The sequence below is a fragment of the Salvelinus sp. IW2-2015 genome, linkage group LG25 (genome assembly GCF_002910315.2).
Source record: "Salvelinus sp. IW2-2015 linkage group LG25, ASM291031v2, whole genome shotgun sequence".
NCBI lineage: Eukaryota > Metazoa > Chordata > Actinopteri > Salmoniformes > Salmonidae > Salvelinus > Salvelinus sp. IW2-2015.
This window is the reverse complement of record NC_036865.1, coordinates 4,751,110-4,812,164: the sequence shown is the minus strand read 5'-3', so window position 1 is coordinate 4,812,164 and position 61,055 is coordinate 4,751,110. Positions and strand designations below refer to the sequence as shown.

The window sequence follows — 61,055 nt, the reverse complement described above, 5'->3', positions numbered from 1 at the left end:
CGAACCCTGGGTCTCGACCCCGCCCTGTGCAACTGGGTCCTGGACTTTCTGATGAGCCGCCCCAGGTGGTCAGGGTAGGAAACAAAATCTCCACCCTGCTGATCCTCAACACTGGGGCCTGACAAGGGTGCGCTCTCAGCCCTCTTCTGTACTTCCTGTTCACCCATGACTGCGTGGCCATGCACGCCTCCAAATCAATCATCAAGTTTGCAGACGACAACAGTGGTAGGCTTGATTACCAACAACGACGAGACGACCTACAGGGAGGAGGTGAGCCTCGCCCATGATGTCAAGCAAAGAGGCACAGAGTTTGAAGGTAGGCCATGAATTACATCCACATGTACACCTCCAATTGACTCAAATTATGTCAATTAGCCTATCAGAAGCTTCGAAAGCCATGGCATCATCTTCTGGAATATTCCAAGCTGTTTAAAGGCACAGTCAACTTAGCGTTTGTAAACTTCTGACCKACTGGAATTGTGATACAATGAAATAATCTGTCAAGAATTGTTGGAAAATTTACTTGTGTCATGCACAAAGTAGATGTGCTAACCGACTTGCCAAAACGATAGTTTGTTAACAAGAAATTTGTGGAGTGGTTGAAAAACACGTTTTAATGACTCCAACCTAAGAATATGTAAACTTCCGACTTCAACTGTATAATCTCGCTATTGTTATTTCACTGCTGCTCTTTAATTACTTGTTACTTTTATCTCTTATTCTTATCTTACATTTTTTGAAACTGCATTGTTGATTTAGGGGTTCGTCAGTAAGCTTTTCACTGTAAGGTCTACACCTGTTGTATTCGACTCATGTGACTAATAAAATTTGATTTGGTCTCAGAACAAGCTTGATTTGCATGCTTGAAATGTTTGCTGTCTCATAAATGGTAATTATGGCTGTATATAATGGTTCTATCACCTGTGAAATGCATTTTATACAGTACAGGGAATAATTTGTGCTCTATTTCCTCCCCTAATTTTGCAGTATTGCACCAGTCAGTGTCCATGCAGCCTTTGACAAAGCAGCAAACTACTTTGGAATGAAGCTTGTTCATATCCCTCTGGACAAGAAGACCATGAAAGTGGATGTTAAGGTGCAAATATTTATTTGTTCCTATACTAATGGTTAGTCCAAATAATAACTTGACTGGAAAATCAGTCCGTGTTCAATATAAACAAAATGTCTGCATACACAAAAGGTCAGACTAAATGTAGGTTTGTTGGTTTACAAATTCCCAATTGTAACTGTAGCCTTGACCCCAGCCTACTTTAGGTAACAAGAATACGGTGTGAGGTCTTGCAACGTGACACTACTTTAACTAATGACTGTCACTGCCGTGACTGACTGGGGAACTCTTCCTCTGTTTGGACTGTTTAAGATTACAATTTCAGAGGTGACAATAGTTACAGGTATCGTCACAGCCCTAGTTTTTTTGCARCTCAATATTTTTTCCATGGCAAAAATGAAAACACGAAGCAGACGGAACTCTTTAGTCTTTTAAAAACCTGCAAACCTAAAATATTGTGTGATATAGCTTGGAAAAATAAATACATGTGACTCTGGATAACAACATAGTGATGTTTGTTTCAAACATTAGGGCTGTTTTCCTAAAGAAGTCAAATCTCCTGCGTGTTTTGTTTCCTTGCCAGTATCGCAATACTGGTGTCGTCGCGGGCCTACAAAAAAACATGGTGGCAACAATGACATTAGAATGACTGGTTCTTAGTGAGGGTGGATGAGACTTATCATCGCCGTAATCATTTGTCTTAAAGCAATATCACGACACCTTTTAACTCCTGATAACTCCTAGTTGTTTTGTATAGGCTATGAGGAGAGCRATCAACAAGAACACAGCCATGCTTGTATGCTCCGCACCCCAGTTCCCCCATGGAATCATTGATCCRATTGAGGAAGTAGGAAAGGTAAATTGTCTCGTTATCTACTTCTCATTCTAAGTCATGGGAAAATGTATTTTAAAAACGGGTCATTCTTACATTAAGTTGCTTGTGTACCTGTGTAGTAACACTGTACCAATGTTGTTGCATAGTACTTTACCTGAAATGAKCTAATCCATCACACATGGTGTTTTTCAGCTGGCTGAAAAGTACAACCTCCCTCTGCATGTGGATGCTTGTTTGGGAGGGTTTCTAATCGTTTTCATGGCCAAAGCCAATTACCCACTGGCTCCCTTTGACTTCAGGGTAAAGGGTGTGACCAGCATCTCTGCAGACACACACAAGGTAAGAACAGGGTGTGGATCCCAGACAGTCTTACCTAACATTTTCTCCATCTTGCTTTTCAATCATAAGATGCTCATTGTTCCATAAACATCTCGTTTRTTTGGTCGTTGTGTTGACTAATTTATAGTTTTTTGATCTACCTCTACTGCAGTARGGCTTCGCCCCCAAAGGTTCATCAGTGATCCTGTATAGTGACAAAAAGTACAGGCATTACCAGTACTTTGTGGCTCCAGACTGGCAGGGGGGCATCTATGCGTCCCCATCAGTGGCAGGTTCTCGGCCAGGCGGTATCATCGCAGCGTGCTGGGCCACCATGATGTACATGGGAGAGGATGGCTACATAAAGACTACTAAGAAGATCATTGACACTGCACGTACTATCAAGACAGAGTAAGAGACCCATCTTTTACTGTAGTCATTATCGGCCTTGATTTTCGGCTTTCTCTGTTAAAAACCTTTTAAGGATCGCCTAAAATGACATACCCTAATCTAACTGCCTTTAGCTTAGGACCTGAAGCAAGGATATGCATATTCTTGATACCATTTGAATGGAAACACTTAGAATTTTGGGGAAATGTGAAATGAATGTAGGAGAATATAACACATTAGATTTGGTAAAAGATAATACAAAGAAAAAAACATGTATATATATTTTTTGGTTTGTACTATCATCTTTGAAATGCAAGAGAAAGGCCATAACGTATTATTCCATCCCAGGCGCAATTTAGATTTTGGCCACTAGATGGCAGAACTGTAAGTGCAACGTTTTATACTGATCCAATGAACCATTGCCTTTCTGTTCATCATTTTGTATCAAAACTGCTCAAATGTGCCTAATTGGTTTATTAATACATTTTCAAGTTCATAGCTGCGCACTCTCCTCAAAGAATAGAATGGTATTCTTTCATTGTAATAGCCACTGTAAATTGGACAGTGCAGTTAGTTTAACAAGAATGTAAGCTTTTTGCCAATTTCAGGTATGTCTATGTCCTGGGAAATTTTCTTGTTACTTACAACCTCATGCTAATTGCATTAGCCTACGTTAACTCAACCTTCCCGAGGTCGGGACACCGATCCTGTGGAGGTTTTAGCATGATTTGGATATGTGGTAAAGCGAAACTATTATAGGTACAATCAGAAACATTATGGTGGGTTTTTTTTTTTCATCAAGTTTTTGTTTGATTCGCTTTCTGTTGGTTCCTAACCCATCTGTTAACCTTTTTACAACAGGCCCAGAATATTGTTAGATTTCACTGTTTCTAAGAGCTCTTTGTGAGCAAATTGAGATATCAATGTTTTTGGATAGGATAAATATTTGAGGTGTGTTGGTTTTGTTTATTTCTGGATAGAATCCGTAAGATAAACGGAGTGTTTGTGTTTGGAGACCCTGAAGTGTCCGTGGTGGCGATAGGCTCTGACGTCTTCGACATTTTCCGTTTATCCAATGCACTGACGTCGAAGGGTTGGAATCTCAACACGCTACAGTATCCATCCAGGTATGTTTTCCTAAACTTTTTCCCATCTTTGAAGTTCAGTCATGCTTATCAAATATAATGTATACCTTTCGTAGAATATTGACTATGCACTGTATGCTGAGGTAATACCAGAACACAAAGTCACGATGTGGACAAAATATCTAATTGCGATTTCTTTGGGTCAGATATTGCGAACACTTGGGTGAAAACTTGGTAATTCCATCAGATATAGTTAAAACAATTGTCAGGGTAGAGCACATCACTTCTAACACATGAGATCGTATGGATGAATACACAACCAAATGAAACAAATGTTTTCCAARGTTGTTATAGGCTAGATAGGATTATTCCACCTACATATTAACAAACGTAAATGTTTAACATGGTCATCAAAATGTAGTACGCTGTAAGCGTATTATTAGTTTATTAGTATTATTATTAGCGTTATTAATTAATGAATGAATTATGAGTTCCTATTTTACCATTGCATTCTTAAATAACCTAAATGAACCATAYGCTGTCGATGGAATAGGAAGCTTATGATTGTGTAATTATGTATAAGTAGGCTTAATCATTATTAAATGTCAAAAGTGCCTTAAACATCTAACACGTAGCCTACCGATTGCAAGGTGAATCCTGTCCAAAACATTGGRGTCTGGTCCAGTAAATCATTGTGACATGTTTCAACTTCTCCCTTATTTTTGCTATACAGTGTAGGATTCTTGTATCTCCTGTCCAGCTTGTTTATCATCTTCTTGGAGCTGTCTTTGCGGAATGTGTCAATAGGAACCATGTCTTTGGCTAGGGGATAGCCTCAGTGATTTCTATGTGTCTGCGGGATGTTTCTTTTGTAGGACGTTACACTTGAAAACGCATAGGCTATCAATGCCAGTTTAAGGTAGGTGGCTGAGGGGTTTTGTAGCTGTCGGGCACTTTTTTCCCAGTGGTGTAAACTACTTAAGTAAAAAATACTTCAAAGTAAGTAGTTTTTTGGGGTATCTGTACTTTACTATTTATATATTTTTTTACAACCTTTACTCCACTACATTTCCTATAGAAAATGTATGTACTTTTTACTCCATTAGGGCTGTCCCCGACAAAGAAAAATATTGGTCGACCAAGTCAGTCATCTGTTGTTTTTTTAAATGTGCATRTTTTCCGTATATAGACACATCCTATGTGTTTTAATCAAATCAACTATATGCTCTGTGCTTAAGGCTGTTACGTATTACCCCCAACACCAGCAGTTATGAGTCATGACTCAGTTAAATTCCACGTGACCGTTGAGTCACGGTAATCTCCTCTTACGCAATCAGGACATGTGTTGAGAGTACCCAACTCATTAATGGCCTGGTACTCAGGGCCTCCTATTGTCCTTCTAACCACTCGGACATCAATGCAATTCAAACACTTATCAYAACACTTATCAAAACAGTATTGTGCTTTTTAAAACTCACCTCACTGTCATTGATCAATGTGAAGAAAGAAGGTCAACAACAGGTTGAAACGGAGTCAAACATGGTCATTGTGGATGTTGTTTCAAAGCCTAACAATMAATTGAAATGGACAMCGCTTTCTACGGTGATGATTAATTCAAACACCCATACACATATTCAKGCTTATACATATACATAGGCTATATATGAGTCTCGAATTAAAATAATGATTGTGAAGCTCGTTGTACAATACAAATCCTACCGCATATTARGCACTGCAGAAAAACAATTAGGACAGTGTAAACAACACTAAATTAATTAGGTAATAGCGCATAGGCTATCAATGCCAGTTTAAGGTAGGTGGCTGAGGGGCACTTTTTTTCCAGTGGTGTAAACTACTTAAGTAAAAATACTTCAAAGTACTACTTAACTAGTTTTTGGGGAGGCTGTTTGAATGGGGGGGGAAAGTGTAAAGCCTTTATTACAGCATAGCAAAGATTTTAAAAAGCTGGGTGGCCAGCTCTAGGAAGAGAAATGTGTTGGTACCCTTCCCCAGATCTGTGCCTCAACACAATCCTGTCTCGGAGCTCTACAGACAATTCCTTCGACCTCATGTCTTYGTTTTTGCTCTGGCATGCACTGTCAACTGTGGGACCTTATATAGACAGGTGTGTGCCTTTTCCAAATCATGTCCAATCAATTGAATTTACCACAAGTGGACTCCAATCAAGTTGTAMAAACATCTCAAGGATGATCAATGGAAACAGGATGCACCTGAGCTCAATTTCGAGTCTCATAGCAAAGGGTCTGAATACTTATGTAAAACTATTTCTGTTTTTGTTTTTACTAAATTTGCTAAAATTTCTAAACTTTTTTTGCTTTGTCATGATGGATTATTGTGTGTAGATATCTGAGAAAAAAAATATTTTTAATCTATTTTAGAATTAGGCTGTAAGATGTGGAAAAAGTCGAAGGCATAGTGCCTTCGGAATGTATTCAGACCCCTTGACTTCTTTTGCTGAGAGACCGAATCACTAGATCATTTATTCTGGTTTTGCCCCTATGTAGTGTGTTTCTGGTCACGGGTTCAGGAATGGTTKAAAAAAATCCCCAAATTAACCTTACAAGTAGCGGTGTTGGGCGATTTTGGGAAACCATAGTCAATCAATAATATAATAATACTCATACTAAACACTTTCATCTTCAGCTCACAATCTGTGGATGCAATGCGATTAGAAAGGTTCAGAATTCATGTTAAACATCACAATTTCAAAAATATGTCACATGGAAACCAAACGAGGATGGTCTACTGTGATAGGTGGGATGGCCTGAGAGAGGTTGATGGGTGGGATTTAAAGAGCTCATGTTTGGTAATGTATTATTGTCATGTGATTGCTATATATAAAAGTACCATGTATGTCAAATGTATATGTAAAAAGTGATATGTAAAATGTATGCATATGTAGCACAAAAGCTGTAAAAACCAAAAAATACACGTGTGTCCTCCGAAGAGGTTAATAAAGAGTTTAAAAAACACTATTATAGTTTGATAGTCAGTAATGGAGTTAATCGCCTCATTCTCGTCTGACTTCCAACTTTCTGACTAATGTTAGCTAGCTAGTAAGGGAAGCCTACTACTGAAATAGATACATGGGGCTGTCAACTGAGGCAGGAATTCACCACCGTGCCTCTATAAAGACCAACTTTGGAATAATATTTTGCATAAATATACAGAAATAATTAGCCTACATGTTAAAGTGTAGCTTGGGTTATATGCATATTGGCTACAGCCTCTCATGTCCACACCGATGCTGACGTGAGGGAGGCGCCAGAAAATGTAGCCCTTTTTTTCCCCTCCTGAGACTTTTAATTACATCAATATAAGCTAAAAGGCAGTCATGTTTGACAATTAGAATGTTGGTTAACATTAACGCCTAAAGGCTTGATTTAGTTGACACACTCGGCATGGTTCGTTTAGATCAAATGGTCACGAGCGGAGAGAAAGGCCAGTGCCTGTTGCACACTGCACATCACCCACCTTGCAGTCTGAGTAGAAGCAACCATAAACCTGGAGGTTTTTGAGGCATGTCTTGTTTCAAAGTAGCCTTGCCAAAATCAGACCTAAGCATGCATTTTGTATTCTATTGGTTTTCAAATCAACTTTCTTTCATTGTCCAGCAGGCGAAGACACACTCCTAGTCATATCAGCAGCCCATGCTAGTTGTTGCATCTTTAGATCTCTCCTCTTTCAAAAATTTCGAATGGATATTTTCATCTGTCTCATGAAACCGCTCGCGTGTGCAGTTAGCTTTTTTTAGAACGGTGTGTTCCCGATTTTTATTTATTTAAAAAAAAAAATTGCGCATAGCCTACTGCCGTGTGTCCATTTGCTGCCCTTCTAATGTGAAGAAATACATTTTTTTTTTTTGATGTACAGTAGTTCTATGAATTTTGGATCTATCGTCCCAGAACTGTCCCAGAGTCTGTCTGAACCGTCCTAGACATCTTCTTTTTTTTTTTTTGTGCGTCCCCGGGCCGACCTTAATTTTGAGCCCTGTCTACATACCCAGAAAGAAAGCACATTGTTCGATCCTCTCTGTCTCTCTGTGAAACTGTTAGACAATTATTTGCTGTGTTGGCTCTAGTAATGATTGGTAAGACTGGGGGCGGTCAGGCCACAACAAACGAGGCAAACAGGAATTATGAGGGAAAAGTATGTAGCTAGCTAGTGCTAGTTAATTAGTTTGTTGTTCTCACATCACTTGTCATGACTGCCTGCTGCAGCGTTCTCTCAAGACCAATGACTGTGCTCAACACACACACCCCACCGGTCCTCCCCCCCTCCCTCCCTCCCCACCACATACTGACTCACTCACTCACTCACTCAGCAACAGCCTGTCTCACTTGCCTGATAGTCGTCAGTAGCAGTTCACAGTGAAATGTATATATTTTTTAAGAGAAATGCAATGGCGGCCGCGGTGCAATTTAGAAGTAACATTTTCACCTGCGACATCGTTTTCAAAGTAGCCCAATTCTGCATGCAAAGCAGAGAGTGAGCGGTCTCTTGTGATTGGTCAGCATCCTCTGTGGATGTAGAGAGTGAATGAACGGAGTCTAGCGAATGTCATCGGAGTAGGTACGGTAGTCTAGTGTCAAAGAAAGGAGAAAAATCACAGCCTCTTGAGATATGCACATTTCAATATCGCAATTTGGATCGGAAATTTGATTAATCATGCWGTCTACCCCAGGCACCATAGCACCATTTTGAATAATGTTTTAAGTACTTTTGTGTTTTTAACCAACATTCTCTCTGTCCCACCGCAGCATCCATATCTGTTGTACAGTACTGCACACACAGGAAGGTGTGGCCAAACAGTTCATCAGTGAGGTCAAAGAGCAGGTGGCTCTCATTTTGAAGAACCCCAATGAGAAGACCACTGGAATGGTGAGTGTTAATGCTGACTTCGTTACCTGGAATAAACTTCACAGCATTGCACCAATGGTCTAATAGAAAATATCAATTGTATAAGATTCTTTTTGGAGATTTATTATTCACACTTAAAAAAATAAAATAAAAAGTTTATTCTCTCATTTTATGTTCTCTAAAGTGGTGTCGCTTGCAAACATATTTGTTTATATTTTAATTAGCAAACTTAATGGATACATGGCTCTACATTCATAAATGTTCTTGTTCTAGGGAGCGATCTATGGRATGGCCCAGTCCATCCCTGACAGATCCATGGTGACAGAGATCTCCTGCGGTTTCCTGGACTGCCTCTACAGCACAGAGGAGCCCAGGTCATCTCAGCCCCAGAAGACCCATATAAATGGCAACAGCAACGGCAAGGCCCACTGAGTGGCTGTGGCTTGGACACACACCTGGGTCATGTTCATTAGGGCACGCAATGGAAAGCGCTGTAAAACGTTTTGCATCGGGAAAAGAAAATAAGTGTTTCTTGTTAGACAAGTTCAAGTAGTCCCTCCCTGTTTTAGTGTGTTTCTTTCCYTTTGGTGCCTAATGAACACAGCCCTGCTTACCAGCCTGCTTCACCTCTGGTCCACCCATTGCATTACTCAACAGTTGCCTTATCTTMCCCACCTTTTATCTATCTACACACCCTTTTTCAGATATCTTCAGAAGCACAAGCCATTGTTTTTAGCTACCGTGACATTTTTCAAATATGTGGAAAGTGAAAGCACATATGTAAAATATGTAGAATAGCAGCTGAAACCATTCAGATAAAGTTATGTATGGTTTTGTGATAACATTTTTTTAATGTAATATAATTTWGTTTTTTAAATTCTATAGAGCACTTGACGACGGTTTTATTCAAGTGGTAATTTCAATGTCTGTTCTGTCTCGAGATTTTCTGTTTCAGTTAGATGCTATGAACTCTTTAATTTACAATATTCTGATATCTCTCTCGCATAATTGTCTCGATCTAAAGTGGTGATTTAAAACATTTTTTATCTAGAACATTTTCAATAGAAAAACATTTTAGCCTCCAAGTAATGTTTGGCGAGAGCAAGACCACAATCATAAGTTGGGGAGAACCCCTCTACTGCCCCCTACCAGAAAACACGATTTACTTCTCAATACTCATGTTCCAGGTACTTCTATGTCTCTGTTCGATTAATCTACAACAAGTAACAGTTTTCACAGAAAATCATTCATTTCCTAGTGAAATAATAAATAATGACCCAATGAACAGTAATGAATGATAGAGGAGCAATCATATCTGCATGGATTTCTATGGACAACAAACTTGAGTCATTTTTAAGACTTGAGCTCCTTTTGAATTGAACACATTACCTTCCTAGCCACTTATTGTACTATAGTGCGTATATACATGTATTCCTAATTGTGGTCCGTCTGTGGCTAATTGCATCTTTCAGTAATAATTCAGGCAGCAGGAAACCCTGGCTGCTGTAGTACACTACCTAGTATACTGTGCACCGCCAATATGTTAAGAATCTGAGACTTACAATCCTTTGATTTGACAACATATTCATTACCCCTTTCTATTTGAGTCAATGGTTTAGCCTTGGATCGAATGGTTTAACCTAGAATTGATCTCAAGGAACAGAAAACAACTTATTTCGGCATCTTTATAGGCTGTTTTAAGTCTCCATGAACTCAGATTTAATCAGTTTTGATGTGCTCTTGTAGTAAATTAATCAACTTATCTTCTAATTTTATCTACCTCAGTTTCTGTTCAATGCAATTGTGTTGCTTGTTCACCCAGTAACATCGTTATAGGGCTAAAGAAGACAGGAAAAGCCTGTCTCAGTTTTTCATATGTAAGGTTTAAACATTTCAGACTAAACTGTTATGGCATTTGATAAACTGTTCTTAAAAGCAATGCTACTGGGATAAAACTGTTTGCAAAAAAAAACACCCCTACTGTACACTTGGTAGGCCACCCCAAAAAAACCTTTGATCTTTCCCCTCAATATTTTCCATGTGCTTTCACGTTAGTGTTTGTWGTCAAACTTAAGTACATATCAGTTGTTTTCTTTCCATGTCTGTGTCGTAGATGTTTTCCCGTTCTGGAGTCATAAGAAGGGAAATAGTCTGACAAGGATGATGTGATGACTTTTAGCCTAGTCCTGGTGTATCATTCTTAAGCATTGACTATGTGACCACTGTTTTTTTTCTTTTTATTAATCACACATTGTCTCATGTCACTTTTAAAATTGTTGTTTTCTTATCTTCAACCATTTGTGTTTTTATTTTCGACTGCAGGGCAAGCACAAGTTTGGGGGTCAATTCTGGTCTCCGAGGCCTGCAGTTTCTAGTTTGTTCTTTGATTGATTTTCTAGCACCAATGCTTGATTTATATAGCAAGAATGAAAACCAATAGACAGGGTGGCCCTCAAAAAGGCACACAGTCGTCAAAGACCTGACAATGGATTCATCCTGTGGTTTCTATTTTTCGGTGGAGCCGTCAATGGYGAAACATCCACTAATATTTTGTGACATTTTAATAGCCAGGAGATTATATTCAATTGCAATAGAAACATGTACATGTCCTTATGCAAATGATTGTGGTAGTATTAGTACATGAGAAATTGCTGCTTAGTGATTACCCCACCATATAATCTGTAAATTGTACAGTGAGAATCTGTCAACGTTACAAATGTGCAGTGAAAATCTGAACGAAGCACCTTGCCCTCTAGAAGGTATGGTAGATCATGCCTTCTGTTATTGTTGTATGAGCATAATTTTAACAGCAATAGGCATTTACCTGTATGCCTTTATAGGTTAGATTGACGAGTACTATTGGATAACGCCAATGAATAGATCCATAAAAAAAACTTTATGTATCTCTAAAGAATGTAGATTATATTTCTATGTATCGATCAGCCTCAGGGATTTGGCTTCATAACATCAAGTTCAGTAAGGTCCAGTTCTCTTTTATACTGTACATGTAATTGTTGTTCATTGAAATAATATCATTAAATGTTTTAAAAATATATATATAGTGGCATGAGTTTGTAGCTATCTCGTGAGCTGGGCATAATTAAAAATAATACTAGTCATCTTTTTATATACTGTATAAAACCCATTTAAAAAAGTTGCATACCCCAGGCCTCTGCCTGGGGCTGCTAAATCACTACATCCACCCCTGACTATTGTGTAATTGTTTGCTATCCTTCATTATTCCAGAGGAAACACCTTTTGAAAGCATTTGTTGGCCTTGACTACACTCCTTTTAAGCATAACAATTGATTCAAAAATACTTTCAGCACACCGGAAGCAACATTCAATTTTCAATAATCCTACAACAGCTGTTCCATTTGTCATTTTTAGATAAATATATTCAATCTGATGAAACCTTGTTTATAATCTTGTGATTTTCTAGGAGGGGTGAAATATTCGGAGGCTGACCCCATTTGTCTGTAGGCCACTCTTGACAAATGAATAAAGACACACTGGTTATTCAAACAACTTTATTTGCCACTTACAAAACATTAGACCGAGGGAAACAGTTTGAGACAAATGGTAGGCACAAGTASACTAGACAGACTGACAACAAAACGCAGTGTTTATGTTGCCACTATAATTTTAGAAAATGACGAATGAACAAGTGAAGGAATTTTCCCCAGTTCGTAGTCAGAGCTAGAGTCATATTACGTACCTTTTTTGATGCTTTTTTAAATTCTCAAGCACTTGATCCGCTCAGCTGGGGATAGAGGAATGTTTCATTTACTGTGGGGTCCCGAAATTGACAAAGATGAGCAATAATGACTGAATAAAATAAATAATTGAAATACTGAGCAATATTGTATYCTCAAACAAATATGGGAAATTATATTCATTTATACTACTACAATTGCTCAGAGAGATTTTGTTTAACAAGTKATATTCTTTCTTCAAAAAGGTAAGGGTCAACATTATTGACACCCCTACAGATTCTTATAAATTAAAGTAGTCAAGTTTACTATTTGGTCTCATATTCCTAGCACACATGACRACATGAAGCTTGTGACTCTGCAAACGTGTTGGATGCATTTGCAGTTTGTTTTGGTTGTTTCAGATTATTTGAATGGTAAATAATGTAATGTGTCATTTTGAGTTACATCGTAAATAAGAATAGAATGTTTCTAAACACTTCTGCATTAATGTGGATGCTACCATGYTTACAGGTAATGCTGAATGAATCTTGAATAATGAGTGAGACAGTTAGAGGGTCAAAGATCATACCCTCTAAGACATGCTAACCTCTCACCTTTACCAATAACGGGAGGTTAGCATGTCTTGGGAATATGATCTTTGAACCTCTGCAACTTTCTCACTCATTTACAATTCAGTCAGGATTATCGATAATCATGGTAGCATCCACATTAATGTAGAAGAGTCTTATTTCTTAAACAAAATCTATTTTTCTGAGCAATTGTATGAGTATACAATAATATAATTTCCCAATTTTTGGAGCATACAATATAGCTCAGTATTTGAATTATTTATTTTTTAGTCATTATTGCTCATCTCTATTAAGAGTGTCAATTTCAGACCCTACTGTATATAGTTGAATGGTCTTTTTACTGGCTTATGGTCTTGTGCTCCACTTCCCATATCAGCCTAGTAACAAACACCACACCTGCTAAATGTTACATTAGGAATTGAACGTGACCGTTTAAACAAACATTCATTGGGATTCTGAGATGTCATGTTCCTGTCCCAGGTTAGTCATCTGAATTAACGTATGGGGCGGGATGAATAGGTGTCCTCTGCTCTTGGTTCTGCCATTGAGATGATAGACTGAAATGGCTGCAGGCCATGAGTTGCTCAGAGGACAGATGCTTGGTCGATGAAGGTAGCCAGAGTGATGTCTCTCTTGGAGAGGCCCCCGCAGTCATGTGTGCTGAGTGTGATCTGGACCTGGTGGAGAGGATAAGAGATCGCAGGAAAGACAGGGTAAATCAAATCAAAGGTTATTTATCACGTGCGCCGAATACAACAGGTGTARCCCTGGGGGGCTCCAGTGTTGAGGATCAGCGTGGCAGATGTGTTGCAACCTACCCTCACCACCTGGGGGCAGCCCGTCAGGAAGTCCTTAGTGAAATGCTTACTTACAGGCTCTAACCAACAGTGCAAAAAAGGTATTAATAGGTAAGGTAAAGAAATCAAAACAACAGTAAAAAGACAGTGAAAAATAACAGTAGCGAGGCTATATACAGTAGCGAGGCTATAAAAGTAGCGAGGCTACATACAGACACCGGTTAGTCAGGCTGATTGAGGTAGTATGTACATGTAGATATGGTTAAAGTGACTATGCATATATGATAAACAGAGAYTAGCAGTAGCGTAAAAGAGGGTTTGGCGGGTGGCGGGACACAATGCAGATAGCCCGGTTAGCCAATGTGCGGYGGCACTGGTTGGTCGGGCCAATTGAGGTAGTATGTACATGAATGTATAGCTAAAGTGACTATGCATATATGATAAACAGAGAGTAGCAGCAGCATAAAAGAGGGGTTGGGGGGGGGCACACAATGCAAATAGTCCAGGTAGCCATTTGATTACCTMTTCAGGAATCTTATGGCTTGGGAGTAAAAACTGTTGAGATGCCTTTGTGTCCTAGACTTGGCACTCCGGTACCGCTTGGCATACGGTAGTAGAGAGAACAGTCTATGACTGGGGTGGCTGGGGTCTTTGACAATTTTTAGGGCCTTCCTCTGACACCGCCTGGTATAGAGGTCCTGGATGGCAGGCAGCTTAGCCCCAGTGATGTACTGGGCCGTACGCACTACCCTCTGTAGTGCCTTGCAGTCGGAGGCCGAGCAATTGCCGTACCAGGCAGTGATGCAACCTGTCAGGATGCTCTCGATGTTGCAGCTGTAGAACCTTTTGAGGATCTGAGGACCCATGCCAAATCTTTTTAGTTTCCTGAGGGGGAATAGGAACTTGAAGCTCTCAACCTGCTCCACTACAGCCCAGTCGATGAGAATGGGGGCATGCTCGGTCCTCCTTTTCCTGTAGTCCACAATCATCTCCTTAGTCTTGGTTACGTTGAGGGATAGGTTGTTATTCTGGCACCACCCGGCCAGGTCTCAGCCTATAGGGAGGAGGTCAATCTCGTCGTTGTCGGTGATCAGGCACACGGTTGTGTAGTCTGCAAACTTAATGATGGTGTTGGAGTCATGCCTGGCCATGCAGTCGTGGGTGAACAYGGAGTACAGGAGGGGACTGAGCATGCACCCRTGGGGTGCCCCAGTGTTGAGGATCAGAGTGGCAGATGTGTTGCTGCCTACCCTTACCACCTGGGAGCGGCCCGTCAGGAAGTCCAGGATKCAGTTACAGAGGGAGGTTTTCAGTCCCAGGATCCTTAGCTTAGTGATGAGCTTTGAGGGTACTATGGTGTTGAACGCTGAGCTGTAGTCAATGAATAGCATTCTCACATAGGTGTTCCTTTTGTCCAGGTGGGAAAGGCAGTGTGGAGTGCAATAGAGATTCCATCATCTGTGGATCTGTTTGGGCGGAATGCAAATTGAAGTGGGTCTAGGGTTTCTGGGATGATGGTGTTGATGTGAGCCATTACCAGCCTTTCAAAGCACTTCATGGCTACGGATGTGAGTGCACGGGTCTGTAGTCATTTAGGCAGGTTGCCTTCGTGTTCTTTGGCACAGGGACTATGGTGGTCTGCTTGGAACATGTTGGTATTACAGACTCAATCAGGAACATGTTAAAAATGTCAGTGAAGACACCTGCCAGTTGGTCAGCACATGCCCGGAGCACACGTCCTGGTAATCCGTCTGGCCCCCGCAGCCTTGTGAATGTTGACCTGTTTAAAGGTCTTACTCACGTCGGCTACGGAGAGCGTGATCACACAGTCGTCCGGAACAGCTGATGCTCTCATGCATGCCTCGAAGCGAGCATAGACGTGATTTAGCTCGTCTGGTAGGCTCGTGTCACTGGGCAACTCGCGGCTGTGTTTCCCTTTGTAGTCTGTAATAGTTTGCAAGCCCTGGCACATCCGACAAGTGTCGGAGCCGGTGTTGTGCGATTCAATCTTAGCCCTGTATTGACGCTTTGCCTGTTTAATGGTTCGTCGGAGGGCATAGCAGGATTTCTTATAAGCTTCCGGGTTAGAGTCCTGCACATTGAAAGCGGCAGCTCTACCCTTTGTCTCAGTGCGAATGTTGCCTGTAATCCATGMCTTCTGGTTGGGGTATGTACGTACAATCACTGTGGGGACGACATCCTCAATGCACTTATTGATAAAGCCAGTGACTGATGTGGTGTACTCCTCAATGCCATCGGAAGAATCACGGAACATGTTCCAGTCTGTGATAGCAAAACAGTCCTGTAGTTTAGCATCTGCTTCATCTGACCACTTTGTTATAGYCCGAGTCACTGGTGCTTCCTGCTTTAATTTTTMKTTGTAAGCAGGAATCAGGAGGATATAATTGTGGTCGGATTTACCAAATGGAYGGTGAGGGAGAGCTTTGTATGCGTCTCTGTGTGTGGAGTACAGGTGATCTATAATTGTTTTCCCTCTGGTTGCACATTTAACATGTTGATAGAAATTAGGTAGAACTGATTTAAGTTTCCCGGCATTAAAGTCTCCGGCCACTAGAAGCGTCGCCACTGGGTGAGTGGTTTCCTGTTTGCTTATTTCCTTATACAGCTGACTGAGTGTGGTCAGTGCCAACATCCATCTGTGGTGGTAAATAAACAGCCATGAAAAGTATAGCTGAAAACTCTCTAGGCAAGTAGTGTGGCCTGCAATWTATCACAAGATACTCTACTTCAGGCGAGCAAAATCTAGAGACTTAGATTTCGTGCACCAGCTGTTGTTTACAAATATGCACAGACTGCCCGCCTCGTCTTTACGGAGTGTGCTGTTCTATCTTGCCGGTGCAGCGTATATCCCMCTAGCTGAATATCCATGTCATCATTGAGCCACGATTCCGTGAAACATAAGATATTACAGTTTTTGATGTCCCGTTGGTAGGATATTCGTGATCGTACCTCGTCTAATTTATTGTCCAATYATTGCACGTTGGCGAGTAATATTGACGGTAACGGCAGCTTTCCCACTCGCCTTCTGCGGATCCTTACGAGGCATATCGCTCTGTGTCCTCTGTACCTGCGTCTCTTCCTCTTGCAAATAACTGGGATGTTGGCCTTGTCGGGTGTTCGGAGAATGTCCTGTGCGTCCTGCTTGTTGAAGAAAAAATCTTTGTCTAATTCGAGGTGAGTGATCGCTGTCCTGATATCCAGAAGCTCTTTTTTGCCGTAAGATACGGTTGCAGAAACATTATGTACAAAATAAGATACAAATCATGCGAAAGAACACATAATAGCACAATTGGTTGGGCGCCCGTAAAACTGCTGCCATTTCTTCCGGCGCCATCTTACTGATAAATGGACATACGCCTGTTATTCAACTGGACATACACCTTTTAAAGCTATAGTGACATATGGAGAGACAGCATCACTAGTTGTGYAAGGGATAACCGGTTTGTCTATATCTCTTTTACCCCAGGCAATCCTAGTGGGCTTAAAAACCTTGTTGTACACATTAAACCACTCAGGGTGATGGTCCATCTTCTCTGCTTGTAGAGCCACCCTGGACATGAAGCCAAAGGCCTGTGAGATAAAGTAGCACACTGTACGTGCAAGTCTTCATTGTCACAATCAAGTAATATGCGTTTTATACCCTACGGCCATTAAATTGATCCTAGATCAGCACTCTCYGACGCTTTATGAATATATTCAAGCTTTTCTGACCTGGATGAAGTCTTTGAAGATGAACCCTTTGTAGATGGCGTCCCTTRCCACCACCACCCGCTGGGCGTTCCGGAGCAGGGGGAGTAGATGCTCCCTCTCCTCCTCACTCAAACCCTGGATTTTACTGGCCTGGAAGAGCAAAGCAAATAGTCKCTGTGCCTATTGGTTGCGTAGAAGCCCTTCTGGAATCAGTGTTGCATTGCATTCCTGCGGCCTGTTCGTAACGTTCAGATAGAAATGTGTTGTGTAGAAGAGGTACAATTATCTGTTTATGTAGAATTGGAGATTGTTGTTTTTTTCTGATTTTTTTATACAATTTGTTTCTGCAACATTCTGAACGTGTCACCCGAATTGAAAACATCCCTGGTTTTCAAAATGGTGGGAGGCCCCATTGCTTTCCCCTCATCACGTCAATGGAATTCCACAGCTCTTTTCACATGTGGTATCACATGAGCTTTAAACTCAGTTAATACTGAAAGGTACTTAAAAAAGGAGGGTATTTGTAGGAGGATTTGTCAATGCCTCCAAATGATCTGTCTTGGTGTTGAGCCAGCATGGAGACGAAGCAAAGAGATGTCACCATGAAGCAGCCGATTTAAAGGAGAATGCCATCAACCGGTATCTTAGCAATATGCTAATCTTCTTTATCACTATCGCTGACAGATTTGGGGAACAGCACATTGACCACAGACAGACAATAACCTGAGACTTCACCTCATTCAATGACTGGCTGTATAGACTCTGTTCCAGTCAGGACAATATGTTTTATTGCAAAACAACATATATACACTTTAGGTGCCATCTCATGTTGTAAGACTCACTCAGTATTCTGTTCTTCAAATACTCATATATGGCACAATCAATAACTTAAATTGCTTAATTATCAATTGAAAACAACAGTACACCAACAGGTGTGTCAGACAGAATGCATGTGACTCAAAGCAGCGCCCTCTGATATAGAGAAGCTACTTTACAAAGCAATTCACTCACCATGGTTTTTTGGCTGTTCTCAGAGAGACAGAGGGCTCTGCTTCACTTGCACTGAGGCAATCTGCTATCACAGTAAAAGCAGCTGGAATGCAAGCAGGGGTCCTGTTCTAGRTGTCCATGCAGAAGCCTGAACAGAAATGCACACTGCTGGTCTTCGGCATGACCATAATCTTAAATCCTCTCCACTGTTGCCCATAACAACACRATTTCACTAGCCAGTCATTATGTGATAAATGTGAAAAGGGCATCCATGTTATCTTTGTGAAAGGATGTTGACAGATTATGGTCTCAAACAGCACCTTTCACTCTGAACAAAAAAATGACTGATTGATGTAATTCACAAGTGTAGGTCAGTATGAAACATTCAATGTTTTAGTCTAAGCTAAGCTTATGAAGACCCATATGTCAGAGAGATTCCATGGTTCTCTGTCCCTGTGTCAGGGTACGATGAAGGTCAAAGGTTAATGAGTTGCCCTACTGTGAGATGACCCTGTGAACTCGGCTGTAACGGGGCGCTCAGGGAAATTAACTAGTTAAGGAAATGAACAGAGGGAGATGACAAATGATCAAGAATAAAGGCCTGAATGAGTGTAGGAAATGGATACGGTGCTTCAGTGGTTTGCACTGCAAAGGGTTTGTTGATGTGCATACATTGAGTGGCTAGACGTTGAGGTAGATGGGTTTGGGCTGGGGGTGGTAGGATCAAATCAAATTTTATTCGTCACATGCGCTGAAAACAACCTTACAGTTTTAAGAAACCCCCCCCCCCCAAAAAAAGTAAGAGATAAGAAAAACAAATCATTAAAGAGCAGCAGTAAATAACAATAGCGGGGCTTTATACAGGGGGTACCGGTGTCAAGGTAATTGAGGTAATTATGTACATGCAGGTAGGGTTATTAAAGTGGCTGGGTAGCCATTTGATTACCTGTTCAGGAGTTTTATGCCTTGTGGGTAGAAGCTGTTTATAAGCCTCTTGGACCTAGACTTGGCGCTCCGGGACCGCTTGCCGTGCGGTAGCAGAGAGAACAGTCTATGACTATGGTGGCTGGAGTCTTTGACAATTTTTAGGGCCTTCCTCTGACACCGCCTGGTATAGAGGTCTTGAATGGCAGGAAGCTTGACCCCGGTGAGGTACTGAGCCATACGCACTACCCTCTGTAGTGCCTTACAGTCGGAAGCCGAGCAATTGCCATACCAGGCAGTGATGCAACCTGTCAGGATGCTCTCGATGGTGCAGCTGTAAAACCTTTTGAAGATCTGAGGACCCATTTTTTTCAGTCTCCTGAGGGGGAAAAGGTTTTATCGTGCACTCTTCACGACTGTCTCGGTGTGCTTGGTCCATGTTAGTTTGTTGGTGATGTGGACGCCAAGGACCTTGAAGCTCTCAACCTGCTCCACTACAGCCCAGTCGATGAGAATGGGGACGTGCTCAGTCCTCCTTTTCCTGTAGTCCACAATCATCTCCTTTGTCTTGATCACATTGCACCACACGGTCAGGTCTCTGACCTCCTCCCTATAGGCTGTCTCATCGTTGTCAGTGATCAGGCCTACCACTGTTGTGTCATCAGCAAACTTACTGATGGTGTTGGAGTTGTGCCTGGCCATGCAGTCATGAGTGAACAGGGAGTACATGAGTGGACTGAGCACGCACCCCTGAGGGGCCCCTGTGGCAGATGTGTTGTTACCTACCCTTACCACCTGGGAGCGGCCCATCAGGAAGCCTAGGATCCAGTTGCAGAGGAAGGTGTTTAGTTCCAGGATCCTTACCTTAGTGATTAGCTGTGAGGGTACTATGGTGTTGAACGCTGAGCTGTAGTCAATGAACAGCATTCTCACACAGGTGTTCCTTTTTTCCAGGTGGGAAAGGGCTGTGTGGAGTGCAATAGAGATTAGATTATCTGTGGAAATGTTGTTGTGGTTTGCAAATTGGAGTGGGTCTAGGGTTTCTGGGATAATGGTGTTGATGTGAGCCATGACTAGCCTTTCAAAGCATTTCATGGCTACATATGTGAGTGCTATGGGTCGGGAGTCATTTAGACAGGTTACCTTAGTGTTCTTGGGCACAGGGACTATGGTGGTCTGCTTGAAACATGTTGGTATTACAAACTCAGACAGGGAGAGGGTGAAAGTGTCAGTGAAGACACTTGCCAGTTGGTCAGCGCATGCTCGGAGTACACGTCCTGGTATTCCGTCTGGCCCAGCGGCCTTGTGAATGTTGACCTGTTTAAAGGTCTTACTCGCGTCGACTGTGGAAAGCGTGATCACACAGTCATCCAGAACAGCTGATGCTCTCACGCATGTTTCAGTGTTACTTGCCTCGAAGCGAGCATAGAAGGTATTTAGCTCGTCTGGTAGGCTCGTTTCACCGGGCAGCTCTCGGTTGTGCTTCCCTTTGTAGTCTGTAATAGTTTGCAAGCCCTGCCACATCCGACAAGCGTCGGAGCCGGTGTAGTACGATTCGATCTTTGTCCTGTATTGACTACAGTTGCAGTACTGAGGGCTGTTTGAGCTCTTCTTCCCCCCCCCCCAAAGAAAATGAGTCTTAGAATGTGGCTCCCTCTCATCTGTGTTTCTTTGGGTGTAAGATTGTACAGCAATGGAATCTCAATTTTTAAAAAAGGAACTGACTCAGTATGGAGGTGGTGTCAATATCGACCGGCTACCATACTAACAGCGCACACATTCATGTTCATATTGCATGAGTTTCAAATGTGTGGGTTAAACCTTTGGGTAACATGTCCTATGAGTGCCCTCTTCATAATGCATTATAAGCATAACTTTGTATGTGACTGTTTATGCCGTCTTATCCTCTCAATCGGATCCCAAAGAGACTCCAAACGAAATGAGACAACTCTACACGCATAGTGCCCTTTGAACCCTGTTTATGTCTGTAGCTGTCATAAAGATGAGTTGCAGTGGAATTGTTTTTGTCGTAGGAAATGGAGCCTAGAAGAATCCTCACACAGGTCCTGTGTGTGTTCTTTCTTACAACTGGACGAAATGAAGGAAAGCTTGATGCAAAGTCGTGTTCAGGTGAGTGTTTTTAATTCAGGAGTGTTAAAGGTGGTCTTATTTTGCTGTCCAACAGAGAATGTATAGGACTGCAAATGTTATGCATTTATAGAAGTACTGCAAACTCAATCCATGTCACTGAATCACAGTCATAAACAATTCCTATACGAACCGCTGTACATACAGTTGAAGTTGGAAGTTTACATACACCTCAGCCAAATACATTTAAAGTCKGTTTTTTCACAATTCCTGACATTTAATCCTAGTAAATATTCCCTGTCTTAGGTCAGTGAGGATCACCACTTTATTTTAAGAATGTGAAATGTCAGAATAATAGTAGAGAATGATTTATTTCAGCTTTCATTTCTTCCATCACATTCCCAGTGGGTCAGAAGTTTACTTACACTCAATTAGTATTTGGTAGCATTGCCTTTAAATAGTTTAACTTGGGTCAAACGTTTCGGGTAGCCTTCCACAAGCTTCCCACAATAAYTTGGGTGAATTTTGGCCCATTCCTCCTGACAGAGCTGGTGTAACGGAGGCAGGTTTGTAGGCCTCCTTGCTCGCACACGCTTTTTSAGTTCTGCCCACAYAWTTTCTATYGGATTGAGGTCAGGGCTTTGTGATGGCCACTCCAATACCTTGACTTTGTTGTCCTTAAGCCATTTTGCCACAACTTTGGAAGTATGCTTGGGGTCATTGTCCATTTGGAAGACCCATTTGCGACCAAGCTTGAACTTCCTGACTGATGTCTTGAGATGTTGCTTCAATATATCCACATAATTTTCCCTCATGATGCCATCTACTTTGTGAAGTGCACCAGTCCCTCCTGCAACAAAGCACCCCCACAACATGATCCTGCCACCCCTGTGCTTCACGGTTGGGATGGTGTTCTTCGGCTTGCAAGCCTCCCCCTTTTTCCTCCAAACAAAACGATGGTCATTATGGCCAAACAGTTCTATTTTTGTTTCATCAGACCAGTGGACATTTCTTCAAAAAGTACGATCTTTGTCCCCATGTGCAGTTGCAAACTGTAGTCTGGCATTTTTATGGCGGTTTTGGAGCAGTGGCTTCTTCCTTGCTGAGCGGCCTTTCAGGTTATGTCGATATAGGACTCGTTTTACTGTGGATATAGATACTTTATACCTGTTTCCTCCAGCATCTTCACAAGGTCCTTTGCTGTTGTTCTGGGATTGATTTGCACTTTTCGCACCAAAGTACGTTCATCTCTAGGAGACAGAACGCATCTCCTTCCTGAGGGGTATGATGGCTGCATGGTCCCATGGTGTTTATACTTGCATACTATTGTTTGTACAGATGAATGTGGTACCTTCAGGCGTTTGGAAATTGCTCCCAAGGATGAACCAGACTTGTGGAGGTCTACAATTCTTTCCTGAGGTCACGGCTGATTTCTTTTGATTTTCCCATGATGTCAAGCAAAGAGGCACTGAGTTTGAAGGCATGCTTTGAAATACATTCACAGGTACACATCCAATTAATTCAAATGATGTCAATTAGCCTATCAGAAGCTTCTAAAGCCATGACATAATTTTCTGGAATTTTCCAAGCTGTTTAAAGGCACAGTCAACTTAGCGTATGTAAACTTTTGACCCACTGGAATTGTCATACAGTGAATTTTAAGTGAAATCTGTCTGGTAACAATTGTTGGAAGAATTACTTGTCATGCACAAAGTAGATGTCCTAACATACTTGCCAAAACTATAATTTGTTAATAAGACATTTGTGGAGTGGTTGAAAATTAGTTTTGACTGCAACCTAAGTGTATGCAAACTTCCGACTTCAACTGTACTGTGGCTTCACTTTGCCAACTGTAAACAAAATGAGTTTCTACGTTTTTACATATTAGATCATTTTTTTCAACGCAGCATCAAATTATCTCAGTTAACTTTTCTATATTTACTGTACCAGCCTATCCATGTTTCAAGCAACTTTTTGCCATATCCAAAGTACAATGAAATGTATAGATTTTACAATAAATATAATTTGAAAGAGGATTTGCAAAATGTATTTTGTTATCAGTTATGACTCATGTCATTTAATTTACTGCATGGTCATCTTTGTGATAGGCATGTTATTTACAGTTAGTCTTCCTAACACCAGTCTCTACAATGCCTTCGGAAAGAATTCAGACCCCTTGACTTTTCCACATTTTGTTACGTTACAACCTTCTTCTAAACCTTCTTCTAAAAACTGGTTTTAGAAAATGTTGCTAATAAAATATAGTTAATTATCACATTTACATAAGTATTCAGACCCTTTAATCAGTACTTTGTTTAAGCACCTTTGGCAGCGATTGCAGCATTGATTCTTCTTGGGTATGACGCTACAAGATGGGCACACCTGTATTTGGGGAATTTCGCCCATTCTTCTCTGCAGATCCTCTCAAGGTCTGTCAGGTTGGATGGGGAGAGTTGCTGCACAGCTATTTTCAGGTCTCTCCAGAGATGTTCGATCGGGTTCAAGTCCAGGCTCTGGCTGGGCCACTCAAGGACATTCAGAGACTTGTCCCGAAGCCACTCCTGCATTGTCTTGACTGTGTGTTTAGGGTCGTTGTCCTGTTGGAAGGTGAACCTTCACCCCAGTCTGAGGTCCTGAGCGCTCTGCAGCAGGTTTTCATCAAGGATCGCTCTGTACTTTGCTCCATTCATCTTTGCCTCGATCCTGACTGATCTCCCATCACTGCCGCTGGAAAACATTCCCACTGTCACGTCTGCTCCTGCTCCCCCCCTCCGGCGTATGCCATCGCCAGAGTAATAACCACCGGTCCTGGAATTCATCATTACGTACACCTGGCACTCATCATTTRGCGCACCTGTTAATCATTATGATTCACACCTAGACTCCACTACCTTCATCATCTCCTCCCCTTTATATGTCACTCTCCCATGTTCACTCACCAGTTGGTATTGTTATTGTGTATCGGCGTTCTGCCTTGTGTCGTGTTCTTGGTTTTGTTGTTTTATTAAAATGTTTCACCTGCACCTGCTTCCGACTCACCGCCCCATCATTACACCCACAGCATGATGCTGCCACCACCATGCTTCACCGTAGGGATGGGGCCAGGTTTCCTCCAGACGTGATGCTTGGCATTCAGGCCTGTCACGCCCTGGCCTTAGTATTCTTTGTTTTCTTTATTATTTTAGTTAGGTCAGGGTGGGACATGGGGTATGTTTGTGTTTTGGGTGTTTATTATGGTAAAGGGGGTGTTGGTTTTAGTGTATGGGTTTGTGTGGAGTGTATGTGTCTAGTATTGTCTATGGTTGAGTGTAGGTGTTTAGGAAAGTCTATGGTTGCCTGATTTGGTTCTCAATCAGAGACAGCTGGTTATTGTTGTCTCTGATTGGGAGCCATATTTAAGGTAGCCATAGGCTTTAGATGTTTGTGGGTAATTGTCTATGTTTAACGTTTGTAGCCTGTGTGTGTGTGCACTACGTTATTTAGCTTCACGATCGTTTGTTGTTTTGTATAGTTTGTGTAAGTGTTTCGTTTCGTTTTCATCTTCGTCGTTATAAATAAAGAAGATGGCTTATTTTCCAAATGCTGCGTTTTGGTCCGTCTCTCCTCCACACGATCGTGAAAAGGCCAAAGAATTCAGTCTTGGTTTCATCATGGTCTGAGAGTCTTTAGGTGCCATTTGGCAAACTCCAAGCGGGCTGTCATGTGCCTTTTACTGAGGAGTGGCTTCCGTCTGGATACTCTACCATAAAGGCCTGATTGGTGAAGTGCTGCAGAGATGGTTGTCCTTCTGGAAGATTCTCTAGAACTCTAGAACTCTATCAGAGTGACCATCAGGTTCTTGGTCACCTCCCTGACCAAGGCCCTTCTCCCCCGATTGCTCAGTTTGGCCGGGCGGCCAGCTCTAGGAAGAGTCTTGGTGGTTCCAAACATCTTCCATTTAAGATTGACACTGTGTTCTTGGGGACTTTCATTGCTGCAGAAATGTTTTGGTACACTTCCCCAGATCTGTGCCTCGACACAATCCTGTCTCGGAGCTCTACAGACATTTCCTTCGTCCTCATGGCTTGGTTTTTGCTCTGACATGCACTGTCAACTGTGGGACCTTATATAGACAGGTGTGTGCCTTTCCAAATCATGTCCAATCAATTTAATTTGTGTAAATAAGGTATTTTTGTTTTTTATTTGTAACACATTTGCAAAAACGGCTAAACCTGTTTTCGCTTTTTCATTATGGGGTATTGTGTGTAGATTGCTGAGGATTTTTTTTAATCCATTTTAGAATAAGGCTGTAATGTAGCAAAATGTGTAAAAAGTCAAGGGGTCTGAATACTTTCGAAGGCACTTTATATGCCCCTGATGTGAGTCACAGCTTGCTGTGTAGTCACGTGGGTTGCGTGTCAGCCAGGCTAATTTATAGTGTCTTAAGCAGACCCAGCGCCAGGATAAAGTGACTAAGGGGGGCAGTTGAAATTGGTGAGTGGGCACAATGTTTGGGGGGGGGGGGGGGTACTTGGATTGGAATTACATTGAATTCTGCTTATATCACGCTATACCACAATAAACATAAAGTTTAAATGCTGTGACTCCGAGACCATTGAGTGCTTTAAGTGACAGGTTGGCGCGAAATCTGTAGCGCATCTCCACTTCGCTGTATCAACACAATGGACAGCGCCCTACATCCTAAAGCAAGGCCGTTTTGGTAATGAATATAGGCTACAAGATAGACAGGGTAATTCACCTATTGCAAACAGCCTATGTGAATGCAGCCATACACATAGCTGTCTTACCAAAAATAATGCTAACTAAATGCTGAAAGTAGTTGCCTAGTTAATCATGCATGCAAACCAAAATAATGAATAGCAGTTTGGCTTAGAATACCGACACAACTGCGAATGTGAACGAATGAATGCAAACAGATCAGAACAGTGGTACCAAGTAGGCCTAGTAAACTAAATATCTAATCGAAAAAGCCATGACACAGTCTATATTTAGGTTACATTAACCCGTAAACAAACACGGAAAATGGAGATCCAAATAACCAAAACATAGCCTACTACAGTGAGATGCAGCCATGCTTCCTGAGAAATCGATCATTCCATTCCAAAATATTCTTGTAACACCCCCTTCAAATGCCAGTTGGATTAYATGAGCTTTCCTCGGTTGTAGCATGTTTCTTCTGTGCTGACTGAACACATTTGTCAAAGTGGAAAATGAGTTCTCGCATGTAGCTGTGGACACCCCTCTAAAGTCAGTCCATGTGTCAGTAAGCACGGTCGGCATAGCGGAGAGAGGCCCAGAGAATCGGTGCAGGATATCTAGCCGGGTCCATTTGTCCTCATTGGAGCCGGCGATTTCAGTCCGCAAAAACTGCTGAGCGACACTAAACTCAGCTTCCACCGAATCTGTTTTGTTTCGATCCAGCAGTGGTTTCACATTTTTCACATCTTAGAAAGTCATGTCTCACTGGGTCAAGGTCACGCAGGGCTTCCACCAGTTGACTGTTGCATTCGCTGAATCGTTCAGACATTTTTTCTTTCTTCGTTCAGCTAGCTAAGAACCTACCCAAAACTCTGTAGTGGTGAGGAGTGAGGCAGAGTTGAGTGAAGCAGCATCAATGGCAAACTTGACCTCACCCTTATAGATCATAATATCACAGGCGTAGGCGTGTTAGCCTACCACACATGAGAAGTGTTTTTTTCCCTCTTTGTATGGAAACCCAAAGGAGTCATACCTAACCACCCCAGTGACCTTCCATAGCCCCCCTACACACACCGACGCGCTCTGTCCATTATGCTGACACAGCGAAGCTGGCATACAGATTTTGCGCCAACCTGTCATTCAATCATTTGACCTTTTTTTGCTATTTTTATATAGGGACATAACTCAAACGGAAGGGGCATGTTTTGCCCACTCTGGGCCCAGTCTTAAAAAGCCTGTTTTATCTCTAAGATTCAGATCAAGCCTTTTAATGTCATTGTAAAATGACAGTATCAATATTGTTATGAATCCATTGTATTTAGGACGGCCTGCATTGAAATTAGACCAGGCATGTCTTACGTTCCATAACCAGCTACCAACCGGAGTTGATGTCCTCTACACATCTGATTACTGCTACAAGGTACAGTGTCTATTACTGCTACAAGGTACAGTGTCTATTACTGCTACAAGGTACAGTGTCTATTACTGCTACAAGGTACAGTGTCTATTACTGCTACAAGGTACAGTGTCTATTACTGCTACAAGGTACAGTGTCTATTACTGCTACAAGGTACAGTGTCTATTACTGCTACAAGGTTGAAAAGGGTAAAAAAAAAAAGGTCAACGAGAGATTCAGACAGGCAATACGATATTTAGGTAAAAAGACAGTTGCGTATTTTAGCTCCATTCACAGGTGCAACAATGCTAGGTATATCTGGTCCAGGGTGCACATTACATGACATAGCATATCATGCTTCCATAGTTGTATGAAACAAAGAAAGTTATACGGTGTGTTCGACGGCAACATCATAACCAAACGTCACAGACCTGTGCCGCCTTAGAATCTGCTGAGGCTGTTTTCTCCCCCATTGCAGTGTCTGTACCAGCCCCTGGTCAGTGTTCTAAATGGTCCCCAGAATGCATCTGTCGTGGTCAGCACCGTCCTCACTCTGACACTGCAGTTACAACCAATGGGCAGGAACACAACTCTCTGCAGGTAACGTATTTATAGATATTGAACACATAATTAGGCATACGACTGACCTGGCATCTACTTAGYCAATACATAACAATTGCCATAGATAGTGTTGCCATCAATGAGCAACATACATGAATGAAGCATGATATTTGTAGGTTGCAGGTCTGTAATGTTCCCAGGTCTTGACACAGAGCAGAATATACTGCATTGGCATTCCAATGATTGCATTGGAAATCCATTCGATTATTTACCGGGGGTGGGYATGTAATCCTGACTTGCTTTCTGAGCCTGACATATGCTCCTGCCGAAACTACCTCGCCGAGTATTGATCAGAGGCCTTTTTTGGGGTTAACAGGAGCTGACACTCCAATAAAATAGGAAAGAGCCATTAAGCCCGCAAAGAAACATGTCTGGTGGAAACCTCAGAAGAGACGTTCTACAAGAAGAGGCGGTGGCCATATTTATAAACAATCAGACCTTTACAAGAGATCAGGGCAGAGCATTCCATTTGGGGCTCACCCTTTAACTTGCTCCAAGGGATCTAGTTTCACACAACAAGGCAGTGGCAGGTTTCTCTTCCCCTCTTCAGCTGAGGTCTAGTCTTGGGCTTCCTATAGATCAATGCTGAGGTCCCTAACCAGACTGAGCCACTATCGATTTCCTTTATCCCTTAAAAAAAAAACACTCCAAGTGATAGCTAGTATGTCATCCCCAAGATATATCAATAAGAGCTTGTAATGCACATTTTTGGGTGTTGAAACCAGAGATGTATAGGATACAGCTGAAGGCTGCCCTACTGGCTTATAGACACTAGGTGTCCTCACAAGCTACATTTATTTCTGTGGAGAATCCTCAGAGGGCATAGCGTGGAAAGGACCATTTACCGCTAAGGTCAAAGGGAAATTCATACTCAAGTGTACTGTAGCAATGTCCAGTGAATGTATGATACAGCAGACTAAAAGGACAATCAAATGCATGCATTTTTGGTGATGAATGTAATGATGAGTGTCTTCCCCTTATTGAGTGCATTGTTGTTGATACAGTTGGAGTCAGTTGTATGAAGAAGCTGGCCATTACTCTGTCTGGATCCAAGAGTCAGAATCTCCCGTCAATGTCATTTGCTATCAGACTGTGGATGTCAGTCCAAATAACATCTATTTCCGTGAGTTAACAAAAACAACATCCTGTCATTTTGAAAACAAAACATTTAGAACAGCACCATTTTTTTATACTAGATACTCATACCAAAACATTATTTTATTTTATTTTTGACAGAAAATGTTGCACATTTTTTAAATTTATTTTACAGATAAGATTATTTAAGATATGGACCGTTTGCATTTTTATATACTTTTTGTGGCATCACAATTATCGAGTACAGTGGATGACATGCAAAATGACAATACCATTTCAAGTAGAAAGTACTAATGTACTTGACTCCTTCTAGGAGTAAGGCTAAGCCTGTGACTGGATCCTCACAGTTCCTAATTGAGACAGCAAAGAAGAGACATCAGCTGTGTTGTACACTTCTGTTGAGAAGTAAACCTCTTTCCTCTCATGGGACAAGATGCGTATCGATTAGATAAGACGGACGTTCTTGAAAACTGATAAAATAAAAGCTTTTCTGTTTGTTTTGGTCGGTGCTCTGTGCAGGAAAGAGATTCTGGGTAATACATTAGGGAGCGTGAAGGGATTAAGCCGTAATGGGATTTTGAAAGCTTCTCTGTCTATAATGTACACTCCACTTAACAATACTGCAGATTGTGTTGTAGATCAGACTGTTAAGGCCAAGTAGCCATTATCTGGCAGATATGTGACTAGTGTGACTGCATCCCCCACATTATGATCAGTTTCCATTTACTTCACTGTCCGGTGATTATAGTCATGCCCCATAGGGCTCTCTCAACTTTAACTAACGGGCTGGTCATCAGCAGAAGCTAAAGGCTAAAGGGAGCAGGTTAGAGTTGGCCTTTTGCAATTTAAAAAGTTCACGTTATACTGAATTGTGACTTGCATCTGGGCCTTGTGAGTTAAATGTATGTTTAAAATACAGTATACAGTATGTGATAGAGAATGTGTCGCGGTCCTGTAACTCTGCGTGTATGTCAATTGTCTCATGAGCTATAACACCATGAATATTACAGTGGACATGCAAGTCCACTCTCTAATGTTGTTAGTACTGTATTGCACACACAGTACCCCAGACCACAAGTCACCTGCATGGTTAATCTAAGCCATATTGCTTCCTGAGTGGTTTGTGGTATAGTGACCATTAATAAGCATTCATCTAACTAATATACATGCCTCAAGGTCATTTTAGGATCTAATTTCCATGTCCATTGCCGTTTCAGTGTTGAGTTTAAATGAAACTTATCCTGGATCTGTAAGTTGTTTAGCTAACAATGAAGATGACTCTACTGTACATATGTAAAGCGATTTGATTATTTTAACCAGGACATGATTTCCTTTCATATCACATTTCTATGTTGAGGATAAGGACTTTACCCTCTCCATGTTTTGAGAGTCACGAAGGTCTTTTTCAGGAGGGATCCCGTGCGTAGTCTTTGTTCAGAGCGGATGTCATAGTGTGTATTCAACCCAGGATTAAACGGGCTCTGTGTTTGTTTTTCCACTCTACGACAAACAGGGAGCACTGCATTTCCTGTCCCCTCTGCTTTGAGTCCTCTAATTACATAGCTGTTTTCATATTCTATAGGTCAATGACACTTGTTTGGCCAATTTATATATTTGTATATTATATGGCTATTATCTTTCAATTTGGCACATTAACCTATCCAAGAAGGCAATATCACTATTCTTTCCGTGGCCCGGCCCCTGACATACACTGAGTGTACAGAACATTAAGGACACCTGCTTTTTCCATGACACAGACTGACCAGGTGAATCCAGGTGAAAGCTAGGATCCCCTATTGATGTCACTTTTGACATCCACTTCAATCAGCGTAGATGAAGGGGAMGAGACAGGTTAAAGAAGGATTGTTAAGCCTTGAGACAACTGAGGCATGGATTGTGTTAGTGTGCCATTCAGAGGGTGAATGGACAAGACAAAAGATTGAAGTGGCTTTGAACGGGTTATGGTAGTAGGTGRCAGGCACACTGAGGGGGGTTGTACTCTACTGTCCCTTAGATTACATAGATTGACTGCTCTGTGATGGATTGGTCTAGAATTTCATATTGGGCTGTGTTTGTCCCTTGAGGGATCCRCTGGTCACCTGGTTGGGTGACAGTAAGCCACTGGGGAGCTTAGAGACTGACAATGGGGAGAAAATCGTTTGAGCTGGCCTGGAAGTGGTAGTTAGCCCTCGTATCCCTAGTCAGATCCTGTTTTGATAGAGGGGTATATAACTCTCCTGACATGGACATCCAGACTGGGCAGTGATGTAACACAGGAAGTTGTTGTCTGGTTTCTCTCTTCAGTTCAGTCAGAAAGGATTTGGGTCATTTAAACTCTATTCAGTTATGAACTCATTATTTGTATAGTTTTATTTACTAGGATTATAAAAAATATAAAAAAGTTTTATATATTTTTTTATATATATCCCAAATTTGCAAGGGAGATCCATTCCCCCGCTTCCTATTCGCAAGTGCCCTCCACTGACTCATCCACTTTTGATCTTGTTGTGCAGCTCTGTTGGTGGCAGCTCTTCTCCTGGCACTTATTGGTCTCCTATGTGTCGTTGCTCCCTACCTGTACAGGTACTGTATTTTAAAATAATTTTACAGTGAACTTTCTAAAAGCTGTATGCTTTGATCTGAAGCCAAACGGACGCGCTGTTGACAGTTGAAGCTCCTTGTTCTCCGTTTACAGGAGGCGTTGTACGGCCAAGCTTATCAAGACCATTTGTCGCGAAGGACCGCAACATGCAATGGATGTAAGTATAGTACTCATGTTCACTTATCACAACGCAAATCTCACATCAGGATTATGTTTCTCTATGCAATACATTATGTTTCTACATCCAAAACATCACTTATCTTATCTTATCTTATCATTGTCCTCTGGAATCTAAACTCGACTTCAGCTTTGATCTACTGAATGCATTGCAATGTTTTTCGTGCACTTTTTCCTATTAAGTTTAAGAGGCATTTGAAATGAATGAAAGCCTCCAGACTCCGGTCACTAAGCCATTTGTGAGATACTAATATGATAATTGATACAAATGTTAGCAGAGTCAGCAGACCTACATTAGTGATAGATCAAGCATTGTATCTATCATCTTGTCTTGGTCCATGACGTGACAGCCTGACGGGCTCCTGCGTATTTCTGGAGAGCATGAATAGGTCCTCTCATCTTCTCGAGGAAGACGCCTTCATCTCCCATATGCTCCCATGATGGCAGTCAGATCCATCATACAGAATTAGTGCTAGTGTCTTCCTGTTCTGGCCCTCCAAACTGCTGCATGGAGGCCAACAGGCCAGGGTATTCAAACTGGGAGGGCAGCAGGCCAGAGTAATCCAAGCCCGCTCTTTAAAAAACAAGGACGTAGCGGCCAACTACTACTCAGCAAGGCTAGAAAGGAGGATAGAGACATACACGTCCAACTGGATCAATCTGACTCATTTCTCCACTCTGTAACTGCAAATTCAAGTTTTCTTTGGGTTTGTTACACACGAGCGGAGGCGATAATATCGAGTAAGCATGATTTGACTATGGATTTCCACCAAACAAAATCGCGTTTTTTGCCAACAGTGAACATTACATACTGTACTGTTTACATTATTCAAGGGAATTTATTTATTCAYGTGTAACTTATGTAGTGTGCAACAAGTATGTAAGTCATAACTGCTTGTACTGTACTCACTAGCTTATGACATGGTTATAACAGGTTATTACACTGGCTTGTACTTTGGTATAAGGCCTAAGTCATGTAAAGTAGCACACCCAAAAATGAACGTTTGTTTACTGAAATGCTTTTGTTCAGGTAGAGACCCAAGGTTGTGGGGATGAGGTTAACAGTACCCAACCAAAACCAACACGACTGCGCTCATTGGACACTTTCCGAGGGTATGTACATGGAATTGATTGTTCATCTCTCTATCGCCACGTATGGCTTGTTTACATGCTAATTGATTTCAGGCTAATCCTAGGCATGCTATACAGAACACAAAAGGATGTATTGTGTAACAACATATTATACGGGTCACTGTCTGGTTACATGGTCACTTGAGCCTTTGTTTTCAGGCAATCGCTTTGGGCACGATTTGTAATATCTTGTTGTCTATCTATGGTTGAGAACAGCGTATTTCTGTTGGACAGGAGTGGTGTGATTTAATCTTGGATCCCTGCTCTACTTAATAGTGGCCTCGGGGCAAACACAAAGCACGCCTCTCTGGAAACAGGAAGCTGGTGTGGGTTTGACCTCCCCTTCGCCAAATAATTGATGCAATAATACCATCAACATATCAGCACATATCCACCGAGCCATAGATCTACAGCTGGGATAGAAAGGAAAGAGCTTCCCAGAGCCAGGTTTTTTTTAGTATCATGCAGACTTCTCCATATCTGCTCACTTCATCTGATGATTTTGTAAATGTTGAAATCTCATTCACTGTGTCTGCTCAAGCGGACCTAATGTTATTTTGGTCCGATTTGTATATCTTCAAATCAACATATCAAGCCTTCGTCAACCGGGAAAATGAAACTGCTCATCATCACGTTGTTTCAAAATGCTTTTAGTTACCAGGAAATTACCATGATGTAGATACTAGTGATGGGGGAAGAACATCAATACAGTTACAAATAAATATATTTTTTGGGGGGGGATGATATGATATATCGATATTTGAATCCAAGTATCGATTTGTAAAAATCCCAACGCTACTGTAAAAATCCCAACGCTACTGTAGAAATCCTAACGCTACTGTACTGTAGGTAGCGTTAGCTAGCACCAGTCGGCTGTACCTGCGCCAAGACGCCTGTATTTTTCATCCTATAGCTTGTTCTACGTCTTCTTTTGAACTGGTGAGCGAGCATTATTTCAGCACTTCTATTCCCCTGACTGATCGGAACTCGTTTTCTCGTGGCTCTCTCTTGTCCCTCTGCAGCAGACATATAGTGAGCAATATGTTTGGAACATCAAATCACAATTCAAATGCACGATTCAAATCACAATACATGCAAAATTCTTGAGAATCGCAATACATACTGTATCAGCACCTAAGTATCGTGATAATGTTGTATCGTGAAGTCCCTGGCAATTCCCAGCCCCGGTAGATACATTACCATATAATAAATCGTGGTAATAAATCACATTTTCACATGCTCTAGAGAATACAAGTGTTCTTACTACTGTTCCCTGACACTAACCCGTAACTTTACTCTGGGCTTTTCACACATAATCAACGACAGACCTATCTCATCAGAAACATATCAGAATGTTGAAATGTAGGCGAACATATGTCACTGTAATGACATARTACTGTAGTTATGGCTCTTACTAGAAGACAGAAGGACTCTGGTGCTAGTGTGGATGGGGGACGTACAACATGGGTTGATTCATAACAACCTTCATAATGCATTTATTCAATATCATTCATCAGGAGTTTTCAAAATAAAAGTCCCCTTTTCGTTACAGAACGAAAAGTTATCAGTAACACTGAAATAGATCTTCATGTATCCATTGTACAACTGACATTTTTAGTTCCACAGCCACAGTACCCAACCCAATCCATGTGTTGTTCTAATGGCACTTGTTTCTGTCTGTTATTGGCAGAAAACGTAATGTAGGCCTAACATGAAGGTTACGAATGGTGCTCCAGACCAGAAGGCGCTGTAGGCCAGGTACTCCGTTCACTTCAGATCCAAATTGTCCCAGAAATCGTCACAAAAAAAGTTCATAATTCAATATGATAATATTGATCATTCCAATGGCTGTTTACCCAGTGGCATCTTGCCGCATTGAAAGATCTCAAGAGAGGATGCAAAACACTCAATGCACACTGTCACTGATCACCAACCCTATGCTGCACCCAGCCTGTTACGCGAATAGTGTGACAGAGGGTTGGGTACTGTGGCAGTATCAAATTTACATTGTACAATGCTGAAATTAAATAAAGATTTATTTCAAGATACTTTTATTTTTGAAAACTTGTTGTGAATAATGTTGAATAAATGTGCTAAAACGTTTTATGACTGATACCGCAACACTCATAAAGGTGTTACGACTGGTTTCATAAAGATGTTACGAATGCCTTGTATGAATGTATATTCTCTTCAAGTAAAGTTAACGGATTTTATCATATGTAATACAAAGTTACATTGGCCTGAGAAGATATACCGCTGAAACAATCTGTAACGTGTCGATGTTCTCATATTGGTTCCTGTATCAATTGAATGTCCTYTACCTCGAGACGTGCTTTATCAAAGCACAACTCGGGGCTCAAGATTAACGTTCCAATGCACCTTAGCTGGATGAGTTATGATCCAGATGCCAGTAAGTAACAACTTTTCACTGAGGAAAAGAGGCATCAGTCATCTGCCATGAAGGCTGGTACATTTTTGAAGCCAAAGGGGTTTCTTCTCCTCTGAAAGACTTTTCAGCTCATTCCTCAGACTCCACTACCATGAGTTATAGAGAACAGCTCTGTCAGCTCAGCTTTGTTTGCATTTACATTTTTCTAAAAGGATCTTGATTTTAGTCTTGTGGCACTTCTAAAAGCCTTCAGCCGTTTCACTTATTTTGAAGATTACGCTAAAGATTAGTTGTAATAAATTGAAGATGCAACAACAATTACAGCAAAACATGAATGTGTAACTTACAAATGGAACCAGGGGGCTGGGCCAATAACACGTCTCAGTAAAATATGACAAAATAGCGACATTTAACCTTTGTCACCTAAACTCACGTCATATAGCATGGTTAGGGTACCATGTTAACATTCTGGCATTCATATAATGAATAACAAAGATCGGACCCCTTGACTTTTTCCACATTTTGTTACGTTTGAGAGTTATTCTAAAATGTATTAAATACATGGTTTTCCTCATCAAGCTACACACAATACCCCATAATGACGAAGCAAAAACAGGTTTTTAGAAATGTTTGCAAATTTATAAAAAATTAAAAACTGAAATATCTTATTTGCATACGTTTTCAGACCCTTTGCTATGAGACTCGAAATTGAGCACAGGTGCATCCTGTTTCCATTGATTGTCCTTGAGATGTTTCTACAACTTGATTGGAGTCCGCCTGTGGTAAATTCAATTGATTGGGCATGATTTGGAAAGGCACACACCTGTCTTTCTAAGGTCCCACAGTTGACAGTGCATGTCAGAGCTCCGAGACAGGATTGTGTCGAGGCACAGATCTGGGGAAGGGTACCAAAACATTTCTGCAGCATTGAAGGTCCCCAAGAACACAGTGGCCTCCATCATTCTTAAATGGAAGAAGATTGGAACCACCAAGACTCTTCCTAGAGCTGGCCGCKTGGCCAAATTATGCAATCGGGGGAGAAGGGCCTTGTTCAGGGAGGTAACCAAGAACCCGATGGTCACTCTGACAGAGCTTCAGAGTTTCTCTGTGGAGATGGGAGAACCTTCCAGAAGGACAACCATCTCTGCAGCACTCCACCAATCAGACCTTTATGGTAGAGTGGCCAGACGGAAGCCACTCCTCAGTAAAAAGCACATGACAGCCCGCTTGGAGTTTGCCATAAGGCACCTAAAGGACTTTCAGCCCATGAAAAACAAGATTCTCTGGACTGATGAAACCAAGATTGAACTCTTTGTCCTGAATGCCAAGCGTCACGTCTGGAGGAAGTTTTTCAGGGACTGGGAGACTAGTCAGGATCGAGGGAAAGATGAACGGAGTAAAGTATCCTTGATGATAACCTGCTGCAGAGCACTCAGGACCTCAGACTGGGGTGAAGGTTCACCTTCCAAAAGGACAACYACCCTAAGCACACAGCCAAGACAACGCAGGAGTGTTTTTGATTTTTTTTTAATGTATACTAACCTGTTTTTGCTTTGTCATTATGGGGTATTGTGTGTAGATTGATGAGGGAATAAAAAATAAAAAAATKWATTTTAGAATAAGGCTGTAACGTAACAGAATGTGGAACAAGTCAAGCGGTCTGAATACTTTCTGGATGCACTGTATGCGCACCAATGTTATGAATAGACTTGATCGATAGGTGGATGTTTATTGAGAGGACAGTATGCTTTTCATTCTGCGCTTTGATATTTGGCCACTGAAATAAGCAGCATGACATTTCCTCTCAAGTACTAGACATTTGTTATGACTAGATTGGGTTTCCATGTACTTGATGTGGCTAGCGATAATGTAAGTAACTCAATACTCAATAGTGATTGAGTGTAGCCATCCATTTGCTTGTAGGCTAAAGAGGCGGTGTATAGAACTTAAAGCCTAATTGCTGATGCATGTAAAGAGATCAAAACCCCCAAAATGTGATGGTATTATCGTCCAAGCACATCCACAGTGGATATAATAAGTCTTAAGCCCCTTTGATTTTGTTCCACGTTTGGTTGCATTACAAAGTGGGATTGAAAAATATTTKGTTGTCTTTTTTTGTCATTGATCTACACAAAATACTCCATAATGTCTGTGAAAAGAAAATTATACAAAGGTTTACAAATTAATACAAATTAAATAGCTAAAATATAGTCATTGCATTCACCCGATTTCTTTAGTCAAGTCTAAATTAGTGCAGGAGTAAAATGTGGCTTAACAAATCACATAATAAGTTACATGGACTCACTCTGTGTGAAATAATCAGGGTTCCTCTGTCTCCCATACAAACAACATTTGTAAGGTCCCTCAGTCAAGTATTGAATTTCAAGTACRGATTCAACTACAAAGACCAAGGAGCTTTTCAAAAGCCTCATAAAGAAGGGGATTGATTGGTAGATGGCTAACAACAACAAATCAGACAGTGAATATCTCTTTAAGCGTGGTCAATTAATAATTATGCTGTGGATGACCACCCTGACACATCAAAYATACAGTTGTCCTTCTGAACTGAGCTGCAGGACAGGAAAGAAACTGCTGTAATCAGCTGTAATCACCGCAAAATGTGTTTCTAACATGTATTGATTCAGGGGGTGAATACTTTTTCATTAATCGTAAAATCTTTTTTCGAATTTTTCAAGTTGTAGTATTTTGTGTAGGTTGTTGACAAAAAATGTCAATTAAATCCATTTTAATCCCACGTTGTAATACTTGTATTTTTTTTATCCAATGATAACCACTGTATTAGTCATGACGTTGTGTCTGTGTTTTGTATAGAAGCTAGGTGGGGTTTTGTTGTCATTCACCTGTATCTGGCTGGTGTTCGTCAAACTGTTTATCACAGAATCGTTATTACTATGCTGAGGAGCTTTACCTATTCCATTTGCTGATAAAGTGGTAAAAATGACAACAATCAAGTCTATTCATATTAGGTGCTTTAACCTGACAATCATTGGAATTTGAACTAAATGAGTGAAGTGCTCATGTTTTGTATTGTAAAGTACCTTAATAATCACAATCTTTTGCCCTCTGTCACAAGCCAATTTCATAAGGCATTTGGAAGGATTAGGAATTGGTAATTTAATTTGACTAAAATGGTTCTCTCAAAGATGTAGGCCAGAGAGTCAGACACCAAATGCTTTTAATTTATAAGATTGGCAATAAGTCGTTATATTGCAGCAATTTACACAGGCCTCATCGGGAAAATGACTTAACCTTTGTCTCTGTCTCTATGACAACTAATGGACGTACTCGTTACAATCGGAATGAGGATGCATGTGACGTGTGTTTCTGTGCATGTGCGTGCATGCGTGCATGTGTGTGCATACGAGCATGAATGTATGTGTACGCGTGTGTGCTACAGAGGTCGCTTGGCTTTAATATCACTTTTGAGATGATAGTGCCAGATTCAAATCTTGTATCAGCAGGTTAGGGCTAAAAGGAGCAGTAATGTCTTCTGGTGTGCTTCTTAATTGAATCTGGGCAGAAAAACAAGCGAGGCTCAAGCTGAGGTAAACACAGTGCACCTTATCAGATCACCTCTACTGGGAGCTTGCTTTATGGTTCTCAAATAATGCTTTATTTATTCCATTAACATTYCTCATGAATCAAAAGCAGAAATTGTATTTTGTAGCTGGTGAAAGGAGCGAATCTACCATTGAGAAAGCTACAGCACTATACCTGTGAAGCAAATTTGTGCAATGTAAATGTAAATACCCATTTTCTGAAATGTGATACAAACACCCGTCTCCCTTAGCAGCTGATTCAGTGTGGTATTCCATCATGTATGCTGTGTTTCAGCGGCCCTCGCGAGCACTAAGTTATAAGTGTATCATAAATTCGAGTCAAAAGTCTTTAGTCAGCAGTCCTGCACGAGTAGATCTAGAGGCAAAGTGTTCATTTACTGAGTGATTCATTATGCTTAGATTGCATTTCCTTGTATTACGTTTCGGTGTGTGAAAATATACAGTGGTGGAAAAAGTTCCCAATTGTCATAAAGATATCTTAATAGAAAATGACTCAAGTAAAAGGGATAGTCACCCAGTTAAAGGTAAAGTATAAATCAAATCAAATTCCTTATATTAAGCAAACCAGACGGCACAATTTTCTTGTTTTTTTATTCACGGATAGCGAAGGGCACATTTCAACGCTCAGACATAATCTACAAATAAAGCATGTGTTTAGTGAGTCTGCCAGATCAGAGGCAGAAGAGATGACCAGGGATGTTCTCTTGATAAGTGTGTGAATTGGACYATTTTGCTGTCCTGCTAAGCATTCAAAATGTAAAGAGTACTTTTGGGTGTCAGGGAAAATGTATGAAGTGAAAAGTACATTCTTTTCTATAGGAATTTGTGAAGTAAAAGTTGTCAAAAATATAAATAGTAAAGTAAAGTACAGATACCCCAAAAGTAMTTTTACATAAGTACTTTACACCACTGAGAATATACCCACCCTTGGCCTTTTGATCTTTGATTCAGAAGTCATGTCTTTATTAAAAGTAAATTATGTAAAACAGAGTAGTTATGTACTGTACCAACATTTTCTTTATAATTTCATTTCATTCAGTTCACGTGTCAATGTCCAATAATAACAATGCTAGCCTACCAGCTGGTTATATGTTCAACTGAAATCTATATTCTTTTCAATATTTATAGACTTTCCCTGACAATCATGGTTTTTGTGAACTATGGAGGTGGAGGGTACTGGATATTTGAACATGCACCTTGGAATGGTTAGTATACAATTCTAACATACATCACCACACCAGACACACCAAACTCTCTCCATGATCAATTCTACTGTAAATTCAGGCTCAAACCAACAAGGAGGGCAATGGTGTAATTTCTTATCTAGGCCATCAAAGACCCTCCCAATGGATCAATAACACTAACAACCTAGGGGAAGATGAGGAGGGAGGGTTGCATGTTAAATCTTAATGGAGACTATTACCAAATGCATCTCCAACAGTATTTAAAGGCAAACTCAATTCAAGCTTCATAATAGCCCCTTCATCACACCGGCTGAATCGTATAGATTCCAATGGAAAGGCGATGGATTTTGATATAACTACGTGGCTCCGACCGTCATGGAGGTTTGGACGTTTATAAACCACTCAGTCTATAAGTCCAACTATAAAAGCAACAACAACAAAAAAACGACTTCAGGCGCATTGAATAAATGAGTACTAATCAAACGGCCAGGCTGTTTTGGAGTGGAGCCCGGTTTGTATTTCGAGTCTTGATTATCTGGATAGAAGACCGAGAACTATAGATCTTTAGTAGCCTAGTAGGTATACTGCATGGTTTTTTRCCCTCACAGTTTCTCGAACTGAATGACTATATTTAATCATGCACTTCTGACAGTATGAATACGGTCTGTCTATGTCTGTCTGCTTGGTCTATCCATCTGTATTGATCCTTGTGACCTATAAGCATGTCTCTTTGTTCCAGGTCTGACTGTGGCTGATCTTGTGATGCCTTGGTGGGTTTCACTGCAACAACTGTTAGGATCACTGTGGAATTGTTACAGGCATGAGCAGAGGAAGCTCTGACACACGCTACGAGCTAATTATGCCCCTACGTTGTGAACACGGTCAAGTAGTTCACACCGGTCACATGATCTCTGATTAGCACTGCACAGTAACTAACACTACAATAACACGCGTTTCATGACCTTTTTGTTTCAACCAATTTGATAACTCATTGACAGTGTGTGGTTAGGACTCCTTTGCTCAGACATACAGACACTTGTTTAACACTGAACATGATTGAATATTATGCGCCAAATTGTTTAGTCCCAAATGTTTATTGAACACAGAAGGGTATTGTGCAGTGATGACGCGATTAGATGCAGGGCGTCATAGTCAGGAACTTTATATGGGTGGTGTGTATCACTGTAACAGTATAGCCTATCTAGCTGAGCAATCAGTGTACATATCAGGGCAGTAATTAGGATAGACATGACAAAGAATACAGTGAATTGTAGACTTATATTTGTTATCCGGAAATGGTATTAGCCCCTTTGACCAGCAAGATTATCCTTCATCCTTCGGTATTGTAACTAATTAAAGTGATATTACACTCCAAAATCAAAGTTTGCCCAATTAAAAAAAAAAAAAAAAAAAACTCAAAATTGGTCATCTGTTTTGTAGATTCAGCTATAAGCCACAATCCAAAATGAATGGACAAGATAAGCGTCGTGTAATTTCTAGACGATGCTTATCTTGTGGTTATCTTATACATTCCTTTGCGGTTGAAGCACAGCTGGACAAACACAGTCGAAGGCGTGGGACATAGATTTATCTTGATATCAGAGTGCTTTTGAGGTAGGAAAAAATCTGTCAAACTTTGATCATCGAGTGCAATGTCCCTTTAATTGAGTTGTCTCTGAGTACTGTAATGTTTCACTGTGTGTGTCATGCAGGTTTGTGTTCATCATTGGGACGTCTGTAGTATTGGCCTTCACCTCCATGCAGAAAAAGGGAGTTAGCCGTCGGCAGCTAATACGCAAGCTAACATGGAGAACTGTGGTCCTCATCCTTATCGGCTTTTGTTTCATGAACTACTCTCCAAAGGATGGATTATGTAGGTATACACACTTTTTTTTAAACAAAAAATGTTGTTTGATTTACCAAGGAACGTCGTGAACCCTAAATCATAACCATGCATGCACCAGAAACATATGGGAGTAATGAAACATGCAATAAGTAATTCAAGTTATAAAACTAAACTCTTGCCAGTGAAGCAGTTCAGGAGCTGAATCCGTAGCAAGTCATTACAAACTTTCCCCACCAGTATCTTCCCGTTTCCATATGACCTTACCATGATGAGTTTGGAAAACTATTATTTAGATACCATTAGATACACTACATGACCAAAAGGGTGTGGACACCTGCTCGTCGAARATCTCATTCCAAAATCATGAGCATTAATATGGAGTTGGTCCCCCCCCCTTTGCTGCAATAACAGCCTCCACTCTTCTGGGAAGGCTTTCCACTAGATGTTGGAACATTGCTGCGGGGACTTGCTTCCATTCAGCCACAAGAGTATTAGTGAGGTCGGGGCACTGATGTTGGGTGATTAAGCCTGGCTCGGCGGCGGCGGCGTTCCAATTCATCCCAAAGGTGTTCAATGGGGTTGAGGTCAGGGCTCCGTGCAGGCCAGTCCAGTTCTTCCACACCGATCTCGACAAACCATTTGTGTAGCATTGTCATGCTGAAACAGGAAAGGGTCGTCCCCAAACTGTTGCCACAAAATTTGAAGCACAGAATAGTCTTGAATGCCATTGTATGCTGTAGCGTTAAGATTTCCCTTCACTGGAACTAATGGATCTAGCCTGAACCATGAAAAATAGCCCCAGACCATTATTCATCCTCCACCAAACTTTACAMTTGGCACTAAGCATTGGGGCAGATAGCGTTCTCCTGACATCCGCCAAAGCCAGATTCATCCGTCGGGCTGCCAGATGGTGAAGCGTGATTCATCAAGTGGYGGCTGCTGKGGGGAGGACGGCTCATAATAATGGCTGGAATGGAGCAAATGGAATGGCATCAAACACATGGAAACCATGGAAACCATGTGTGTTTGATGTATTCCACTCCATGAGCCCATCCTCCCTAATTAAGGTGCCACCAACATCCTGTGGATTCATCACTCCAGAGAATGCGTTTCCACTGCTTCAGAGTCCACGTGGATGTCGATTAGGGCAGCCTCCCCGCATCMSTCTTATTCAGAAATGTTTGGTTAAATGCGGAAGACACATTTCAGTRYAAYGCATTCKGTTGTACAACTGACTAGGTATCCCCCTTTCCCTTTCCCTTCCAATGGCYGGAAGCWTTATACCACTCCAGCCGATGCTTGGCATTGCGTATGGTGATCTTAGGCTTGTGTGCYGCTGCTCGGCCATTGAAACCCKTTTCATGAAGCACCTGACAAACAGTTATTGTGTTTCCAGAGGCAGTTTTGAACTCTGTAGTGAGTTCAGGTGAGGACACATTCTTTTTATGCGCTTCAGCACTCAGCGGTCCCGTTCTGTGTACTTGTGTGGCTCTGGCAGGGCAAACATTTGATGAACTGACATGTTGGAAAGGTGGCATCCTATGACGGTGCCACYTTGAAAGTCATTGAGCTCTTCAGTAAGGCTATTCTACCGCCAATGTTGTTCTATGGAGATTGGATGGCAGTGTGCTTGAAATAGCAGAATCCACTAATTTGAAGGGGTGTCCACATACATTTGTATATACAGTATATAGTGTTTCTTCATTACAAACTGTGTAGTTCAATGTTCCCTAGATCTTGTTCTTGGTCGCCATGCTAAATGCTGGAACAATTGCAATGTTTTTCTTATGTAAAGCCCCTGTTGGATTGTGATTATGAAGTCTGACAGCATAGGGTAGCGGGCAGCGGCTGGCTGCCAGAGACGTGACAGGGTTAAATGAGGAAAGCTGTCGGGACAATGTGGAGTTATTACTGTCCACGAGGGTCAGAACGGGCGCCCTTCACACATTAGCCAACCCTGGCGCTAATGGACTTTCCTGGGTGGATGTCTCTGTAACCGGGTTAAAAAATATATTGTTATTCCTCGCAGTGGGGAACACAGCATCAGGGGATATTTAACAAAAAAAAGGATTTGAGCCAAAACAACCAGTGTTGCTGTAATGGACATTTTCAACAGATAGTGTTACATGGTACCAGCTGTAGACTGTAGATGCCATGTAGTGTAAAACCTCTCATAACAAGATCATGAGTTTTACCATCAACCACGGTAGACAGTGTTGTTTTGCATCTGTCTCTCTCCGCCCTCCCCGTGAGGCCCTTGTCATGTCTAACCCTGGGTTTTATCTAATAAGGAAATTGTGGTGCTTCGATCTGTTCAATATGCATACTGCTCTTGTGGTCACATGAAGAGGTGTTGACCTATGATGTGTTTTTTACCCATTCAAAATGACCAGTCGCTTGTTAAAATGGGACGGTTAGCTTCGCTGCCGATATAAAGGTTGGTTTCAGTTTTTGGAGGTCAAGTCAGCTTTAGCTGTTATGAGGTGAATGCATGTACACTAATAGCTTAACCTACTGCGGGGTTTGGATACATTTCCAGTATTCAACTTTGATTCAAGTCCCACTCCATAAAATGTCCTTCCATTTGATTCTTCATCACTATGCTTTCTTTTATTCAGGAACCCATTTATTTCCATTTTGCAATATTTCGCCACTTCCAACCGGAAAAACTCTCTGACTTCTTTTAGAATTTTTATCTTAAAACAAGCTTATACTCAGAATATATTGATTAAAGCCATATGAGGGCTCCTGAGTGGCGCAGCGGTCTAAGGCACTGCATCTCAGTGCTAGAGGCGTCACTCCTGACCCTGGTTCGATTCCAGGCTGTATCACAACCGGCCGTGATTGGGAGTCCCAATTCCTTTTTCCCCATATTATAATATCATAATTTTCCCATCTCAATTTCTACCATGGTTATGCATAAGCATGTCATATTTCTTCTGTAAGAAACATTTCAATTTACCCCTATCCATATGGGCCAATTCCCACAAGTGTAAAGGGTTAATACTGATGCATGACTCATAAAGACCATGCAATAGCCATCATGACTAACTTCAAAGTCACTTTTGTGGATGTTTCATGCTTGCATATTGAACTTGATAATGATGAGTGTTGTGAGAGATAGCAGAGACAAGGGACCAATCTCATAGGGGTGTAACCTACGGATTTAACAAACATGTTATTAGTCACCCAAAGCGCTTCCTCCTTTCCTGTGGAAAAAGACATTTCCGCTTCTTATTTGATTTGTCCAGATCAATGATTGGGATTATATATTTTTGGAATGATCTTTGTGCCGCAAAGAGATTTTCTATTAACTAATGTGGAGATTGCCATCAATCTCTGAACTGAAGGCCATTCATGTCCTCCCCAATTTGCCTGGGCCTGGAGATAACAGAGAATCTTTGATGAGCCTTCCACCTCCCGGACACGCACCTCGACATCCGAAGACACCCATTTCCACCCATATCCTCCCTCATGGAACAGAATGATTGTGGTCGCCAAGCTGTCAATGGTTGATGCTATTCCTTTCCTGTGCAAACAGCTTAAGTCATCAGAAATAGTTATGCATCGTTTCAAGAATGTCTGTATTTCATTTTGTTATTACGTCAATGCTCAGTGTATAGCCTATAACTCCAGTATAAAAGTATAAATCCAGACAGTTGGAGCTTTTGTACTATACATGTATTTGTTGCAGTTGTTGTTGCAGGCTTATGAGGTATATGACCAAAAGTCACAGCCCAGAATATAGCCATTTCTCTGTGTTGTGTTACACTGGCTATATTACAGTGTTCTGGTCAGTGTTCTGGTCTATGATCACAGGTCTGTGTGAAGAGTCATTCTCTCTGTGTTACAGTATCTTGGTCTTGGCTGAGAATCCCTGGAGTCCTCCAGCGTCTGGGATTCACCTACTTCATACTGTCTATGATGCAGACGTTCTGTGGCTTGAGAGAGATCCCACTGAGCAGGGTGAGACTCTGACTTTGTCAAGTTTGTTTTCATCAGTAATTACACTCTGGAATGCAACCTTATAAGACCATAGAAAGTGTAGGTGGTTGCTACGCGCAGGTTTTTGCATTATGTAACACTTGGCAAGCTAGGGTGCTATTCCCTAAAATGACATCCTGCCGACTACGCCAAGTTTCATGTGGCAATTACATGAATTGTGCTTGATCTAACTGTAGAATCGCTGGTGGGACCCTGTCCAGGATGTGGTCTTGTATTGGCCAGAGTGGATCTTCATTCTTCTCCTGGAGGCATTATGGCTGTGTCTCACCTTTCTATTGCCTGTGCCTAACTGCCCCACGTAAGTCAAATGCCTGAATACACACACTCAAAAGGTTTTTCAGTTTATCATGTGATTATCATTATAAAGACCTTGATAGATTATCACTATGTGATGTACCAAATCCAATAAACAATTATCTTCTCTACAATATACAGTACCTACATTGTGGTGTCCAGATTATGACAAAGTCACACATCCATGGGATTTGGATGGGGGACTGTCCTAATATGGACACCGTATAAATAATTTTAAAGCCAAGGACTGATGACAATGAATACAATTATTTTCGATATTTATACATGCTATGGTGATGTGATATTTGGACCAGTAAACTGGGGTGATGCTGTGGCTGTGGTTGTGTCTGTGGCTGTAACTGGGCAGGTGTTAGTGTGCACTGTGCAGCATGTGTTGTGCTAGCTAGCTGGTGTTATAAGCCATTGTGATTTAAGGGTCTGTGGTTGTTGCTTCAGAGGGGATAATTAGCCAATCTCAGTCTGTCATGTACACTAAGACCAGGGCAGAGGATCCATCTTCCTCTCTCTCCTTCCTCCCTGTCTCTGTGCTCTCTGTGCTCCACTCCTATTCCTCCTTTTCAGTTTTTCTGTGCGCCTCTCTGCTTGACCCTGCCTGGCATTGTTGTGCCTCCCAAGGCAGCTGAGTATGTTTGACTAAATGTTGATTGTCAGAGTGTATGAAAACCATTTTTACTATTGTCCTTGTCTTTCTCATCCACATACACACTGTACAATATGTGTGTTGTGATTAGATGTACAGTACCAGTCAAATGTTTGGACACACTAAGGTTATTATTATAATTTTTTTTACTATTTTCTGCATTGTAGAATAATAGTGAAGACATCCAAACTATGAAATAACACATGGAATCATGTAGTAACACAAAAAGTGTTAAACAAATTCTTCAACGTAGCGACCTTTTTCCTTTATGACAGCTTTGCACACTCTTGGCATTCTCTCAACCAGCTTCACTTGGAATGCTTTTCCATCAGTCTTGAAGTGGTTCCCACATATGCTGAGCACTTGTTAGCTGTTTTTCCTTCACTCTGTGGTCCAACTCATCCAAAAACCATCTCAATTGGGTTGAGGTCAGGTGATTGTGGAGGTCAGGTCATCTGATGCAGCACTCCATCACTCTCCTTGGTCAAATAGCCCATACATAGCCTGGAGGTGTGTTTTGGGTCATTGTCCTGGTGAAAAACAAATCATAGTGCAAACCAGATGGGATGGCGTATCGGTGCAGAATGCTGTGGTAGCCATGCTGGTTAAGTGTGCCTTGAATTCTAAATAAATCACAGACAGTGTCAACAGCAAAGCACCCTCACACCATCACGCCTCCTCCTCCATACTTCACGGTGGGAAACACACATGCGGAGATCATCCGTTCACCTACTCTGCGTCTCACAAAGACACGGCGGTTGGAACCAAAAATCTCAAATTTCGACTCATCAGACCAAAGGACAAATTTCCACCGGTCTAATGTCCATAGCTCCTGTTTCTTGGCCCAAGCAAGTGTCATCTTCTTATTGGTGTCCTTTAGTAGTGGTTTCTTTGCAGTAATTTAACAATGAAGACCTGATTCACACAGTCTCCTCTGAACAGGTGATGTTGAGATGTGTCTGTTACTTGAACTCTGAAGCATTTATTTGGGCTGCAATCTGAGGTGCAGTTAACTCTAATGAACTCATCCTTTGCAGCAGAGGTAACTCTGGTAACTCCTTTTGTCTTTTTGTAGGCAGTCATTGTAAATAAGAATGTGTTCTTAACTGACTTGCCTAGTTAAATAAAGGTTAAATACAAATAAAAACGTGTTAATTGAAATGCATTCCAGGTGACTACCTCATGAAGCTGGTTGAGAGAATGCCAAGGGTGTACAAAACTGTCATCAAGGCAAAGGGTAGCTACTTTGAAGAATCTCAAATATAAAATATATTTTGGTTTGTTTAACACTGTTTTGGTTACTACATGATTCCATGTGTTATTTCATAGTTTTGATGTCTTCACTATTATTCTACAATGTAGAAAATAGTAAAAAATAAATAAAAACCCTTGAATGAGTAGGTGTGTCTAAACTTTTGACTGGTACTGTAGATGTGGCAATAGAAGACTAATCTAGGATTTTGTATCCAAAAGAGGTTATTTAGGGGCTGGTGGGATTGGGGATAATGGCCTTTATCCCAACTGTACTGGGGGAGCAGCTGGGTACATTGACAAGTGGTTATTGGGAGAAAACATCTACCATTGGCCAACATGCAAGGTAAGGAGCATTACAGTTTTCTCTCTTCTATTTTTTTATATAATATTTAAGATTTGAACACTTTTTAGGTCAGCAAATGATAAAAAGATCAACTAAAAGCAGGGAATCTAATGGCAAGCACATTGTTACAAAACATACACAAAAAAATGTTTTCACATTAGTGAAATTGCCTTTACATTAACCTGCTCCATAGGAAATGGCTTGTTAGTTCTTCTCATGTTGTGTTTTTCAGGCAATGTATCGTACTACCCAGCCCTTTGACCCAGAGGGGGTTCTGGGTACTATCAACTCCATTGTCATGGGATTCATGGGGATGCAAGTAAGCAGACCTCAAGTTTTTGACCCAATATTTTTGTACCGTTTTTACCAGATATGTACCTCAGTCGTAACTTTGAAAAAAGGCCAAAGGTTTAAGGCCCTCTTATGCATGTGTTTTCACGATATTTCAAAACCTGAATAACAAAGGTCATGTATGGATATTTCATACATTTATTCATTTCATACATTTTTTCATTTTTTTATGATTTGTCCCTGCATCATAACACTAAGGTTGAATCAGTAGTCTACTAAAATGGAGGTTGTCTCAGGGACATTTTCCCGCCTCATGTCTGCACAGCTGCTCTCCGTTACTGACACAGAATGTCGTCCGAAGGTGAGGACGGAGTTTGGGGGTCTTTAGGGTGGGAGCCTTTGAAACAACTCTTGCACTTTGATGGCGACAACGTCGTGTTAAACCGTTTTCGCAGTGGGAAGTTGCCATGCGAAAGCAGCCGCATAGCTCAATTCCCCGTGGGCGGTTAGCGCCGAGCCCTTCAGTCAGCGAGTCTCAGACGACACGCCAGGTGTCCACTCCCCTCGTCTGTGTTTGCCCATGCTAATGTCCTCAGCTGAGACATATTCATCATCACCAAATTAATCAGAGAGCGCCAGTGACTTACACGCCACATCTGGCACCAAAGGGATATAACAAACATGACCACCATACCAGAGGCACACAACAACCACATCCACTTTATGGGCCAATTTAGTTAACCGACTACATCTAACCTGTTTGAAGGATTTTCTCCTTCAAAGTATCGGTAAGGATTAAATTACCTGTATACCTAGCCTGTTTATCAGTGTCCTTTATTCCCACAGGCGGGAAAAATTCTACTTTTTTACAGGAAAAATGATGTCAGCGTCCTCTCCCGATTCCTAGTGTGGGCCATCCTCCTGGTATGTACTGTAAAGCCTCCCACATCTGTTTCGATAATATTACTGCCATTTTTAGTCTCTTTCTGCATTACTTTGGGATAAGTCAACACCACAGCCCATGATATATGTAATCATTTCCTTTCAAATAAAAATACCAAAGACCAAGCAAGACTGAAACAAATGCCTCTCCCCTACAGTCTATTGGTGGTTATATCTTAGTTTATAAGGGAAGCCACATGACGATGTGGCGTTATAAAGTAATGTAAGTCAATTGGCGTTTTAACTTTTTAGTCACTAGTTAGTCGTAACAGCTCATTAGCAGTCGGTCTGTATGGCTGTCTGTTTCCGGGCAGACATAAGCGTCTTCTGTCCCGGGGGATAGTCTCCGTCTCTCATTGCTTGGTGTGTCTCTCGTGTGTGAATTCAGAATTTACGAATCCTGCATATTAGTTTACATTAAGCTCCGGCATCATGGCAAGGAGCTCTTGTTCTCCTCTCCGTTTACTATGCTCTGCTGAAGTGTATGGTTGTACCCTACCCTAAGATTACATTGACATGAGCAGATCCTGGTTTTATGCTACAGTATAAAGCAGTATTCCTCACTACTGGTACTCAACAACTGTAGTGTGTAGACTTTTGTCCCAGTCTAAGCATAATATTGTTAGCGAACATCTGATTAGAAAAATCTACCAATCATCAAAAACCAAAGCTGAATCCATTGTTTGAGTGCTGAGCTGGAACAAACGCCTATGCACTTTGGTCCTCCAGGACCAGAAGTGAAGTACACTGGCGGTATTGACGTAAAGATTAGTCATTATGAAATAATTGTGATTCTTACATACTTTGACGGGTGATGTTACTGTTTTGGTGGGATAGTGCTGTGTGTGGGTGGTCTCAAAACAGAAAGGGATACAAGCTGGCCACTATTTCATTTGGGGGGGACTTTATCCCATGGGGAAACGGTAAGTGTTATGTGAAATGTAGACCACTCTTTTCATCTGTTTGACCCTCCACTCAAAACGAGATAGACAAATCCCATGTAGGGATTTTACGTTTAGCCTAATCATATGGACTATGTTGATTATGTCAAGAATGGGGGACATTGCATGATGCAGAGCTGGCAGAGTCACATGGCATTGGCTGTAGTTAGAGGTTCCATGTTATGGTGGAAGGGAAGGGATCTTGAGTTCCAGGACCCGGTGACCAGGGGTGGTGATGGAGAGGTTTTGGCTGGATCAGAAACCCTTTGAAGTCTCAATAAGGCAAGGAAAAACAAGGAACCAAACAGACTCAGGATGGGAATATCTTGAGGCCGCTATAAACACTGTAAAATGGAGGAGGCTTTTTGCCTTGTTTTAGAGTTGTATTAAGTCTTATTATAAATATTCAAATTTGCGTAGGTTTGATTTTCCGTTATATCATAAATGAATTATCCTTTGATGCAGATAATTATATTTGATATCATAGATTATGTTAACATGAAGCAATTATTTTGATTATTATCGAGAACAAAACAGACCCCAATTTCAGGTACAATCATACCTTTTTAAAGCAGATTGTGTAATGGGATTCAGATGCACCACCCTATAAAAAGGGGAATGTATTTGTGTGTTCTGTGAAGCAGTTCAACATCAGAGGAATTTAAATGTTATTTTCAACTCCTATGACAAATCTGTCCATTATGTTTCTTGGGTTGAATCTTATTGACTGTTATTATAGGGCGAGTAGCTTGGGGGAGCCAAAATAAATTAGATCCATTTTGTACTTCCCAGAGGCGCAGGGTGATAAAGTAAGCCACCTTCATGTAAAAACATTACCAGCCAATGTTTGCTCTATTTTGATATTTCTGTCGTACAATTTACCAGTTAGCACTAGCAGCCATGACAGTATTACAATACTCTGTACTGTATGTTATTGTTATGTTGGAGGTGTCCTATAGAATAGGCAGATATACAATATGTTGTCTTCAAAAGCTGTCTGCAGAAATAGGGATTCAAATAAGACACTGCCAATGGCAGTTGGAAGCACCGCATCGATCTGTTTTCTCATGTCAAAGAAGCTGAGGGTGTAATGCTTGTTCTGTAGAGGTGTCTTTTCTGCCTTTTTCTCTGAGTATCTCTGAGATGCTAACATGCTACAAACTAAGTCATTGCGGTAAGGAATTCTTTCCAAATAATATTTAAAAAATGGAAAATTAACAAACGTACAGAAAGATCAGTGCGAATGCCAAATTAAAGTGGAAGAACTTTGAGGCTATTAAATCTTTTCAGTCTGGAAAAACCCCAGGGCTTGATGGCATACCGGTAGAGGTATATCAAGCCTTTTTTGAAATAATAAAAGCTCCATTGTTAGATTGTTTTAACTACTCCTATAGAAATGGTAGTCTGGCAGGTACTCAGCAGGAAGGTCTGATTTCTCTATTATTAAAACAAGACCCAGATGGCAAATATAAAGACCCGGTCTATCTAAAAAACTGGAGGCCCCTTACACTTCAATGTTGTTGTAACGCTCGTCCTCCGCCTCGTCTGAAGAGGAGCATGGATCGGACCAAAACGCAGCGTGGGTTGAATACATAATGATTTATTAAAGAAAGACGAACACGAAAAAACACTTGATAAACTACAAAACAATAAACGACGTTAACAGACCTGAACTTGAGAACATATAACAAGAACGCACYAACAGGAAAGAACGCACGAACAGGAAGGAAACCACGAATGAAATAACGAAACGAACYAAAACAGTCCCGTGTGGCACAAACACTGACACAGGAACAATCACCCACAAACAAACAGTGAGAACAGCCTACCTTAATATGGTTCTCAATCAGAGGAAACGTAAAACACCTGCCCCTGATTGAGAACCATATCAGGCTAATTGAACATGAACCCAACATAGAAACACATAACATAGAATGCCCACCCCAACTCACGCCCTGACCATACTAAACAAAGACAAAACAAAGGAAATAAGGTCAGGAACGTGACAGTTGTGATGCAAAAATACAACCGAAATGCATAGCACTCAGAATTAAAAAGGTTTTACCAGGTATTGTTCATCCTGATCAGACAGGTTTTTTTACATGGACAATACATTGGAGATAATATAAGACAACTACTAGAAATAATAGAACATCATGAAACCTCTAAGAAGCCAGGAATGGTATTTATAGCAGATTTTGAAAAGGCATTTGATGAAGTAATACTGGATTTTATTTATAAATGCCTGGATTTTTTCAATTTCGGTAATTCTCTTATAAAATGGGTAAAYAATCATGTATAGCAACCCCAGGTGTAAAATAGTAAATAACGGCTACCTCTCAGAGAGTTTTGAATTGTCAAGAGGAGTTAAACAAGGGTCTCTGCTGTCACCATATCTATTCATTATGGCCATCGAAATGCTAGCTATTAAAATCAGATCCAATAACAACATTATAGGATTCGAAATCCAAGGTGTCCATGTATGCCGATGACTCAAGTTTTATAGTAAGTCCGCAAGCTAGATCACTGCAACGTCTCATTGAAGATCTAGATAACTTTTCTGTACTCTGTGGACTAAAACCTAATTATGAGTGTACAATATTACGTATTGGATCTTTAAAAAATACTACTTTTACATTACCCTGCAGTTTACCTATAAAATGYGCTGATGGTGAAGTAGACATACTTGGTATTCATATCACAAAATATATAAATAAGCTCTCCACAATGAATTTCAATAGYAKACTTATTTCGCTTTATCTGGGACGCTAAACCAGACAAAATAAAGCGTGCATATCTATATAATGAATATGAATTGGGTGGGTTGAGATMATTAAATATAAAAGCACTAAACCTCTCTCTAAAAGCTTCACTTATTCAAAAGTTTTACTTGAACCCTAAATGGTTCTCAAGTAGATTACTAAGAAAAGCTCATCCATTGTTTAAAAATGACCTTTTTGCCTTTGTGCAGATTGCCATGTCTCATTTTCGATTAATTGAAAAGTATCTCTCTTTTTCAAACAAGCATTGCAGAGCTGGCTACAATTTAAATTTAACCCCCTGAAAAGATGGAACAAATATTACAACAAATATTATGGCTGAACTCAAATGTACTGGTTAATAAAATACCTGTATTTATGGGAAATATGTTTGAAAAGGGTATTTGTTCTTAAATGATATTGTAAATTGGAATGGTAGAGTTATCAGAATTGTATGGGAAGGTCTGCTCAATCCAAGAGTACAACCAATTGATTACAGCATTACCCCAAAAATGGAGGAGGCAGGCGGCCCGCTGAGGAGGTAGGGAACTGGTCTGTCTGCCCAATATAAAGGATCAATACTGGCAGAGGAATAAAAATAGCATAAATAGGAAAGTATACCAGTTTCATTTGAGGACCAGGAGGTTGACAACTGTGCCATACAGATTGCAAAATAGTTGGGAAGAGATTTTTTATGTCCCGATTCCATGGTACACCCTGAGTTGATATATAAAACAACGCAAGATTCAAGACTTCGTGTTTTTCAGCTAAAATTATTATATAGTATTCTTGCCACCAACAAAATGTTGAATATTTGGGGCATAAAATCATCGAAGCTCTGCAGATTTTGCTGTGAGGATACAGAATCAACAGACCATTTATTTTGGTATTGCCCTCAGGTAYCCTGTTTCTGGTCTCAGGTTCAGGAATGGCTGAAAATGCATAGCATTGATCTAAAATTGACCCAAGAAATAGTACTGTTAGGAGATCTGGAGAGACCAGGTCAGTCAATTACTAATATACTAATACTCTTAGTAAAAGTATTTATCTTCAACTTGCAATCTGTGGATTCTATTCGATTAGATAGATTGAAATTGTACGTTAAACATCACAGCATAGTTGAAAGATATTTGTTGCATAGAAATCCGAAGAGGGTGGCCAGCAGAGATAGGTGGGATGGGCTGAGGGAAGCTGAGGGTTGGGATGTGGAATTGGAGACAAGTTGGAGTGGACTTCCTGTGCGGGAGATAGAATGATGGTTTTTGCATTGTTGTTTTCTGTTTTCTTCTGTCTTTTTTCTCTTTAGTTCATTCTCTTGGTTGTTGGTGCATTGGGGGGTTCTTGGGGGTGGGGAATAGAATTAACAGTATTTTTTTTCTTCTTGGGAGGGGTCTTGAATGGTTGAGGGACAGCTATTGGGGAACTGTGGGGGGTATCTTGGAGGGTTCGGGTTCATGTTTTTTTGGCCTGGTGGTAGATCTGTCAACATGCCCTTCAGCAGGGCATTGACCCTGGATGCTTCTGTGTGTCACTCTGAATGGAAGTCTGTTGGGTGACTGGTATGGTGTAGTTGTTGAGCAGTTTCACTGCAAGTATATTTTATGTTTTGGATATTCAATTAAAAATGACAAATTAAATAAAAAGTCWTTGCATTTTGGTTTTGGGTTGATGATTCACTTTTTATTGGAATTCTAGCCCATTTTACTTACAGTCACATGGAACAGTGTTACGTGTCTTTCCCCACATGGATGGTGAAAAGAGTCAAGACTGATTGACCAGCTCTTATTATTCACTTGTCTGATAAGATGTGACCTTCTAGGAGAGGTAAAGCTATACTTTAGCAGCCTCTTGTATCAGAAATATGCTCKTGACATTGGTAGTTAGCCCTTCCTGGTAAGGAGCTAATTGATACAGCCAGCCAACAACAGATACTCACAGACCAGAGGCAGTTTTCTACACAGAATCCACTTCAGGCAGACCAGGGACAGTATTATACACAGATAACACAGTTGGCGGGCGAAACGTTACGTTTGAACCTTAAAGTGAAATAAACTCCCGTGCTTTTCTTTTTTTGAGCGAGAATTTCGCCTATTCTTTCTGATACAGAGATTCAGCTACAGACAGACAGATGAGATGTTTCAATAGTGTTGTTGTGGCATGAGTTCTCTGTCTGACTGAGGGAGCCTTGATATTCCGGGGCGGCCGTGCTTCCTCATCCCAATAAAACAGCAGCCAGAGCTAATTCAAGCTCAACGATCAGGGCTGGGGAGTGAGAGATTGAAATTGAGCGATTGCCCCACATACCAGCCCGCATTCTGCCCGCCTGCATAGCCTGGAGACTCAATCTAGCCACAGCCAGGCTATTTCCACACCATCGATTCTGTCATCTATACAAATGATGGATATCCACCTAACAAGCATGTTTAGGTTCGGATCTACAGGGTTTCTTAAAGGAATGCACAAGCACAACAACAAAAAATGGAAATAAAGCTTAATTATTCATATAGGTAAATATATATATGATGCAATAAAGGTGTTTATTGATATTTGATATGCATATTTGTTTATAAGAATTGGTAGACAGAAGCATTATTCTTCTAGGCTACAKGTGCTTTACCCTGAAACCCACTACGAGCTGGGAGAGATCCAACTGTGGTAGAGGTGGATTTGAAGCGGTTGGTTTGCAGTTCTTTCGTGAGCAACCTTGTTGATCTGAGGCTCAGATAACCAGTTAATCTGACTGACTCGCTTGACTCTGTCGGCCCACGTTTTAGCAGGCCCAATACTGCTTGCTTTATCGCCTGCATCGATTTGAAATCTGTTTCATTTCCACCCTCAGGGAATCTCCGCAGCCATCCTTTCTAAGTGCACGCGAGACGAAGGATTTATACCTGTCAATAAAAACCTTTGGTAAGTGAATCCTGACCCTCTAAATCCAGTCACTTTTCCTCACAAAAGAAAGGATGAGTTTCCAGCAGGCACAAATCATGGCCTGCTAAAACACGCATTTACTTACCTCTAACGACAGATACGGCTGTAAATAATCACCCCGGCTGTCAGAGAGTGTGAGGCAAGCCGGGCGATACATCCTCCGACAAGATCACTCTTCTTCACAGCCAGGAGGAAAACAGGCTGTTTTTTACTCCCTCCCTACCCACCATCATGGCAGGAAAACTGTCCCCTAGCCAGCTCTCTGTAAAAGGTTCTACCTGGAAACACAAACGTTTTTCCTACAAGAATAGCTGATGAACCCTTTATGGTTCTAGATAGCCCCTCCCTTTCTAAAAGTGTAGAGGGACAATATGGAGTTCAGGGGACAATATTACCATGAAATGCACATACAACTRACACAGCGCTCGCTGTATTCCCACAGAGTATAAAAAGTAGGTGAATTCAATGTCTAGYCTTTCCCATCGGATGCACAAATATTTTGATGAACATTTCAATCACGGTAACGATTTTGCATGAAATATAGTATGATCACAGCCGTATATGTTATAGCTGACGTACTTCTTCCACGCTCACCCTGCATGTAATATGAATATGAATTAGTTTGATGTCATGTCAGACAGAGTACCGTTTCATCTATGGTATGTAAGCAGAATCTCCCATGATTCTCCCACATTAGCTTTTTCCTCTATAGCCATGCTCATCCTTAGCCATTATACCTGCCCTGGTTTTATAGGCAGTCCATCATGCTCAGGTTTTTGAGCTGTTGAGTATGAGTCCCTGCCAGAATGTCTGAAAGAAATTAACTCCCAGCCTTAGAGTCTTTTTTGGCCCTCCTTCAGGTGAGATAAAAGATGCCTGCTGCTGCAATGATCTGGGACATGGCCATTTTACATTTATGACGCTAATGCATCATACTAGCCTACCATACTGTACTATACAGTAGCTTAGCATCAGCAGCCAAATCTATTATGTATTTAAATGGTTACTTTGTTGTTCACGCTTTGTACTGGTCATCCAAACTCTTAATCACAAGTGGCAAGCTTCCCCGTGGAAAAGTGTACACCTAGTGCACTGCTCATACAGGTATAAAATACTGAACAGTGCATATGCATAACAGAGTGCGTTTTATTTCAAGAGAAGCCAAGAATTAGAATGACTATCTACTTGTGCAACATACAGTAGATAGATACAGGTGCAACTTTTACAACTGGGTAGCTTGTACAATAACGTGTATATGTGTTGTGCGTTCAAATACTGTAGGTCTCTGTCGTATATCACCTGCATGGGCTGTTTCTCTTTCCTCCTGCTGGGTGTCATGTATTTCATCATGGACATTAAAGGCTGGTGGGGCGGCCAACCCTTCATTTACCCAGGTAAGTGCACAGGGAAGATGGCACAGGGGTACATTGTTAAGACATTAAGGAACAAGGCAATGTGTTTCAATCCGGCAGGCAAAACTGGTCAAACCCGGTGGAAATGATGTCACCATAATGATGTAATTTCAAGCAGTTTATGATCACGTCATTTCAACCCGTTTTTCACGCTGGAAATGAATGGCAACTTTCCTAATGGGAATAATTTGCTGAAAGGCTCCCTGATTCATGCAAGCACTTTTGATAACCATGACTTTGTTTTTGGATACCTTGACTTCCTGTCTCTGTGGTGGTCTGCAGGGATGAATTCCATCTTTGTGTACGTGGGCCACTCTCTCCTGGGGTCCTACTTCCCCTTCAGCTGGGAGATGCGCTTTGTGGACAGCCACTGGGAGAAGCTGTTCCAGAGCCTGTGGGCCACCTCTCTCTGGGTCCTCATCGCTTACCTGCTATACAGGAAGAAGTTCTTTCTCAAAATCTAATAGCGSCACAATCCAACAATCCAACTCCAGTGTTTTGCTTTCATTCTGAGCCATTGTTGTGGGAATTATTGCAAATGCTTGATTGTTTATTGTTTAACTCTAAAGTGTGTTGTGATTTTAAATGCACTTTAAATACAGTTTGTTTTGATCTGATGTGAAAGTGTATAAGTGGACAATTCTGTTATCTATGTAATTCATTAAAATCTGTACAGTGGTATGTTGTATGTGGTAGACCTAACCACACTACACTCTTAGAATTAGTAGTAACTTAAGGAACCCTGGAGATCCTCAAAGAACCCATATAGCTCCTCAAGGAGCCATTGCTCGTCAATGGTTGATATTTGCACCTTCGGTTAGTTGAGGGGTTCTTGGAGGAACCTTCAATGGTTCAATGTAGCAACGGGTTCCTGGAGGAACCCTGGAGTGGAGGCGTGGCTTAGTAGGGGCATGGCTTTAAGATAGATACTTTTCTGGCCACCTGTTTAGAGTAATTGTCATTCCTGTTTATCTGTTCTGTTGTATTGTCGTCACGTCAGGGTTAAACACTGACAGTTGTGTTGCTTCAATGAAGCTAACAGAGGTATATGAGTTCCTCAAGAGCCTATGCAAATCCCAAAATTGGAATAGTTAACACTTTGTTACTATATGTCACCAGCAGTGTTAATATTGTTAATATTATATGCATAAATAGTCAAGGAAATGTTAAATTTGCAGTGTACAAACTTAACATGATGAACAGGAATTACATTTACACTAACGGGTGGCCAAAAATAACTATCTGAAAGCCACACCTCCAATCTGATAGACTGGCACCTCTACAATATATTATTAAAAAGGTTCCAAATCGAACCCCTCCCATCACAAAAAGGTTCCGTTTTGAACCTTTACACAGGGGTTCATTGAAGACCATTTTCAGAGGGGTTCCACAAGGAACCTTTTTGAACTGGAATGGTTCTGCCGGTGTTGGAACCCAAAAGTTTCTTCCAGGCACCTCTACTTCTAAGAGTGTAAAGTCTCTTCCTGATAATGGTATGGAATCGGGTCTATTTTACAGCTCAATTACTAGAAAGGGGAACTGTATTGAAAGCAGATGTCTGATTTACTGGTCTGTATGGACACCCCAGGATTTTTTTTACATGATATCAGTTCTGTTGTGCACTGAATAGAGTGATTCAATCAAATATACTGAGGTGGTACTCAACAACTTAGAGCCAGTGATTCCCCTACACCATGTTAGCCATCATGAGTCTGTTGCCATGGCCACTCCACCTCTCTTAGGCAGAGAGTGTGTGTACCATCTGCTCTCCGAGTGACAGTTTCATGTGGGTCAAGATGGACAGCTCACTAAGAAGTGCCATTAATATGAACATCACCTCTTGCACTAATACAAAATCAGGGAAATAACACCACTCAATTCGCCCACTGATATTAAAGCTGCCGAAAATGTCCCAGAGAGAAAACTATAATTTCAACTTTTTTTATTTTTTTATTTTTTWAAATCTATTCGTATTTCAAATAAATTCTGGAAAGTTCTTGGTTGAGGAGTTATATCAGTTGGCCTTGCACGAGCAAGAAAACGCTTAGTTAAGAACTAGGCCTACATTGTTCCAAGCACTCAGCTATACCTGTATTGTAAGGGTCGGTTAGCTAAATAGAATTTGATTGATTGACATTGTCTTGTGGGATTGCCATGTTCCATCTCTGCATTGCTGAGATACAAGAGGGATGTTAAGATTTAACTCCATTCCTGAGAGGACTGCTCTGAGTCAGCTCTGGGTAATTGCACTCTAAAATATTATTTCACTATGTACGGATTTATAAATGAACATGAAAAAGTGCTAAAATGGTTTAATGAACATCATTTCATAATTTGCATGTTGAATAGCTGTTCATTTTCATTCTGTCTGGCAGCCTTTTCCTGCAGTCAAATGACCAAATCWCCCTCTAGTGGCCTCATAGGTGGAATGTTATAATTTTTTAACATAATTGTATAATTATAAATGATATTTCAGTCTTCTGTGATGTATATAAAGTGTAATATTGGGATGCAAACTCAAAATGTAATACATTTCAACTCTATATCTGATATGGCATATCAGCCCATAACCATATGTATGAGGTGTATACTTTTGTTTCAAAGTAGATMTGTTTAWGACTACCAAGAAACATTCTGCGACCATGATTTAGCCCACTGCAGTAAATTCAATTGGTTGTAGTACTGAGTGTGTATGGTCTACAAAGCCTCATTTAATCCTCTTCTATTGAAGTAATGCAGTATTTTCCATCTGTGTGTAGTTGTGTAATCTTTTTAATAGCAGGTATGATTTTGTGTAACATGGAGTAGTGGTTTTGGTAATTGGTTGTAGGTTGTTTGTTCATATCACAGGAGGAGCTTCTTGCCTTCTTGAGCAAGACTCAGAAGACTGTAATTGCCTCGCAAAACACACTGCCTAGTGTGTAGTTGTAGAAATTTCAACATAAGAACATTTCAACATAAGAAAGGAGAATCAATATGCATTCCCCACACAATAATGAACGAATAAATAAACCATTAATTAGTGAGTCAGTGAATGAATGAATGGATGGATGGATGGATGGATGGATGAAAATCACAACAATATAAAAGTACAGTATTTCAAAGCAGATTTGTAAAAATGTCACAATC

General features: G+C 41.0%; 3 protein-coding genes across 3 annotated transcripts in view; 2 read left to right on the top strand and 1 right to left on the bottom strand.

Moving 5' to 3' along the window:
- The window catches only part of sgpl1 (sphingosine-1-phosphate lyase 1), a 32,685-nt gene extending 23,591 nt beyond the window's left edge, over positions 1-9,094 (top strand). The window contains 7 exon segments of the mRNA XM_070434874.1: positions 988-1,096; positions 1,827-1,925; positions 2,097-2,243; positions 2,395-2,633; positions 3,593-3,739; positions 8,479-8,599; positions 8,852-9,094. Coding sequence (XP_070290975.1) covers positions 988-1,096; positions 1,827-1,925; positions 2,097-2,243; positions 2,395-2,633; positions 3,593-3,739; positions 8,479-8,599; positions 8,852-9,010 — 1,021 coding nt within the window. The 3' untranslated portion in view covers positions 9,011-9,094.
- A 4,268-nt stretch (positions 9,095-13,362) lies between these two features.
- Positions 13,363-17,311, bottom strand: pcbd1 (pterin-4 alpha-carbinolamine dehydratase/dimerization cofactor of hepatocyte nuclear factor 1 alpha). The gene is made up of 2 exons (XM_023969992.3): positions 17,171-17,311; positions 13,363-13,540 (listed from the first exon to the last, which is right to left on the bottom strand). Exons 1-2 carry the CDS (start codon positions 17,237-17,239, stop codon positions 13,448-13,450), a joined length of 162 nt encoding a protein of 53 aa, XP_023825760.1. The 5' UTR covers positions 17,240-17,311; the 3' UTR covers positions 13,363-13,447.
- A 3,833-nt stretch (positions 17,312-21,144) lies between these two features.
- On the top strand, positions 21,145-60,617 carry si:dkey-192p21.6 (heparan-alpha-glucosaminide N-acetyltransferase). The gene is made up of 18 exons (XM_023970566.1): positions 21,145-21,415; positions 27,394-27,491; positions 27,946-28,067; positions 29,093-29,211; positions 31,697-31,766; positions 31,879-31,942; positions 32,993-33,075; positions 40,192-40,268; positions 40,987-41,017; positions 41,960-42,120; positions 45,947-46,059; positions 46,275-46,396; positions 48,527-48,650; positions 48,883-48,969; positions 49,788-49,865; positions 56,423-56,493; positions 57,796-57,908; positions 58,209-60,617. The coding sequence occupies exons 1-18, from the start codon at positions 21,322-21,324 to the stop codon at positions 58,388-58,390; spliced, it is 1,809 nt and encodes a 602-aa protein (XP_023826334.1). The 5' UTR covers positions 21,145-21,321; the 3' UTR covers positions 58,391-60,617.
- The last annotated feature ends 438 nt before the right edge of the window (positions 60,618-61,055 follow it).

What these genes read in the sequence shown, in the direction of transcription:
- pcbd1 (XM_023969992.3), bottom strand. Translation starts at nt 17,239, where the DNA reads ATGTCCAGGGTGGCTCTACAAGCAGAGAAGATGGACCATCACCCTGAG. An exon ending in GGTTTAATGTGTACAACAAG is followed by an intron (nt 13,541 to 17,170) that starts GTTTTTAAGCCC and finishes CCTCTCCACCAG; the next exon opens with GTCCAGATCACACTCAGCAC.
- si:dkey-192p21.6 (XM_023970566.1), top strand. Translation starts at nt 21,322, where the DNA reads ATGGAGCCTAGAAGAATCCTCACACAGGTCCTGTGTGTGTTCTTTCTT. An exon ending in CATCTGATTACTGCTACAAG is followed by an intron (nt 27,492 to 27,945) that starts GTACAGTGTCTA and finishes CCCCCATTGCAG; the next exon opens with TGTCTGTACCAGCCCCTGGT. An exon ending in ACCATTGGCCAACATGCAAG is followed by an intron (nt 48,651 to 48,882) that starts GTAAGGAGCATT and finishes TGTGTTTTTCAG; the next exon opens with GCAATGTATCGTACTACCCA.